Source organism: Episyrphus balteatus, chromosome 3 (genome assembly GCF_945859705.1).
Source record: "Episyrphus balteatus chromosome 3, idEpiBalt1.1, whole genome shotgun sequence".
NCBI lineage: Eukaryota > Metazoa > Arthropoda > Insecta > Diptera > Syrphidae > Episyrphus > Episyrphus balteatus.
Window position 1 is genome coordinate 2,280,291 of NC_079136.1, and position 60,948 is coordinate 2,341,238.

At 31.6% G+C, this 60,948-nt stretch overlaps 3 protein-coding genes across 3 annotated transcripts; 2 read left to right on the plus strand and 1 right to left on the minus strand.

The window, feature by feature from the left end:
* The first annotated feature begins 2,142 nt into the window (after nt 1-2,142).
* On the plus strand, nt 2,143-18,964 carry LOC129913964 (attractin). The gene is made up of 8 exons (XM_055992971.1): nt 2,143-2,920; nt 11,098-11,334; nt 11,396-11,553; nt 11,618-11,771; nt 15,567-18,273; nt 18,334-18,420; nt 18,480-18,561; nt 18,624-18,964. The coding sequence occupies exons 1-8, from the start codon at nt 2,652-2,654 to the stop codon at nt 18,776-18,778; spliced, it is 3,849 nt and encodes a 1,282-aa protein (XP_055848946.1). The 5' UTR covers nt 2,143-2,651; the 3' UTR covers nt 18,779-18,964.
* Nucleotides 18,965-38,223: 19,259 nt separating this feature from the next.
* On the plus strand, nt 38,224-53,861 carry LOC129914776 (uncharacterized). Its single transcript, XM_055994162.1, has 7 exons — nt 38,224-38,388; nt 48,786-49,858; nt 49,912-50,140; nt 50,202-50,408; nt 50,556-52,001; nt 52,067-52,255; nt 52,313-53,861. Exons 1-7 carry the CDS (start codon nt 38,295-38,297, stop codon nt 53,599-53,601), a joined length of 4,527 nt encoding a protein of 1,508 aa, XP_055850137.1. The 5' UTR covers nt 38,224-38,294; the 3' UTR covers nt 53,602-53,861.
* Nucleotides 53,862-57,863: 4,002 nt separating this feature from the next.
* LOC129915453 (G-protein-signaling modulator 2) lies at nt 57,864-60,468 on the minus strand. The gene is made up of 2 exons (XM_055994997.1): nt 60,331-60,468; nt 57,864-60,272 (listed from the first exon to the last, which is right to left on the minus strand). The coding sequence occupies exon 2, from the start codon at nt 60,150-60,152 to the stop codon at nt 58,230-58,232; it is 1,923 nt and encodes a 640-aa protein (XP_055850972.1). The 5' UTR covers nt 60,153-60,272; nt 60,331-60,468; the 3' UTR covers nt 57,864-58,229.
* Between the last annotated feature and the right edge of the window lie 480 nt (nt 60,469-60,948).

Genomic DNA, 60,948 nt, shown 5'->3' on the forward strand with positions numbered 1-60,948 from the left:
GCAACCCCATTAAGTCGGTATTTCAAAGAGTGAATTTAGACTTGGTCCAAGCAATGGAGCTCGCTAAAGATTTAAGGGATCAACTAAAAATTAAACGGGCAGAAGACGACTCATTTTCGAAAGTTTTTTGTATATGGGAAAAATTAGCTGAAATCCTTGACATAGGCGTTAAACATAAGAGAATAGTGAAGCGACAAAAGAATCGTTCGAACCCTTCGGTTCAAAGTACAGTAAAGAATATTTTCGTGTTACTGTTTTCAATCTTTTTCTCGATTTCTATGTAATGCGCCTTGGAGAAAAATGTACAAACCATGAAAACACACTAGAAGGGTTTCCGGTTCTTTCTAAGGATTCTTCGTCTGAAATAGACAAAGCAGCTTAAAAAATTTAATGAAACTGTTGAGTTTTACCAAAAACTAGACCACATAAAATAGAACAAAAACAATAAGATTTCCTTATAGTTTTCATCCAAGAAGGAAATATTATTTAAACAATCGGGATTTCCTAACTGTTTTACCGACTTCCAAAAAGGAGGAGTTATTCAATTCGTCTGTACTTTTTTTTGTGTTTTTCACCTCATAACTTTGGACCGAGTGAACCAGTTTTGATAATTCTTTTTGTAGGTATTGAAAAGCTGGTGCCTGTTCAGTACTATTAGAAAACCCATAAAACCCAGTTTTGACAATGGAAGTCGGTTTTGTTTTTTTAATAAAAAAAATACGATCATGTACGGGATCACCTATTCCAACTTACTATAGAAATATTGGTCACAATTTTTGTTCTAGTGCCAAGTTGGAAAAAATATGAAATTTTTACAAAAAATTTTGAAAGAAAAATACTTCCTCTATGAACTCATTGAAAGCGCTCGAAAGCTGCACCGAAAAAAGTTGTCCTGGTATTTATATTTTATTAAAGATATTAGCTACACTGCTGGTTTCTACGTCAACTACCGAAAGAACTTTCTCCAATTTAAAGAGAATAAAAACAATACAAAGAAGCATTATTAAAACTTAAAAAAAAATTTGCGAACTAGATCTATCCCCCCCCTTAGCAAAAAGCTATCTACGCCACTGACGTCACTTACCCAGTCGGCATCGCAAAATCCTTGAACTTCTGTAGCTTCTTTATGGTAGGTAAGATTTTTGTTGATTGTGCCTTTTAAGTACCGAAAGACTCGCTTTAAATTTGTATTAAAAAGTTTTGGCCCAAAGGGAATGACACCCCCAAATGACATGACGATTCAATACATTTTGTATATTTTTTAATGAACAAGCAAAAATTCAAACCTTATTCAAATTGAAGTCTCCAAAGTCAAAAGCGGACATTTTTGATTTCATTAATGAATATACTAGAATGGCCGAGTGGGTAGAGTGGTGGACTACCACCAAGCAGATACGAAGTTCGATTCCTGGGTGTGGTAAAAAAATTATATACTTTTGAAATTATAATTAATAGATATACTAAAAAAACTAATGGAATGTTATTATATAATATTAGATCAAAAGATTAAATTCATGATTTAAAACCAGTTAAAAAATAATTCTTTTTTGTTTTAGTAGTTGTTTTTTTTTTTTTTAATTTCGATAAGACTTTTATTAAAGAGCTATACAAGCTCTTCCGAAGCTATCTGTCAAATTTCAAAGCTTCGGTAAAGCTTCTTTTAAGATCCTTATAGAGAGTCAAACTTGTATAACGTTCGCCTTTTTCCATGCCCAACAACCTTACTAAAGTTTAAAAGAAGCTGAAATGTAGCTTTTGTAATACCTAAACCGAAGCTGAAATGTTAGTTGGGATGTTAACGAAAAAATACCGTCGGGTGTTATAGCAAAGTAAAAATAATAAAAATACAATTAAAAAAATTCAAGAAAAAACATCCGAAAATAAGTTATAAACCAAAAACAAAACAAATTTAATTTCATTCAAGATTTCGTTAACGAAATTTTGTATATGGAAAATTACGTTTCGTTTCAGCTGCGTACTAGCCTTAAACTTATAACTAAAACTGTACTGAATCTATTCATTTTAACTGAATCCATTCCATCGAACACCAATCAAAATTTACCCACTGAACTGAAATTTTCCAACAATGACATTTAATTTTTTATTCTCGTCATGTTGCACAACCTGTCATCTAAAACTGCATTAGTATTTGTGTTGGTGTGTGTCAAACTATTTGCTAGCCTCAGCTGTACGTACGAAAAATAACTTTCGTCCAAAAGAAAAAGAAAATAAAAAAAAAAAAATGTTAAAACTTATTCAATTTCAATTTTACTCCTAAATACACAACCACACAAATCTAAATAAAATAGAACTTTTATTCAAATGACAAATAATTTTAACTAAACAAAATAAATCACCCAAATGTCGGCCAGCATGTTTTTTCTTAAAACAAAAAAAAGAAACTTCACTTCGCGTCCGCACCCAGTAAACAATTAAAAATAAAAATAAAACAGAAAAAATGTGATAAAATTAAAAGAATACAAAACAAAATATAATTTAAAACAAAATATAAATATAAAAGATTATAATAATCTACTACGTCCTCACAAAATCAAATTGCATTGAAATAAAAGCAAAAAAAGAAAAAGAATTTTTTTCAATCTCGTCGTCGACAAGAATTTTGTTGCAATTTTTGCACCAACAGCACATCAATGCTAGACGGAATGAAATTCCATTCGAAAATGATGTGCTGCGAGTACTCCTCCACGGGCACCTTCAATGTCAAATATCGCCGAAAAGTCTTCATCATCACTTTCATCCAAATGCTGGCGATTTGGATGTCAGTGGTGCAGACAATTGACGCCTTCAATTGCACCTCAGACGAGAGTTGTAAGAATGGGGGCATTTGCAGGAATAATGCGTGCATTTGTCCCGACGGATGGCAGGGATCCGATTGTCAGTTTTGTGGTGGCAAAGTGAGGTAAGTTTGAGATCAGATAACCTAATTGCATTTGTCACTTTTTTGAATGCTAAAATAAAGTGAAGCTTTTTTTTTGCTGGGCTTCTTTTTCTTCCTCTCGATTTGTCATTTACGCTTGATTTAGATAAGATATCGTATCATCGTTGTTGTCGTTAATCTAGTTTCATTGTGGGCCTTCTTCTTTCTGATCTGATAGTGTCTTGTCTTGTGTCTTTGTTTGTCTGTTTTGTTTGTCTCTAATTTGTGTGTCTAATCGATGTTGCCGTCTATTAACTTGAATCATCAATAATTCCTCATATTTTTTTGAATGGCCTGTTTGCATTTGCAAATATAACATAATGATGGCCAGGGCCAGATTTAAGGGTGTGCAGGCCCCGGGGCAACACAAAAATGGGGGCCCCCTCTCCATTATAATTATTTAACAAGAAGCTTTCCATTTTAACGTAGATGAAATTTTTGCATGTTTTTTGGTGTTTGAAATAGATTTTAAATGCCGTAACAGTTTTTAGATCGATTGGAACATTTACGGCCATATTATTCACTCTGGATTTAATTTGGATTAAAGTTAATTTTAAATCCAATCCATTAAATCTGAATTTCATAAATCCAAGAATTTAATTTTTTGTTCATATTATTCACTCAAAAAAAAGAAGTTGTCTGTAAAGCCGGTTTACGGGCGATGATTTTACGTGATAACATCGTAAGAAAACAGGCTGTGTGCTTTTGTTTAAAATGAGTCACTTGAACCGTTTATTTATTTCAAACAATCATAATTTACAAGAAAAAGCTAAAAACAATTACCTTTTTTTCTTTTCTCATTTATATTAATTTTTTTTATTTTAAAAGCTTACAAACAAAATTATACCATTCATAAGCCAAATATTTCTTTTTAAGGATTAAAACCATTTTTACAATGCGCAAAAAATATTAAAATAATTTATTAAAAACAATCATTTCTTATGAAAACAGTGAAAAAATCACTTCCATTACCCAAAAATCCATTTTTTTGACATAACCTATAATAAATTTAATACCACCTGAAAGCTTATTGCTTCAGCTCAAAATATATATATATATCGATCAAGTCTATTAGACATCTACAAAAAGAGCTAGAATTTATTTTTTGAACTCAATCAATTTTCATCAAAAAAAGCAAAAAAACACATAATTTTATCCTCTCACCCTACTGAATCAATTTTTTTCAATGACAACCTATACAAAATTTTATATCATGTAAAAGCTCATTATTTCACCTTTCAAAAGACGTTTCAATCTTATCTCTGCGATACCTAGAAAAAAAGTAAGAATTTTTTTAAAGCCAACCATGTCGAAATTAAAAACTGAGATTACGGTACTTCCCACACTGGTGGCTGGTCATGGGCAACAGATCTCCACAGGTGTTTTGAGGTATTTCTGAAGTTTTTTAATTTAACATTGTGTAGCTTGTAGTGAATGTGCAGTTATGTGTGATATATCAAATGAAAGGTAATATTATCAGAATGCTCAATTAAAATCAAATATGTATCTGCTCTAGATCAAAAGATATTATCTGTTGAAAAATAGAGCTTTATTTTACCGTTATCTCAAAATTATGACTACAAAATTGATTGAAATTTTGCACAGATATAGTTATTATCTATCTACAATATAAATTTTATTCAATTATCTGTTGGAGAAAAAAGATATAAATGAAAAACGGTCAAAAAACTTGGGACAAAAAAACTTGTCTTTCCCGTTATTCGGTCAAAAAACATTTTAATATACCAATTTTTAGCACATGTATGCACACAATCATAGACTACATGTTTTCACTATATCACTACTTCGTTTTTTGTTTTCACTATAATCACTACTTCGTCAAAGGTCTACTTCATGTTTTAGTTTTAGAAAACCATTTACTATTTGGTTTTGAAATTTTTAAAAAATTTTTTCAATACCATTGTCAGTCTTGTAATAAAATTACCTATCGATAAAAAAAATTCAACTCTTTACATTGTCGTGTTTAGAAAATAGCCAATTTTTTGCAATTTTATTTTACCCCTTTTTACCCTATTAAAAGATAGAATTTTTTATAATCCTTCAAATGTATTCAACTTTAGGTTATTATCTTTCAAATAAGCTGTAGAAGATTTTTGTATCTCTAATAGTTTATTTTTAATTTTTAATTGAAATTTTTGCCGCACTGCGAAAGTGCGAGAGTGGAACGGGAGAAAATGGCGTCACTTTTTTGTGGTGGCTGCATTGGTTCATCGATTTATAAGACGTTATCTCATCAAAAATTATGTGATTATTCAATAAATTTTGTTTAATTTGCATTTATCTTTATTTTTCCTTCACAATACTTGACAAAACAACTGAATTCTGTGCAAATGAATTTTACATCTGGATATTCTGGATTTATAAAGTTAAACAGACCTCCAGAGAGCAGTTTAAATTTTGCTTGGATTGAAAGAAATTTGGATTTAAGATGGGATTTAAGTAGTGAATATTATGGAATTGGATTTATTTTTGACATTGTTTACATCCAGATGTTTTTTTTTAAAACTTGTGAATAATATAGCCGTTAGAAATAATTTAAGATCGTCCCTTCTATGTAATGAAGCGTAATAGAAAGAAAGGTAGGCCTAAAAACTCCTGGTACAAGCAAATGCAAAACCACCAGCATTCAGTTGGCCTTAGAAATGGAACAATACAAAACCGGGAGGCTTGCCGCCGATTTCTGAGGTCAACCCGGCGAACCCCACAGGCGGATCACTAGTGTGAAGCAGTTACGTGGGATAGTTATGATCCCCTCTACATCGAGATCATAACAGCGCCGAGAAAAAGGAAGAAGAAGATGGGATTTGACAGTTTTATAATTTTTAATTTAGCTTTTAAATATAATGGAGAGTGAATACATTTATCCTAAATCAAACAAGTTTAAGCGTTTAATTTTACTTAAAACTTGATGAAAAGATTGGCTGCGTGAATATAAATTTAGTAGTTAAATTCTTGTTGGCAAAGAGTTTTCTGCCTCTAAAAGTGTTTTTCATTGCAATAAATCCCATCTATTACTCCATTTGACCATTTTTCATGGAATGCCCCACAAGTAAAATTAACATTTATTTTGGTCAATAATTCACTTTGAAACGAAGTAAACTTCCGTTTAAAATAGTGAATTTATGAGTCAAACATGACTTTGAATCAGCTTCTGTTTTTTTAACTTTCAATTCTATTTTATCAATTAATTTTACTTAAAACATGCAATGTAGAACTATGCAAAAACAATTGCTAAACATAATGGGGCGTATTCATAGTCGTTTTTAGACCCCAGTTTACATTAGGCTGGGGTTTATCCAATGTTATTGATAAACTCCAGTCTTTCTTAGAAGCAGCATATGGCACCATATTTGTTCTCCTTCACTGTTCCCTTAGAGTTTAAATAAAATAGAATCTATGCACTTGAAAAGATTTTCTGTCATATGATTAATCTTATTCATAGGTGAAATTAAAAACAATTCCCATTCAGACGTATTCTTACAATTTTCACCAGAGACCCAAATTAACCACAAATTCAAGGTTACTTTGTGCCACAATTTAGAGGTTTCCAGGATAAAACGGTGAAGGTTTTTTGAAATATTATGATAGACAGTATTTTGAATTGCTTATACTTTGCGTTGGCTACTTCTAACAGCTAACTCAACTTTTATAGTTGATATATACAGGGTGTCCCACAGTCACCGCCCCAAATGAAAACCATGGATTCCTGAAGTCATTTTAAGTCGAAAAACTTAAGAGGTAATTTTCTCGTTTTCGTCCTGTTTTCGAGTTACCGCGGTTTTTATGATTTTTGCTCTCTTGTTCTTTAACTGGCCTTATCTTCGCCAAACTACGTTTTATTCGAAAGATTTTTTTTACAACCAATCAAGAATTTATTACAGTTTTAGTTTGTCTCAAAACTTTTTTTTCTGCGGACAACCGTTTCTCCACTATTTTGCATCAAACACAATTTTCTTCGTTTTTTAAGTTGTTTTTTACACTTTCATATCATTTAAGTCAAAAAAACACGTTAATGAGTATTAATTTTTTGTGCTTTTTATTAAAGCCCAGTTTATTTTCATAAAGAAAATAAGTTTTATTTCATAAAAAAAAATAAACAAACTGAGTGAATTTAAAAAAAAAATAATTTTTAAATAAACATAAGGATTTATGTAGAACTTAAATGCTTAAGTTTCGTCCTATTTGAGACCGAGAATATTGCATTCTGCATTGAAGATAATAATCATCGTCTTCTGTCCTGTATTTTTGTTCTTGATCTGAATTTTTATTCCTCAAACCGAAATTTGTATCTAGTATATTGGGACGATGACGATGCACCTTTGTCTTCTTTATGACGACAACGATGCATAGGTATTCTTTGGGTTTTATTTATTTTATGATTTTTTTTTTAATGTGGGGGCCCCTATTTTGTGGGGGCCCAGGACTGTAGCCCCGGCTGCTTTCTCCTAAATCCGGCCCTGATGATGGCGACTGGCCGCCCGTGTTTGTAAAAGTACACTTGTCGCCATCGTCTTTATAGATTTTCATAAATTTTGTTTTGTTTCTTAATAAAAAAAAAATACGCACATCAAACATATTTTATCGAATGAACGAACGACAGACTGCAGCAGCAGCTGTTGTTCTGTCATTTTAGGGAATTATATTTTGATTTTCTCTTTTATTATGCAAGGTGCCTTCTTTTACTGCCTATGCGTTGTAATTGTAATCAAAAGAAAAATCAAAAAGAAAGCAATGCAAATTGAGACTCGCAGTGAGTCAGAATGGAAATTGCTGAGTGTTCCGAGTTTGCTTCCTCTTGAAGTCAATAAAAAAAAAAAACTGTCAAAGACAGGCAGTTATTGTCCTTGGTCAAGAAATTACTGTTTTGTTAGTTAATTATAGCATCTGTCGGACTTTTTGTCGCCTCGTTTTAATGTATGAACAAAATTATGAAGAGATAAAAATGAAATCATTTTTCTGGCAATATGTTTTGTTGCTACTGAGTTGTATATCTTTTATTTTTTTCTTTCTTTTCTGAATGATGGTCATTCAGATGGAGATTATTTAAAATTAATTAAATCATTTTTGATAAAAAAAGTTAAAGAGTGCAAACTTTCACTTTGTATAGGGTGTCCCAGTAAGAGTGCACTTTTTAATTTTCGATGAATTTTTTATAATTAGTTGGCTGTTTTTCACAGATGACGCGTTAAATCTAGGTTTTGAGCGCAGGTCTTGGGCAATATGCAAAACTAGGAAATTGAAACGAAATTAAATTGAAATTAGTAGGTATTGATTGAAAATGAAATCTAGAACGTAGCTGTATATCGTTTGGTATGGAAGTTATTACTGCAGTAAATAGATCGTTTTATGAGCGGTGCGGTCCTGCAGTTTAGGCTACAAGGATACCGTAATCATGCTCCTTTAACAATGGTGTTTTGCATTTTTTACAATATATTTTTATGAAAAACAAGCTTAAAAACGTTAAGGGTCTTATAGATTATTTGGTTTTGGCCCTCTGATAGGCTAACTATCAACAATAATTCTGAGTTATGATCATTTCACAGTGGCCAACTCCTTTAGTGGTGCTTATTCCCTTTAAATGGTGTTTTTGACAAATAAATATGTCTGTATGCGTTTTAATAAAGTCGTTCCAAAAATTAAAAAAAAAAAAAAACATTCTTATCAATAGAAAAGCCCTATAATACTCATACAATTACAGGTTTGTTAATTATTATTTATATGTGCTTTTGAAATTGAAGGTATGTTTTACAAAGTCACAAACAACTGCCGAGAAAAGGTATGTAAATAAGGAATAAAAAGTTTTATGTCTTCGACAATTCTTTTCTATTCTTAAAAGAACCCTATCTTTAAAAGTGAGATCACTGGTTAAATATTGATAACGGTTATTTTTTGTTCCAAAATTAGTTATTAAAAAATGTACATTGCGTAAGGTCAAAATATTAGCACCGCGCTTAGCTTTTTGTTTAATTAAAAAAACAGTGTTTTTTGTTTTTTAGTTTATTTCTTTCTGCACACAAAAAAATATATATTCAAATTAATTAAAAAATAATTATTCGCGAAAAACATTTAAAAACTATGCTGAATTAAGAAGTTAAGTTGGCTCATCTAATAAAATGATACGAAACGGAAATATTTTTATTTTAAAATTAGATAGTCATACGCGAATGCCTGCTTTTTTGCCGTTAATTGTCCGACGCGTAGCACGGAAAAGCAAAAACGAACCCTTTACACCTGAAGTTCTAAAAAGGATTTAATATTGAAGCTTGTGAAACAGTTAACAGCTAGCTTAATATCCTGCTGCGAATAGCTTTATCAAAAAAAAAAAAGAAAACACTAAAATGTCTTTGATTGCATACAAAAGAAAGCTTTAATTAAGACATACAAATTACAGCATTGCTTTTTGTGAATGATTGGATAGCAATTAACAGGGAACTACGTCAGCTACATCAACGTCTCTAAACTTCAATAGGTTTGTGCCATTGGACTTTAGTTGAAAATTTTAGCATTTCTGAATTATATCAATCGCAAATATCCACTTTTGGAGTCGTCGCACATAGGGGTATTTAGTCAATTTAGGCGGACAAAACACGAAATTTTAAACTGATTGAAATGTAAAAAATCAACATCCTATTGAAAGTATATAACTTGCTTAGAATTTTCTTATAGTTTTAAAATTGATTATCACTCCAGGTGACTAACAGCAGCGGTCTAGAGTTCAAAGTTTTCAGCCCAAAAATAAAACTAATTTTTTTTTATAATTTAGCGACAGTGCCTAAGTGAGTACTTTTTTTTTTAAGTGGTTATAGAAAAAAATTTGTATGGCATATTGATAAAGAGATACGAAACTGTCTACTAGATGCTGTATCTAAATGTTATATTACTTTATAAATAAAAAATGATGAGTTGAATCTTAATATAAATTAAACGTAAAAAAAAAATTATTTTTGTGTTGGTAAGGAGATAAGTTATACAATTTCACATTATTGTGCGATAAAATTAAATGTTTTCTAAAGGTTAAACTCTTATCTAATTGAATCTTTTAAAAAAATTGCAACTAAGTGCAACTTCGACACATTTGCCCTTTTAAACTTTTTAGGTTTTGAAAAATGATTACCTTGTTTTCTAATAAACTTACAACTTCACGAATTACAAAACCTGATTCATTATAATTTTTCGTAAATTTAAAGACCTTTATCTTGGTGATACCAATAATAAAACTCCATTAACAAGATTTTAACAAACCATTTGGGTCCATTCTTGACACTTTTTTGTCAATACTCCTATGTGCGTCGATGCATTAAAATGTAGCTGATGAGAAACTGGTCATCCTATCAGAATCATCCACATGGCTACAGCGATAACAATAACCTTGTTAATATACGCAAGTACAATTATTTTCTACACAGCAATGTCAAAAGTCATTGTAGGCCATTGTCGAGAAGTTGTGGAATGGTTGCAGAAAATTGTAATTTAAACTTATTGCTTTAGTTTTTTTTTTTTATTAAATAGCTTTAATTCGGAAACCCTCACAAATGTAACATGTATCTACATACTCTCTTTCTGAGCGGTTTCATATTTTAAACCCTTTACAAGTTTTGTTTGTAAAACAAAAAAGCTTCTAATGCCTATATGTATAAGATAAGTTTTTCATTTTATCCAAAAAAGTTTGGTTCATATTTGTTTTTCAGATTAACGATTAAATTTTAATGTTATCTCTTCAAAATATATATATCTTAGTCTAAACATGATTCATTAAAATTCAAAGTAGTTAAAAATTAGTTAAATAAAATAATGGAGATATACAAAAACAGTAAAGGTACAATAAAAGAGTATGGAATCTCTCAGAACCACAAAAATAAATAAGGCTAGTCGCGCAATTTTGCAATTTTTTTCGAAACCAAAATATTTATATAAATAAATTGATAGAAAATACACCAAATCGTGTAGCATGTCTTTAGACGTTGATCTGTTAGAGTAGAGCTTGCATAAGTTCAGAAACCACTTTGAGAGTTTCAAATCTATTCATGGACATATAATACTGAGTTCATCTCATTCTTTTATAAAACGATAGATATTTCATGGATGATGATAGAGAAATATGATTGAAATAAAATTATTGGTATTATTTTTTTATTTAGACTAACTGAACCGGAAGGTGTTATACACGATGGATTTGGCAACTATTCGGTTAGCGTTAAATGCAGTTGGCTTATAGATGCCCGCCATACCAACTGGAGTAATCGCTATCCTGGTGGGAATAAGAAGCCCGCTAAAATTCGATTGCATTTGGAAGAATTTGCAACCGAATGTGGTTGGGATCATTTGTATATATACGATGGAGATAGTGTTGAATCTCCATTGTTAGCTGTTTACAGGTATAATTTTCAAATTAAACCATAAAAACCAATTAAACCATAAAAATTTTAAAACTTTCAGTGGACTTATGTACAGAAAGAACTTTTCAATAAGAAAAGTTCCCGAAATAGTTGCTCAATCGGGTTCAGCATTGTTGCACTTTTTTAGTGATGATGCTTATAATATGTCCGGCTTTAATATTTCATACAAAGTCAATGGTTGTCCTACAAATAATTCAAGTAAGTGTTACAACTCCTTTAGTTAGTAAGAAGTTCTATTAAAAACTTTTTTTCAATTTTACAGGCTTGGACTGTTCTGGACATGGTAAATGTCGATCAACAGATGCTACCTGCATTTGTGATGCTTTATACACGGGTGAAGCATGTAATATTCACACGTGTGCAAATGGCTGCTCCTTCCATTTGAAACAAGGGGAATGTAAGAAATCAGAAGGACGGTAAGTTGAATTAGAAAAAGTCCAGGGCCCTATTTCAAGATAAATAAAATTATATGTGAATTAGCTTGTGGCTTGTAAATTATCAGCAAATTTCTGTTTCATAAAGAATTCGTCGAATAGACTAATAACTACAAGTATCGACTTGCAAATACAAGCTAATATACAAGTTTCTGTTTCATAAAAGTATTTGTCTAAAAATTTATTAGTGATAGACTTGTAACTACAAGCGATTTTTTTACAGGAGTAGAAAGACTAATAAAGTAAAATATGGTGTCTAATTTTGGGTCATTTGCTCTTTGAATGTGCTTTATGGATGAGTGGGCTCATCAGTTAGATCTGTCGTACCCCTACTTAGAAACCTTATTTTGGTCGATGTTTACCGACAACTTATAAAACTCACAGCATGAATATACTGTGAACTTTGTTTAAATTCAGACACTTAGAAAATGTTTGACCGTGGTCCGGTTGATATAATAACGAAGAAAAAATAATAAAAATTATTTTTATTTTAAGTGGAGCGATTAAATATAATTCAATTTTAAAGTTCAAGTGACCTCAACTCCAAAGCGTTTCACCCAGATACGACAGTGCGCTAATCAGTTAGATCTTTCGGACCCTTAATTAGACGCCAATTTTTGGGGTGTCAGTGATAGAAACAAATGTACTAGTTTTTTTGATATTTAATAGAGAACATTAGGTAGTTAAAGTGCAATAACAATGCAGGCTTTTTAATTTGTATGATTCCAAAAAAATGGTTGGCACTAAAATCAATCTTCTTTGTCTAGTGGAAAAATATCTGTATGAGATGAGTTTTGTTTAATAATCAAAAAAAATTTCCTTTTTCAGTTCCAAAAATTAGGGTGGCGCAAAAAAAAAAATACATTTTTTTTCTACTTTTATTAACGGAATAAAAAAAACTAGCGGTTCGCATTTGAAACAAATTATCGATGGAACAAAGTATTTTTAATTGGGGTGTTCAAAAAAGTTTTATTTTGCGTTTGAAAAAAACAAGAGTTTTAAGGCACAGAAAGTTTGTTAAGTGAGTTTTTTGCTATAGTAATATTTAATTCATATCAAATTAATTAAGTCGATTTTTTTAAATTCCAAGCGTAAATGCAAAATATACCATTTTTCTGAGCCCCCTGATGCGAAAATACCTACCCAGTTTTACATTATATTTCATAAACCATGTTTTACAAACTTTCTCTGCAGTGAAAATTAATTTTTTTGTTCAAAAGGTAATTAGAAAAAAAAAATTTTAATCACCCTAATATAAATTTTGTTTTTCTTCAATAATTCGGTCAATCTAATATTAACATTGATTTTTTTCAAATTCCACAAGCAACTGTAGAAGATAACATTTCTTAGAGCCACCCTAATACGAAAAAAATCAATTTAAACTCATTTGTATCAAAAAACACGATTTAGAAATTGTCTGTGTCATTAAAATCTAAATTTTTGGAAAAATGAAAAAATAAACACTTTTTGTACCACCCTAGTTAGCCCTTCAATTTTTTTTTTACAATGGGCACGTTCAAAGAGCTAACATAAAGCTATCGGATAGCTTTTTGTTGTTGTAAACAATGTTAAAAATTAGCAAGGAAACGAACCATTTTCTGTCAAAAAATAATCTGAAGGTATCCCAGAATTTATGGTATACCTCAGGTATCCGAGTGATCAGCTGATATACATTTGGCTTTTTTTTATTTTGATTACTTTTCGGGCGATTATTCAGCTACAAAATAAAAAAAATTGCAAGAAATAAAGTCAAAGCGATTGTGCAAGTACTATTCAACAATAAAAAAATGTAATTTGCTCAAAAGAAAGTTTCCTCTTCTCAAAATTTACATATTTTTTTAGTAGCTGCTTGGGCAAGCTATCTGGATACCTCTTTGTTCAAAAAGATATTCCAGATACGGGTATCCCAGATAGCCTATCCGATAGGTGTTTGAACGTGCCCAATATTTACATTTATTAATAATAAAAACATCGAATCCAGAGGCAAATAAACTTCTTTGTGAGTTCTGCAGCCATAAAATGTGTCCGATATTGACGACAAAATGACGTTTATGAACAGCAATACTGAAATTGGACTAATGTCGTTTTCTTTCACTCTATTAAGGAGTACTCTAAATTTGTACTCCTTTTTCTGGAGTGAAAGAACATAATGAGAGTATTTTTTTTTTTTTGTAATTGTGTGTGTGTGACAAGGCAAAAATGGATAATTTTCATGAAAAAAATAGTGATAACAGGCCTAAGGAAAAATTTTATGAATTGAAAAAAAAATTTAATATTAATAACATATGAAGCATAATAAGCGTTCGTTGATAAGTCTGCTTCTACACGAAGACGCAAGGCGCAGAAATTATCTTCGAATTTCCTTTTGATTTTCGTTTCGGTGCGTCGCGCCATTCTACACGTAGTATTTTTTTGAAGACGCAAATTTGACAGCTATTTTTCTTGGTTATATTTTGTTCTTGTTTTCGTATGATGATTTCTACAGGAAGACGTAGACGCACAAGATGCACATAAAGAACAAGGGAGAGAGAAATATCGATTTCTCCTTTGCTCTTATGTGCATCTTGTGCGTCTACGTCTTCGAGTAGAAGCAGACTATGTATTTTAATTCTAAAAAAAAAACACCAAAATGTACACAAAAAAAAACAACTCCAGTGGGGTCTATGTGCAACGAAAACTTTTGAATGAATTAAAAACGTTACTATACACGCAAATGATACACAACCGACGAAGAAGACTGCGCGACCGAAGAAATAAAATAAAACAGAACAGCAAAAAAAAGAACAAGATCAAAGAGAAACGTCAAAAAGAGTCACAAAATTTTTTACCGGAGACTCACGGTAGAAAATCTTCCTTCCCTTTTTTTTGAACTTTATTTTTCCCTTCCTCTTATGTGCGGCTCGCGCTTTGCGTCTTCGTGTAGAAGCGCACTTAGTTTTACTTTTGGTATATTTTTCATTACGCTTCTGATCGGGGTTTTCAGCCTAATTGACACACACCCTTAGGGCCAGTTGAACAAATATTTAATCCGTGGATCAGCAACTTTTATCTTCTGAAATCGGTTGCAAGGTTGAAGTTTAGCACTGGTTCAAGGTTCATATACGTTCACTTTTCAAACAAAATTTTAAAATGTCAAACTTCAAATTCATAAGTGTGTGTGCAAATCGGTGTAAATCTGACTAAAAATGTGGAGTAAATCCGGGGTACTCCGTAGTACTAAAATTACTCCGGAGTAATTTTTTTTTACACTTTTGTGGCGTCAAAGAACACAAAACCTTAAAAAGTGCAAAAATAAGTACTAAAAGGGTACTCTCATTGGAGTAAAAGAAAACTACATAAGTAAGTCCGATCGCACGATAAACACGTCTAACGCAGGCCTAAGTTGGACAGGCGTTTATAAAAATACCCTTATTTTCCTTATTAATTAATGTATGCACTTAGATAAATGTTTAGTTCATTTATGAGTTTAAGCCCTTTGATGAAATTTGCAATAAAACTAATGTTTGACAAAAATATTTTTTTTTTCTGAAGATATGTTTTCCAAATAATATACATATTTAGTGCATCAATATTTTAATTCAAAAGAATTTCATAACATTTTGCCGTTCCAAAACGAACAAACCAACACTGATTTATGAAACAGAAAACTAAAACTCCATACCTACTTTATTTTTGCTTTTAACTATAAGTCTGTAGGTACAACACTAAATAATAATTTAATGAAATAGGGCCCAGTTCTTCGTTCCAAATAACTTAATCATTATTCCTCTATTTCAGTTGTGAATGTTATTCCGGATTTACCGGATACGACTGCAGTCAGATAAGTGCACTTGGAGTCTGGACTGCTGTATCTGCTCAATATTCTCCACCACCACCAGGCAGTGCTTCCCATGGAGCAGCCGTATGGCGTGACACTCTTCACATTATCGGTGGCGAAAGCTACGATCGCGGCGAGCTTCTAAACATGTACGATTTCAATGGCAATGTTTGGGAAGCCGTCCATATTGAAGGAGGCAGCAGTGTGCCTGAAATCCGTTACGGAGTCTCGACAGTAATGTACGGCGATAAGATTTTCATGTATGGCGGAGTGATACGACACAAGGGGATATGTGGAGAGCTTTGGGCGTTCGATGTTAGCGCCAAAACTTGGGAGAATATTACAGTCAAAGCAGAACCCTGCAATGAGACTAGCTTTACAATGTGTGGGCCGCTTAGAGTGGTCGGTCACACAGCAACACTGGTGCCTGGATTCGGTGACAAGAGCACCTACCAGTATATGGTTGTTATATTTGGCCATTCGCCTCAGTACGGTTATTTGAATACCGTTCAGGAGTATAATTTTGGGTCACGCGAATGGCGAATTGTCGAGACTAATGGTTATGTGGTAAAGGGGGGTTATGGGCATAGTGCAGCGTATGACATGCTCACGGAAAAAATATACGTTTACGGAGGTATTGTTTCGGAGAGTGAGAACAGCCAAGTGCTGAGCAGTAAATTGTACGCCTATGAGCCCTCAACTCGAACATGGACGCTTCTGACGTCCGCCCTAAGCTCGAGGCTGCTTCATACAGCAGATTTTGTAACTCCCGGCTTGATGTTAGTCTTCGGAGGCAACACCCATAATGACACCTCTCAGAGCTATGGCGCCAAATGCTATAGCAAGGATCTTATGGTGTACGACGTTTTCTGTGATTCTTGGCATTATCAAGAAATACCATCCGACCTGGTCTCAGATCTGGCACGCTTTGGCCATAGCTCGGTAGTTTTTGAAGATTCGCTTTACATTTACGGCGGATTTGATGGTCAGCTGTTGTCAGACATGCTGAAGTATACACCGGGGAACTGCAATTACTTTACAAAGCAAGAGAAGTGCCTGAACTCACGACCGGGAGTCAAATGCATCTGGGATGTACAGAAATCCCGCTGCATTTCAATTGACAAAGTACAGAAGGCGTCGATTTTTGGTCGCGAACAGTACGACTATATTCCTTGTCCAGTTAAGAGTCGCCTCACAATGACCTCTGAGTTGTTGCACGATGTAAGTCGTTGCCATGAACTGAATAACTGTGAATCGTGTCTATCCAACAGTTTTGGTTGCATCTACTGTGGCAACGGTTCATGCTCCAAAGACAAATGTCGTGATGTATTCTACGATGGTCGTTCGATAGCGATAAAACGTCTCGATGAGTGTCCCAAGGAAATTGGAACAGAATGTGAACATTTGCATTGTTGTTATGCTTGCTCGGCAAATCCCAGTTGCATTTGGGAAATGGAACACAATCGTTGTCGTCCATTCATAGGTAATCGTACAATTGATTCAGCGGACATACAATGTCCTCCGCCATGTGCAAATCTGACCAGCTGTGCCAATTGCACCGAAGAGGAATGCATTTGGTGTCAGAATGAACAGCGATGTGTCGACAGGAATGCCTACACTGCCAGTTTTCCCTATGGCCAATGTAGGGAATGGACGACCCACCCGTCCAAATGTCGCCCGGAAGTGTCGGGCTCACAATGTGGTTTCTATAAGACTTGCAATCAGTGCAGGGATGATCCCGCTTGCGGTTGGTGCGACGATGGATCCAACACGGGCTTGGGTGAGTGCCTTCCGGGAGGGGCAAGTGGCCCTCAAGACGTGATGGAATGTTCAGCCACACAGTGGTACTTTACTTCCTGTCCGGATTGTCAATGCAATGGACACAGTGTTTGTCTGGACAAGTACACTTGTGATCAGCCCTGCTCCAATCTCACAATGGGACGTAATTGCGAAAAATGCAAATCAGGTTTCTGGGGAAATCCAGTTAATGGCGGAGCATGCCAAAAATGTGAATGCAACAATCAAGGCAGTCTATGTAATTCGGATTCGGGAAAATGTTTCTGTCAGACAAAGGGAATTGTTGGTGACCACTGCGAAAAGTGTGACAGTCAGAACCACTATCATGGTGATCCACTTAAATCTTCCTGCTACTACGACCTCACCATTGACTACCAATTTACCTTTAATTTGTCCAAAAAAGAGGATCGTCATTTTACACAGATTAACTTCCGCAACTCACCGGGCAAACCAGACATTGACGCTGACTTTACAATAACATGCAGCGTTGCAGCCAAGATGAATATAACAGTTCGCAAAGCAGGAACAAATGAAAAGTATGCATTTACTGGTATCAATTGTTCGACATTCCGACATCGTTTCCCAAAGACCGAATATCATTTTGGTGCAAATAGCGAAGACAATACAACTCTGACGACGTTCTACGTTTACGTGTACGACTTTCAACCACCGATTTGGATTCAAATCGCCTTCTCGCAATATCCAAAGTTAAATTTGCAACAGTTTTTCATAACCTTTTCGACTTGTTTCCTGATGCTGCTCCTGATGGCGGCGATATTATGGAAGATAAAACAGAAATACGATATGTTCCGAAGGCGACAACGGCTGTTTGTTGAAATGGAACAAATGGCATCTAGGCCATTTTCTCAGGTTTGTTTTTTTTTATCAAATTTGTTCTAGTAAAATAGATTAACTTGGTTTTGGTTTTAGGTTCTGGTTGAAATTGAGAATAGGGAACACATAGATTTGACGCAAACAATTGAAAGTATATCGACTGCTTCAAGGAAACGCAAAAAGGTTTGTATTCATTTGCAGTTTTGATATACTTTTTTTAACAAAATTGTTATTTTGTTTAGGATTGTCCAAGTCCTATAGCTTTAGAACCTTGTAATGGAAACCGTGCTGCAGTTTTATCTCTTCTAGTCCGATTACCAACAGGTAAGAATATATTATAAAGATTGTAAAAATTTTAATATTTTATTATAAATCTTTTAAAAAAGGTGGCCTACAGCATGCACCACCTGGTCAAGCGGCTGGTTTAGCTGTAGCAAGTGCATTAGTTACTCTTGGCAACCCCAGGAGGCCATCATTGGAACATCAAAAAGAACCCAAAACAAAACGAAAACAAAGCCAGCATCCAGATAGTTGTACATAATATAATTTGTAAATAAATAATAACTGTAATATTATTTACAAATCTTAAAAAAAAAAACACACACTGTTTAAACATAAAAAAAACGACATTATTATTAAATATTTAACAATACAGGATTAAAAGCAAATATAATTATAAGATAAAAATTCACTTATTAAAATTAAATAAAAACAAAAAAAAAAGACAAATAAATAAATAAAAAAAAATTATTAAAAATCGATAATAAATTATTTAATGGTCTTTAGTTTGGTATCTTAGTAGAAATTGGGTTAGCACTGTTTCACGGATGGCAATCCGATCATCAGACAACAAACTGTTGGTTGTGCCATATCAACGCACATAGGGGTATTTACCAATTTTACGCGGACAAAATTATTTTTCCGGTTTATCTTCATCAACAAGGTAAAAGCTTGTATTGAGTACTGGAATAAAGTGTTTTAAGTGTTGATTTCGATGAAAACATTTTTCTTCCTAAACCACTTTTTGATCAAACAAAAAAGTGTCAAGAATGGATCCCTATGGTTTATTAAAACGCTTATAAATGCAGTTCTATTAATGGTATCACCAAGATAAAGGTCTTAAAATTTAGGAAAAATCATAAGGATTCAGGTTCTGTAATTCAAGAAGTTGAATCTTTAAAAAAACTTAAAATATGGATGCTGAATGCAAGGTAACCATTTTTCAAAACCTAAAACCTTTAAGAAGGGCAAATGGGTCGAAGTTGCACTTATTTTTTCAAGATTCAATTAGATAAGAGTTTAACCTTTAGAAAACATTAAATTTTATCACACAATAATGTGAAATTGTATAACTTATCTCCTTACCAACACAGAAATTTACTTTTTTTACGATTAATTTATATTAAGATTCAACATATCACTTTTTTATTTATTAAGTAATACAACATTTAGATCCAACATCTAGAAGACAGTTTCGTATCTCTTTATCAATATTCCATAAAAACTTCTTTCTAAATCCACTTCAAAAAAAAGTACTTACTTAAGCACAGTCGCTAAATTACAAAAAAAAATTAATTTTATCTTTGGGCTGAAAACTTTGAACTTTAGACCGCTGCTGTTAGTCACCTGAATCAATAATCAATTTTTAAACTATAAGAAAACGCTAAGCAAGTTATCTACTTTTAGTAGGATGTTGATTTTTTACGTTTGGATCAGTTTAAAATTTCGTGTTTTGTCCGCCTAAATTGACTAAATACCCCTATGTGCAACGTTAAAATCATTTCCAACGCTAAGTAGATAACTCCCTTGTCCACAAAATCGTATGACATTTGTTACTTTAAGAACATTTGGGATGGATTGTTGTCTTTTCGATGGTGGAAGCCTGACTTCAATGTTCCTGAGTACATCTACGAATGCTTCTATAGAAATTCGGAAATTCAGTAAAAAAAAACTAAAGACAACTATTAACGGACAATGAGTTGTCATCTTCTCTTAAGTACAATGGATTTAAAGCATCCCCTACTTTTCTTCCTACAATGGCTTCCTCAAATCGAGTTTCTTCATCATTTTTGCTCTCTTCAAAAAATAATTCTATCGACGACTTTATGTGCTGATACTTGAAAATAAAAGTTTTTTATTGGAATACAATTTTGTTTACAAAACCTATTTCATTTGACTGAAAATGTCTAACAACGACGTTTTTTTAGTAAACAAAATATGATGAGAAAAATCTATGGGGGAGAAATTTGCAATTTATGGAAAATTTGATACATAGGAAATTTTTTTGACATCCATAATACCGAATTTATCAAAAGAACTATTCACAATTATAGATCTCAAATTTATAGCAAGGACACAGTTTATCAAAAATTTTGATAGTCGATCACGGTAATACCGATTCATTCATTTTGTTGATAAATATCAAATATCGTGTTGATATTTGAAAACCGTAATAGGGGCCAAATACTTTTTTTATATTTCTCTGATATATGTACATTAGGGTGCTTCTTATATGGTCGAAAAAATCTTTTTTTCGATTTTTTAATGGGACACCCCTGCATTATGTTCTACCATATAAGCATAGTGTATGGTATTTTTTTCCGATTTTAATATTAAAATTTAGGGGTCGCTACCATTCACTAAAGATTAAGACCCGATTTTTATATCTTCTAATAAACAGTCATTTAACTGTCTGTCGAATAAAGATATTAGGCTCATAAACAATCAGATAAAATCATTGAATTTTTCAATTAAGCTATTTTACAGAATAACACAAAAAAATGTCAAATTAAAAAATATTCAAAATTAAACTACATTTTTATTCCGCTGTATTTTTATCAAAACTTCTTTCAAAACAGTTAAAGATTTAATATAAAGTACTTAATTCTGATTACAAATTTTTAAATTTTCTGAGAAAAAAAAAGCAAAATTTGGTGTATTTTTCAAAACTTTGAGTTGTGGTAGCGACCCCTAGAACGTGTTTAAACTGGACCAAATTTTACCCAATTTATATTTAAGACAGGAAGAACAAAATGAAAGGGTGCCCCATTAAAATTTCGAAAATTGATTTTTAAGAAGCACCCTAATGTACATACATATAGCATTCGCACTTTTATTTAAACTAAACACAAATTATTTAACCTTTTCACAAATATATTTCACCTTTTAGCAAATATATTTCACCTTTTAGCAAATATAATTAAACTAAAAGCAATTATAATTAAACTAAAGCAAACTATTTAAACTTTTAGCAATTCTATTTAACCAAAACACAAACTTATTTCACCTTCTAAATTCTTATCCCTTCTTCATAGCACGATATCAAAAGCCTTTTCTAAAAAAGGTTAAATCATTTTGCGTTTAGGTTTAATAGATTTGCGAAAAGTTTAAATAGTTTGCTTTAGTTTAATTATGATTGCTTTTAGTTTAATTATATTTGCTAAAAGGTGAAATATATTTGCTAAAAGGTGAAATATATTTGTGAAAGGTGAAACTAATTTGTGTTTAGTTTAAATAAAAGTGCGAATGCTATATATAGCATTCGCACTTTTATTTAAACTAAACACAAATTATTTAACCTTTTCACAAATATATTTCACCTTTTAGCAAATATATTTCACCTTTTAGCAAATATAATTAAACTAAAAGCAAATCAATTAAACCTAAAAGCAAATATAATTAAACTAAAGCAAACTATTTAAACTTTTAGCAAATCTATTTAAACTAAACGCAAACTGATTTAACCTTTTCAAGAAAAAGCTTTTGGTATCGAGCTATGAAGAAGGGATTAGGATTTAGAAGCTGTCCGTAGCAATAAAATCAACGAAACACTCCAAAAACCACAATAAGACATTTTAAACAAAGTGTGATTTTCAGTTCATAGGGTCAAATCTATATAATAACAAAAAAAGAAACTTCACCTAGGATTTGATGCAGTTTTGAAGAAAGGTTTATTTTTAGTATAAATCTCAGTTAATGTAATTTTTTCTTAGGTGGGACATCCGCTATTTAAAAAATTGCGTTGCTCTTAATACCTCGAAAACGACTTGTTGCACAGAAATTTTTCGGTTTGAAAATACAATTATCTTTCTTTCTCCCATATCTCATATCCTCATGCGAGCTATACTTTCTGAGTTACATCGCCGTAAAACCTGTGTTTTGTAATGTTTTTTATATTTCCGAAAAAGTTATAAATTAAAAGTAACATACTCCAACTCTTATAGTATAGCATACGCACGACCAGTTCTTAATCAGAACGAAGAAAAAATAACAAAAATAATAAAAATTATTAAAATTATTTTAATTTTAAGTGGAGTGATTGAATATAATTCAATATAAGTTCAAGTGACCTCAACTCCAAAAATTTATAAAGCGTTTCGCCCAGGTACGACAGTGGGCTCATCAGTTAGATCGACCAAAATAAGGCGTCTTAGTAAGGGTACGACAGATCTAACTGATGAGCCCACTGTCGTACCTGGGCGAAACGCTTTATAAATTTTTGGAGTTGAGGTCACTTGAACTTATATTGAATGAGTTCTTAATAAGATTAGCATGGACCATAACTTGGTTGCAGTTATTGAAGTAAAATTGATAAAAGCAGATTACCCTATCAATGTTAATGACATTATTCTACATATATATATATATATCTTGCTAATCTTTCCTTAATTGTTTTTGTGTCATGTAAAAAATGTGAACTCTTATTTAATTTTGAACAAAATAATTTTCAGAATTTTTTTTTTATCTTACGTTTCCATAAATGCATTTCTATTATTAATTTCACATAAAAATGTTCCAAAGTTCATATGATTTCATTAGTCTACATAATGTCAATAAACTTACAAACAGCTTTATTTTGACAGCAAACCAAAGTTTCATATCACTTTATACCATCTAATTTGTCGAAAACTAATTTTCTGTTAAAAAAAAAAAATAATACGCATACGCTCCAGTGAACAAAATACTAATATACAATATTACTATTCTAATGCTTCATAGTGAACTCATTATGCATTACTATTAGGTATTATGTGTAAAAAGGCAGCAAATTGTTTGTATTTATGGATATAGGCAAACACTATGGGATAGACATAGAACAAATTCTATTGGATGGATCAAAACAAACCTAGATTTTTAACCACCAAACAAAATTTTTACTTGCGATATTTTTTTTTATATTTTGACAATCTAACATTCTATACAAGTTACCGAAAACCAAGGTTATTCATTAAACTAACACTATCAACAAAATTCACATGGTTCCTGTTTCCCTGGAACAAATTTTAAATTCTTGTATCACATTGCTTTATCTCTTAACCCAACCGTAACAAACATAAAGAAAGAAAACTTTTCCGGTATACCTAAACCTACTTACAAAATATTTGCTACACCCAAATTTAATAAATTTCCTTGTGATCGCTATCATCCTGTTTCAAAGGTTAAACGCTTAAGCCATAACGTTTGCATAAAATTACACCTATTTTCTCGATATCTTTTAAGACACCTTCAAAAGTCAATGACATTATTCAAAAAAAAAAGAGATCAAATCAAATATTTTTCAAGCAAATCATGACTGTACCTCGACGGTGTCTATATTGAACACCATAAACGCCACCAAGGTTCACATTGACGACGATTGACGACTTTGGATTTTCCTCTGTTTCATAACACCTGTTATTGTAAATCAAATATGTGATGCAATTTACGATGCGTAATTCAACCAAAAAATTGCTCACCGACGGAACATATTTCTTTCTTCTATCTTGTATTGAAGATCGAACAAACGAAAGAAGTGGATAAATAAAATTGAGAAGTAGAGGAGGCAGATTGCATAGAATGCGATCGTATTAAATTATTTTGGTTTCCAAAAATTCCAATAAATGGTGTGAGTAACATACAATAAGCGAACAAAAAATCACCTCGCCTTAAAAAAACATTTTTAATGTGTGCGAAATTAATATGTACAGTAGGGTGGTCCAATTTTTTGGTTTTTACATTTCCATTGTTCCCCACTCAAAAATTGGTTGCATATGTGTTTTGTATTACACACGTGAAATTTCAGCTTTTTAGGTGAAGTGTAAGTGGGCGCTCAACAGGCTCAAAGTTTTTGCTCAGATGCTGGTATACCTGGGTCCTCATGCCTAGTAATTAACTCTTGTTTTGATTTATCAAGTGAATTAAGTTATGATGTGGTAAAGTTTTTCATAAAAAACCAATAGTTAAGTGATATTTTCACAGATAATAATTTTTGTTCATTTAAATTCGTCTGTAAGTATTTTTTGCTTAAAGTTATCAAAACAGAATTTATCAATGAAATACGAGCTAGTGACTCAAAACCAAAGAAACGTGAAAATCATTTACTTGGTTGTCGGGAACATGCGTGCTTATCATGTTTAATCCAAATTGCAACCTCAAGCCAAGTATTAATACGATATAATCAGATATTAAGGGTAAGGTAAGGGTAACAAAGTCTAATATTCCAAAGCTGATGAGCGCCCTCTTCCTTTTAGTTTTGAAGGCTAAAACTTTCAGCATATGTTGGTATTGATGTCTGTAGCAAAATAATGGGTGGGGAACTAATGAATTATATGGTTTATTTTTTTGCCTTATAACGTGGACCACACTAATGTACAGATACCGGATCCTGACAAAGAAATAAAGACAGTAACATATTACATATATGTTTTATGTGCGTATATGTATGTATAGGGTCTTAAAAGAAAGCATGGATACTTTTACTTCCTGCTAATGAAAAACCAATCATTTTGGAAGGGTTGACTTATTGCAGGTATAGGGTTTGGCATTTGGTTAGGTAGTTGCATGCGCTTGTACATACTTTTTCTTTTTATTTTGTTTCCATTTTTTTCTTTGTTTCTGATGGATAAAATTTGCAAAAAAAATAAGATGGACGACCATGTATATTAAAAACAAGTGTAAAAGTAATACAAAATATTAATTAATTTTTAACATGTACCTTCTATATGGTAAAAGTAACAAAGCATTAAGCACAGAATATACAATGTCATAAGACATCCTTTAACATTAAAAATGATGTTAAATGATAGCTTTTCTTTAACTATACATTTATTACATTTATATAAAAAAAAAAAAAAAAAACAAATTAATGAAGTAACGTTAAAGATTTTACCTATAGATTGAAGTATTTTTAAGTACCGACATAAAAATTACAAATGGGAGTGGCTTTAAACACGAAGAGGTTCTATCCTCTGGTTCAGATGAAAAATACAATTTTTTTAGAACGACTTTAAAATAAAAAACTTCTTTTGTATGCCAATGCCAACTCTTACCATTCCAAAACATACCTTCATCAAAAGCTTAAAGTTTATATTTTATATACACTAAATTTGAACTTTATTCTAAGAATAATTAAAAAATTATAAAGGTTTTAAACTCAAATTTTTAGTAAAAAAAACAAAAAAATTAAAAATTTCAAACTATTTTTTTTTTATTTCTGTACTTAAAAAAAATTTTTTTTTCTTTATAAAAAGCCTTATTTTTTCTTAGTTAAATGCAAAAAGTTTGATGATCTGGTGATTTATAGTTTTTGGGTAATAAAATATTTATATTCCAAAACTCTGTTTTTATAAAAAAATAAATACACGAAAATCGAGAGTTTTTTTTAATTTTTATTATTTTTATTGGTTTTTTTTTTTTTCGTTCAAATTTCAGAGTTTGAAGACCATTTATTCAAAAACCACTCGTGACATTAACTTTTTTTTTAAATTATAACACAAGAATAAACTATTAACTTTTCAAAAATATGTTTTTGGGTACTGTAGGTAGGTGTTGCCGTTGTTTTTAAATATTTGTTTTTATGTTTAAAGTCAATTTTTGAGAAAATAGCATCTACCACCTAAACGATGCACAGTTGTGTATTACTTTCACACAATTATTTTCTTTAAAAATTTTAGTTTATCGATTGGTATTATTTACTTTAAAAAATTTTGTAAAAAAATTGATTTTGTTCACAAAAATCTTTAAAAAAAAATACGGTGAGAGCTGCAATTTTTAATCTATAGACTTTAAAGTACTTTCCCTAGACATTTGCTTTAGTTACTCCAATATACCTATAAATGTTATTTGAGTAAAAAGTTGATTTTTGGATTATTGACGAATTTAATTTGAAAAAATAGCCTATTTTTCAATCAAAAAAGTTACCAAAAAAATTTTTGATTTTTGAAAATTTTGGAATGCAGTTATTTAGATTTAGATTATAACCTTTTATTTAAGATTATGTACAAAAACTATACTTTTGTTTAAAAAAATAAAGAGAAGAATTGAAAAAAAAAACGATTTTTCCGTAAATGATAGTAATATTGGCGAGAAATATTTTGCCATAGAAACCACATACTTTTCATACTTTTCTAATTACCTTTGACCTTCTTATCGATATCGAATTTTGGACTTCCAAAAACACTATTTTGGTGATTGTATTATTATTAGTATTTTTCCAACGAAAATCTCCAACGATTTTCAATTTAGTTTTTTAATACATTTAAATAACTGAGATTATGTTATGAAGTTTTTTTAGGATCGCAAATGTCTTTAAGAAGTTTTTATTTTCATTAGAAAAATTTAATGATTTTCGGGCAAGTTGTTATCTGGTCACATACATAGGTATTATGAAATTCTGTAGGAAAAAATTACTTGCAAACTGTAGTTACTTTAACATAATAAAATCATCATCATTGAAATTTTATATTATTTATTGCAAGGCATCCGTCAAAAAAACAAAGTTTTTCATATTAGATGCAATGGTGAATTATGTGTTAACTGTCCCCCACAGCCAATTATAAATTTTGATAAAAAAAAATTAATTTTTTATTAAAAAATTTATATTCCTGCTAAGACAATTATAGGGGAGAGTGGGGCACATTTGAAAACTTTTTGCTTTCGAAGCTGCTTGAACGAAATGTGTTCGATTTCTTGATCAGTAAAGTTTACTAACATTGAACAGTAACATTGAACTTCGATTTCAAAGAACATTTCGTGAGTTAAACAAATTATTTATATTGAATTTTGATGTTTTAAAGATATAGGCTCTTATGTTCAAAAGTGTCCCATGTATGGGGCAGTTTTGAACATGGAAGGGGCACTTTTGAACAGCAGTATTAGTTTCGTTGTAATGAATAAATAATACTTAACTTTTTATTAGTTTTTTAATAAGAACATACAAAAACTCCAAATTGATTATTATATCATATCCAATTAACCAACAAATAATAAAAACTCAGAAAAAATAACATTAAAATGTATACTATAGTTATCAGTTTATCACATTTATAAGTTCAAAAGAAAAACAAAAACCAAGAAAAATTCATTTAAAATATATCTTAGAAAAATGGTATTCATACCATTTATGCTTCTCAGAGTAAAATAGATTTATTTTGCGATCTAAATCGCATTTAGATTTAAATATTAAATCTAAATGTTAACAAAGCGGATGTTCTTCATGTACCAGGAGCATTAATTGGTGTAGGTAGCTTGACTTTAATTTCTATAACGCTTAAGCGGTATATAATCGAGTTCTCATCGAGAAAAGTCTAGCCGAACTTGAAGAATTCAGGCATTTTTTTAAATCTTCAATTATGTTGTACATATTTCCATTTTTTATTTAATTTTGGCCACAAATGCTAGTTTCATTATTTTTTTTATAAGAACATTACGATTTATTAAATAAAACACATTCAAGTGTCCTTAAAATGTCTGATACAAACTGCTCGGGGCGGTTTTGAACATGTTCAAAAGTGCCCCACCATACTTGTTCAAAACTGCCCTAACTGTGTCAACAACATAAAATGTTGAATAAATATTTAACATTAATATATTCATTCAAAAATTCACCGTCAATTAGTTTAAAATTCATTAATCATTAACAAAAATTGTATTGCGTTTTGAAATCACGTACCAATTTTTTTTTTTAAACTCTTACAACTAAAAAACTGAAATAATGCAAAACCACTATTAAAATTACCTTCCACCTATAAATCTGAAAGTCAGCCGAGATAACGATGGAAAGTCATTGACATTTATGGATATCGTGTTGACGGGTCCAAATATCGAAATACTTCTAAAAAAGATTGATATACTAAAATTTTATATGCAGTGTTCAAATGTGCCCCGTGTTCAAAACTGCCCCATTCTCCCCTACGGAAATTTTTAATCTATAGACTTTAAAGTATTTTTAATTACCGACATTTGAAAAAAAAAATCATCAAAATCGGAGCTGTTCAGCCGGGTTCCCTAATATTGCCATATTTTGAGCTTTAGTTACTCTACTAGTAAGAAACATAACAAAGTAATTTCTAACCAGGTTTTGTTAAAATCCAACCATTTTTGTAAAAGATAAAAATAGATAGGACTTAGTTATATCTTGGTTCAATTGTCATTTGAACAAAACCTGCCTTGTATGAAATATGGGTCACTATGGTGTATGCGTATCATTTTTTTTTTTTTGTTAAATAATATTAGATTTTTTAGCAATGACTTAGCCTACTTTCATATAACTTTTTTGTTTTAGTTTTTATATTTCCAGAGTTCTGTTTAGGTATAAACAAATATGGTTTTTGCAAAATGCAATAGATAAATATTAAATACAAACTTCAATAATGTTGAATACAACCTGTATAGATGCTATTTAATTTTTGTTTGCATGCAAATAAATTTCCAAACTTCACAATGACAACCGGACTTGAACAACCTGAGTTAAGAAGCTGCCAGCAGAATTAATTTTTAAAACAAACACAATTACAATTAACTGTAAATTTAGCTTATAAAAAAAAAACAATGCAAAAACGTTAGGCCCCTTTTGTGCCAACATAATACTAATATAATCAATGTAAATTTTTAGAAAACTAGCTTTAAGCAAATTGTATATATATAATAACTGTTCAATAAAAATATCGTTAAATCGCAAATAAATTTGCAAGCTAATAATAATTGAAATACATACTGAGCCCTTTTCTTTTATTGATTAAGAAAATGGTCATATTATGTATAATATCACAGGTCAACAAGGTTTTTGGTGCCGAGACTATGATATACTTTTCTATAGGTTTTCGGTGTGCTGAATTCGATTCTGAAGTCAGAAAATCCATCAGCTCCCTTTTTTGAAATATTACCGTTAGAAGATTTAAAAAAAAACTACTTTTGAGGTTATGCTTTTATGTGAAGACATTTTTTTTTTAAATATAAATTATAACGGTTTCTATAAGAACTATATTCCTTCTTTCAAGATCTTTTTAAATCTTTTCGATATCTTTTTTATTGTTCGAGATATAGTTAGTTTGTTGGGTTATTGTAATGTATCAAACAGATAGTCACGTTTTCATCTCCTTCTTGATAAAAACACACTTACTTCATTTTAAGATATCTCCGGAAGTAAAAAAGATATTGCAAAGATTTAAATAGGTCTTGAATGAAGGAAAATGGTTCTTATAGAAACCGTTATAAATTATATTTAAAAAAAAATTCTTCAAATTAAGGCATAACATCAAAAGTGGTAAAAAAACGTTTTTTTTTTGCATTTTCTAACGGTAATATTTAAAAAACCGGAGCTGATAGGATATTTTTGACTTCAGATTCGAATTCAACACACCCAAAACCTTTAGAAAAGTATATTTTGGTTCATGTGGGGAAGATCTTGTTAACTCCAAAAAAGTCAAAAAAAAACGATTTTTTCGAACTTTCTAACGGTAATATTAGCTGATAGGATATTTTTGATTTCAGATTCACGTTCAGCACTTAAAAAACTTATAGAAAAGTATATCATAGTCTCGGCACCAAAGAAAAAATTAAATTTTGTAGACCAGTGTAATAGATTCTATCGATATTGCTTTTATCAACATCCTTACGTATGACCCTCTTTAGGTTCAAATTTAATATTAAAAAAAAAAACCATCCTATGAATCAGCTCTAAAAATATGTATGTTAGAATACATATCAACGACTTAAAATACACTAACGAAAGCCACTTTTTTATTGTGCAATTAAATATATCTAACTGCTTCTATTTTTATAATCCAATTAATCAATGATTATTTCTCACAATTACTCAAAAAGTAGGTAAAAAAACTTAAATGAACTCGACATTTAAAACTGCGAATCCGCATATTCACAAGATACCCAGAAATCCATCTAAACGCATTGCACCGCACAAACTCTTTTAAAAAAAATCCGTTAGATAGTGCTATAGAAATAGAATAATTAAGTGCTTTGCGTCGGCTTATAGTTGTTTTTGGAGTTTCCCACCAGAATTACAAATTAAAGAAAAAAAAAATAAAATAAACAAAAAAAAAAACAACCTCAACAGCATGTGCACGGAAGAGCATAAGCTAAGCATACACACATTATGTATCTTTATCGGCTCTGTCCAAGACGAACGAGTTTTAATTTTTTTTCTTTGCAATTTATTGAGGTGTGATTAAGATACTCCATACTCCAACTTCTTCAAAGGTACCTTATTTTCCATCATCATATGGAGCTCTTCCAATGAGCTGCCGAAAGTAAAGTCAAGTCAAGTCATCATACCTTATACCTACCCACAAAACTTTGGAAACTTTTGCACATAAACATGTAGATTCATTTACTTGGGATTGGAGGCCGAGCCACAACCAGAAATAAGCCCAGCAGTCATTTAGTCCGTTTTAAGTCACCAAGCAAGTCGGTCTGTCTACCTTCTGTTTCTGTACCAACAAACCGTGTGTTCCAACGTTCAACACATTTAATTCGTATGAGATCGTTTTTAAACATTTCCACCAGACCATCTAGCTTCGATATAGTGTATCTTTGTATCTGAATCATTCATTACAAAACGAACGAAATACGCTCGCATATAGTTGTTAAGATAGTCAATTCAATTTCTTCAGAAATAAAGTGAGAGTTTTGCAAAAGTTTCTCGCCACTCTATTATTATTATTAAGCTTCGTGTTGCTATTCTGGCCAATACCCATTACGATCGGGGCGAGTGTTTGAACGTCTTCTTACTAGACCAAGGGAAGTCGAGTGAAAGAAATTACACGCTTATAAGAAGTTATAACGTTTTATTTAAAAGGGAAATCGAAATTCAGCAAAAAGTGTGTGAAGTGTGAACAAACTTGGGTGTGTTAATAATAATAACCTGGTTGGTGGTTATTCATCAAAAAAATAAATATTTGGTGATTTTTTTTGTTTTGAAAAGTGAATTTATTCGATCATCAAACAAAATAAAGTTACAAAGAGTAAAAGTTTTGGATATTTTATCTTGTATCTTTTTTGTTTCATTTTCAAAGAGGCTTTATTTAACGTCTGGCTTAAAAGGTGAGTTTGGTAAAAGAATGTGGTATTACATTTTTTATGTTTTGTACAAATGTTAATTGTCAATTAAGTTAATTCATTTGGTGTCAAGTCAGGTGTCGAGGTCTTAAAAAATGTTGTATTTCTTGATGTATGTATGAATGTATCTTAGCCAGTTTAAATTTGATGTCTGAAGCTTCAAAGTTATGATGATTAATATAGGTATGGTACAAACATACTTATACCTTCCTACCTAACCTACTCGCGCTTTCACTTTGTTTGCTTGTTTAATGCTTTACTTTGCTGGTTATAGAAATTCCGCCAACTTTCGTCGCACATATAACCACCGCCCGCCCGCCTCTCTCCCCCCTCTTTGTCCAATAAACACTCACAAAGTTGCGCGGCGGCGATGCTGCACAGAGTTCCACTTTTGGCTCGATTGCCAAAGTTGCATTCAACTTTCCGTAGAAAGTATAATTTGTGGAGTTTGTGCTTGCATTTTTTTGGAACGTTAATTTCTCTTTCATGTTTAGTATGTTTTTTTTTTTTTTTGTTTTAATTTGTTATTTTTGCAGACCAAATTAGTATGAGATTTTTGGTGTGTGATTAATTGGACTATTAAATGAAACGTGAAGCAAAATGTCCTTGAACTTTTTATCTGATGTAGTTTTAGACTTTTTTTTAGATTTTAACGGTAACACAATATGGGTACCTAGTTGTTTTTTTTTTGGCAATGTAGGAGGGTGGTCTACAATTTATTCCCATTCAAAGCAGAAATTCGTGTTTACATTTAAAACACATTTAAAACTGGTGGGTTTCATTGTTAAACTTAATATAGTATTTTGCACAGAGAAAAGTTGCAAAACTTGAAATTTTTCAAAAAATAAATTTATGAATTAAAATTATTTTTATCTTTTTGTACAACTAAAGCAAAGAATAATATGTTCTTATTCCACACTGTATCTGAGAAAAAAAAAAACTGCAATGGAATAGCTTTCATCTTCAATTTATTGCATATAAATATATTTCTTTATGGGTTTTGAAAGTGTCATTAATCTTGCAAAAAGCTGTTTAAAGAAATTGCAAAATATAAGCCCAGTTTTATGGGATCGAACTTTCTTAACAACGCAGGATTTTATTATCTTACGTTTATTTTGTGTTAATCAAAAAACAAGTTATTAGAGTGATTTGTATGTACTTAAGAACCCAAAATATGCTCCTTAAATCTGAAAATATGCGCTTAAAATATGCTCTAAAAAAGAAAACAAAATAACAATGCAAGAACAAAACACATGAAATCTTTCAGAATAAAACAAACAAAACATTAATTTTTAATTACATACATACAAATCATTGGAATAAATTTTGTTTATATACGCCATAAGATATTTCCTGAAATTTTCAAAGATAAAATTCTACCTATTTGGGCCCGAAAAAAACTTTTAAATAAAACTTCAGTCGATGTCATTGGAGCAGTTTCAAACGCAAGTATCTCAGGACCCGAAAATTTTTCTAAAACCTCTTCATGGTCAGGATTTGACTACACGTTTGAAATTTGTTTATGTTTAAATTATGTACCCTTCATTTTTATATAAAACATTTTCATATATATTTAAAATGGCCATTACAACGGAACCCTCAACTGCTCTTACTTTTTTAAAAGCTATAATTCCATTAAATTTACTTAAGTTTTTAATGTATTCGAACCCTGAAGCTTAGTTAAAATTTCATTGAGAAAGCCATAATTAGAATTCGAAAATATTAAATGATTTTTTAGCACTGCTTTGCTCAATACTCGTTTAGATTTTTACTTGCTCAATAGGGCAAGTATTGGTTTCGTGTCAAAAAAATAATTCGAGGTTTTAATCAAAACTAACATTACGATGATGGAGAAGTCCGAAAAAGTGGTTTTCGTCATGACGTCCGTCGGTCTGTGCGTCGGTGCGTCGTCAAAAAAAGCTGTACATGAAGCTGCAGGCTAAACGTGTTAACGGATTTTCTTGAAATTTGGTACAGATGATTTTTTCGTAATTTCCAAGGTTGGTTTTTTTTTTGTTTTTTTAATATCTCGCTTAGAACGTATACCTCCCATACAAAATTTTGGAGTTATTGCAGTTTTCTCGAAAACGGCTCTAACGATTTTGATTAAATTTAACACACGTAGTGCTGTACGTAGTTCTAACATAACTGCGTTTTTAGTTTTTCTCAAAAAATGCGGATAGTGAAAATATGACATTAACTTTTTTTTTAAATCGCGGATATCGGCTCTTCCCGTACATCTTAATGAGTTATTGCAATTTTCTCGTAAATGGCTCAAACGATTTCGATTAAATTTTACACACGTAATGTTATATGAAAATCTAACATAACTGCATTTTTAGTTTTTCTCAAAAAATACGGATAATGGAAATATGATATTAATTTTTTTTTTAAATCCTTGATGTCGGCTCTTCCCGTACATCGTTAATAATAAGTTATTACAATTTTCTCGAAAACGGGTCTAACGATTTACTTAGACTAAATCTGACATACATAATGCTTTAAGTGATTTTAATATAGCTAATAGCGTAAATACCATACAAATAAATTGTACGACTGATGTCGCACGTACTTGCTCTTATGCTTAAAGTAACTATAATGTTAAAGCTTTTTATTCAAGAAATTTAAAATTTGATATTTTGAAGAAATTTCATAAGTAGTATAAAAAAATTAAATCTGTTTTTATAATTAATTAAACTCCATTTTAAATTATCTTAAAAAAAAAAAAAAAACAAATATGCCATTTTATTTCTTGTATAAAAAGGTATTTTTAGAAAAAAATTTTCGAAAATTGTAGGAGCCGTTTTTTAAAAAAATAATTTTTTATGTATAAAAATTTTTTAACATTTTTCAAAAAAAAAAGTTGGTATGCCGTTTTGAAGAAATAATTAATTTACACATAAAAACTAAATTTCAAAATTTTTCATTGATCCGTTTTCAAAAAATTGATTTTTCAAAAAAAAATTTTGAAATATTTTTTAAAAATCCAAAAATGCGTTTTTTGAAAATTTTCTAAATTCTTAATATTATCTTTACTTACACACGTTTGTATAAAAATTTTCATTTAAATCAGGTTAATGTTGTACGAGATATTCAGAAACGAAAAAAACCGTTCTATGACAGGTACCATTAATAACGGTACAAAAAATATTTTTTTTTATTTTAAAAGTTGGCTCTTATGTGTAGTACTACACACAAAAATTTAAATCAAAATCGTTAGAGCCGTTTTTGAAAAAAACTAGCTTTTCTATTTCCGTTATATGGCAAGTACCGTTAGTTTTGGTCATAAAAAAAAAATTTCAATTTCCCCTCTAGGGAATCACCAAAAACTGCTAACTACCAAGTTTGAAGAAAATCACTTCACTCGTTTAAGCTGCAGCTCCAGATAGAGACAGACACACAGACAGACAGACAGACAGACAGACAGACAGACAGACAGACAGACAGACAGACAGACAGACAGACAGAATTGCCAGACCCACTTTTTTGGCATTCTCCATCATCGTAATGTCATGTAAAATTGTTATCTCGAGTTCGATTTTTTTTACGAATCCTAAACTTGCCCTATAGTACCTATATCGCAAGTAAAAAAATAAACAAACTGAGTGAATTTTAAAAAAAATAATTTTTAAATAAAAAATTAATTTAAATGAATTATAAACTTTTTCTGAGCTATTGTGGTTAAGAAAAGAACAAAAAGATAAAGCTCAGAAAAAGTGTAAAAAAACAACTTAAAAAACGAAGAAAATTGTGTTTGATGGAAAATTGTGGAGAAACGGTTGTCCGCAGAAAAAAAAGTTTTAAGACAAACTAAAACTGTAATAAATTCTTGATTGGTTGTAAAAAAAATCTTTCGAATAAAACGTAGTTTGGCAAAGATAAAGCTAGATAAGGGAAAAGAGAACAAAAATAATAAAAACCGTGGTAACTCGAAAACGGGACGAAAACGAGAAAATTACTTCTAAAGTTTTTTGACTTAAAATGACCTCAGGAATCCATGGTTTTCATTTGGGGCGGTGACTGTGGGACACCCTGTATACGCCATAAAATATTTCCTTAAATTTTCAAAGATAAAATTCTGCCTATTTGAAACCGGAAAAACTTTGGAAAAAAACTTGAGTCGATGGCATTGGATCAGTTTTGAACGCAAGTATCTCAGTACCCGAAAATTTCTTCATGGTCAGGATTTAACTAAACGTTTGAAATTTATTAAAGCATAAATTAGGTACCCTTCATTTTTATATAAATCATTTTATATTTAGAATGGCCATACCAACGGAAGCCTAAACCATTCTTACATTTTTAAAAGCATATTCCATTAAATCTCCTAAAGTTTTTAATGTATTCCAACCCTGAAGCTTAGTTAAGCTTAGCCATTATTAAAATTTGAAAATATTAAATTATTTTTTAGCATTGCTTTGCTCTGTGCTTTTTTAGTTTTTAGTATGGAAACTGCATCAGAGCTATAAAACTCATTGAAAACTTCTTCAAAATTTTCAAAATTAGTTGTCCACTGCAGTATGACTAAAAACCAGGGCAGTTGAAATTGTGTTAAGTGCGTTCTTTCTTGGAAGTTGAAATTAAAATGGTTAAGTGGCGTACTGCGTTGGCCTTTGAAAAAAAAAAAAACAAAGAACGAAAGTATGACGCAAAAATATGTCTTCATTATTAAAATATCCACCAAAAACCGAAATATTCATTTATATATGTACATTTAAAACTAAATATTCAAAAATATGTTGTAACAAACAAATGCAATTTTAAAGAAAATAGTTTGATTCGAAAAACTGTCCCATTCTAATGCTTCTGTTTATGCTGAAAAAAAAATAAAATGCACGACTGGGGTCGCACGTACTTGCTCTTGCAGTTCAAAGCACTTTTATGTTAGTCTACTTGTAGATTATAAGAGCTGCCTCTATATTAATTTTTAAGAAATGTGGTTTATGTAAAGAAAGATCCGACATGGAAACTAAGTTTTTCTTAAATAAATTTTTTTTTGTTATTTGACTTTTTTTTTGAGAAAAACTAAAAATGCAGTTTTATTGCAATTGCTTTGAATATTATGTATGCAAAAATTAATCAAAATCGTTGTAGTCGTTTTCGATAAAATTGCAATAACTAGTTAAAAATTTAAGGCAAGATCCGACATTAGTGATTTAAAAAAAAAGGAAATACTATATTTCCATTATCCGTACCTATTTTTAGGGAAAAACTAAAAACGCAGCTTTGTTGGAACTTTGTACAGCATTACTTGTGTTAAATTTAATCAAAATCGTTAGAGCCGTTTTCGGGAAAATTGCAATAACTCGAAAATTTTGTATGGGAGCTATACGTTCTAAGCGAGATATTAAAAAACAAAAAAAAACAACCTTGGAAATTACGAAAAAAACATCTATACAAAATTTCAAGAAAATCCGTTCACCCGTCACCGACGCACAGACCGACGGACGTCATGACGAAACCCACTTTTTTGGACTTCTCTATCATCGTAATGTTAGTTTTGATTAAAACCTCGAAATTTTTTTTGACACAAAACCAATAATTGCCCTATTGAGCAAGTAAAAATGTAGGTATTCACAAAAGAAGAATCCTAGCCATGTAATCAGTTATACTATTTACATGTATTTTCAAGATCTTCTAAATAAAAAAATAAATTCCAAGATAATACAGTATGTAAATTGCATAACATACTTATAGTACTCTTGGTCTTAAAATGGAGTCATCATTTCTAAGAACGTAATAAATCGAAAATATTTTGAAAATGATTAACTATTGGTCTTAGCACCATCTAGCTCTTAAAATAGTTAATTTTGTTTCTGTTGAACATACCTTTACGAACAAAGTCTTAATAAAAAGTATAACTTTAATCCAGGGAACTTGTGTACAATACAAACACTATTTTTAATGGAAGTCGATGGAACATATAGCAAAAATGATTTTCGTTGATGAAAATGATTTCAAACTTGCAGGAGGTGAAAAATTCTGTTGAAGAAAGTAGTAAATTCAGGATTTCTTCAAATTAATATTTTTTTTCGCTACTTTGATAGATGCTATTGAACGTAGGATATAAACTTTTTTAACTAACCATAATGACTCTACTTTTGTAATTTTTTTCAATTCAAATAAAAAAGTCTTTAAATGATAAGGCCAATTGAAAAAAAAAAAAAATTTTGACTTAAAATAAAATTTATTGAATTTGTCTTAATATTTTTGTCATCCTCATATTATGCCATAAAATCCATTGATTGATACTGCAGTAATATTAGATTTTTAGGATTGATCTTATCAAGAAAGCAACTTATTAACTAAAGTTCACGGTGGTGTATACGTAATTCTTTATTTATAGTTGAACATCAATTAGTGTTTAACTTCTTTCACTGACCAATCAATAGAAACAATAAAATTTACTTTTTTGAGATTAGTTTACTGTTTAAACAATTACAAAAACATTGAAAATACTGGTTAATAAGTTAACGTTTGGTGGAATTAGATTTCTGGAAACATCGTTTTTATAATTAATTTTGTATGCAAAAGCTTTTAAGTTCAATTATTTGTTCAAAGATATCTATCTAAATTTTACTGTATAAACAAAACATTAGATATAAGATTTATAATTATGCAAATACTATATTTTCATTTAATTTTCTAGGAAAATTAAGTTATTTTCTTAACTTATTTTTGGAAGAATCGAGACCTTTGGACATCAACTAAACAAATGCACCAAAATGCGTAGTCAATATATTTGGAACAACAAATACCACATAATATATGTTTTCATAATTGTGACAACATTAAATACAATCAGTGCCAAAAAACAAGGTAAGTTAGTAATTTAATTTAATTTTTAATTAATTTCAGCTTTCATAAAGTTAAGACTTTTTACTTGGTTTTTTGTCAGGCTTGTTTCATTATTTGTAAATAAAAGGGGAACCTAGTTGCATATGTAATTTTTTTAAGAGTAGGTACATTTTTACTAACCTATACATCAAACGCAGCCCAAAAGCATTCTCATCATGACGTCTTGAGTACACACTAATATTTACAGCCAACTGGTTTCTTACCAAACAATGTCGATATATCTTTATCAATTTTTCATTCTAAAATAATTCTTTAGGTATACAAGTATAGTCCCAAAAAGTTAAAGATTGTGTCATTTAGTGACTCAACTGCTTTTGTTCTTGTTATGCCAGACTTGCTCAATACCATAACAAGGCATAAATGAATAAATTAAATAAAAGCGTGTTCAAACCATGACGCGTGACCTGTAAAAGCGTCTATCCCTGATGGGTATAAATTAAATGCTATTTCCGGACTTTTTTTCTGGGAGAAAGTTTATACCGGCGTAACCAGAGAATTTCTTTAGACCAATGCCCAGGGCAAAAATTGATTATTTTATTTTTACTTTTTTTTATGAAATAATTTTAAGTCATGATTCACAAACTTTTCTCTTTCATTTGTTGTTCACAAAATTTTGTTGATTTATTTATTATTATCACATTTCACATCAAATATTCGCATATTAAGAAACTTGTATTGCAAAACACAAAAATTTATTCAAAAAATGGGCAAAGAAGATCATTTCTTAGGAATTATTAAAAAATCTGAGATAAATATACTCAGATAAAATAAATTATTTTTGCTATAAATTTAATCTTAATGCTAATTAAAACGGATCTAAATAAAGATTAAATAAATTAGGAAAGGTTTAGAAAAAAATTAAATAAAATATGTAACAAAATTAATCCAAAAATAAAAAAATACATCATAAACTGAAAAAAAAAAATTTCACTCACTTCAAGAAAATAACAAAAACACATTCAATATAAAAGATGATTTCTTTTATTTTTTTAACTTAACAACCTGTTGCAATTTGTTTGCTTTATAAAAAGTAACTAATAATATTTTGATGGAACAATAAAAACTTCAAATTAAATTTTTTTTAATTTCATATCACGTTGGCTGATTCATATCACGTAGTATATTTTTTTATTTCATTTTTGTTTTTAAATGTTAAAATGTCATTGATAATTAAGTGATAATTGCGAAATATTTTTTAGGAATGTTGAATAAATATTTTTTCTATTTTCTGTACCTAGTCATACTTTGTCAGTCAAAATATTTATATAAACTGAAATAAACACTTAAAAATTCTGTAAAATAATTGATAAATCCAATAATTATAATAGTTTACAAAAATATACTGAAGGTTTTCGGTGTGCTGAAATCGATTTCGAAGTCAGAAAAAGTTATCAGCTGCTGTTTTTGAATTATTAACATTAAAAAATGTATTAAAAACGTTTTTTTTACTATTTTGGACGTAATTTTGTTGTGTAAGGAAAATTGTTCAAACAAAAGTCGTAAGGGTTTCAATAAGAACTGTTTTTCTTCTTTCAAAACCTGTTTAAATCTTTCCGATACTCTTTTTACTGCCCTTTTGACACGGAAGTTCTCTAGCAAGTTTTTGGTCCTACACCGTTTTTAACAGGAACCAACTCAAAGCATGTTCGATCTCCCTCTTAATACTGTACCAAACAATTTTTTTTTCTTACAATTTCTTATTTTTATGATCTTATCTAAACCAAGAACCTCAATTTTTTCCCGCTTTAAGAATTTCAAAACCACCTGCCTGCTATTCCATTGCGGGTTTTGGGTGTGCCGTGTGATTGAAAGCAAAAAATGATTGATATTTTTGGAAAAGCTTTTAATTTTGAAATTTTGAATTTAGAGATTTACAAGTTTTGAAGTCCCCAGTTAGGAGTTGCAATCGTATAGAACAATGAAATTTATCCATCCAAAATTGACTTTAAATACAGGGTATCCCGGGAATCTCATCCCGGGACACCCTGTAAGAAGATTTTGAGGGATGATTTTTGGGTATATTCTAAGAAAAAAATTGTTCTACAGTAAGTCTATATCTGCAAAGTTGATACCCTTTAGCGATGATTTAAGAAAACGCTTACTTTGGTATGCCTTTATTCATGTTAATGTTAATAACTTCTTTAATACTTATGATAAAAACTTCATTAATGTCTTGATTTTTAGAAGAAATGCTATTCTTTGTACCTGCATTTAAAAAATGTTATTATTTTTTACTTATTGCTCAGATATTAATTTTTAAATGGAATTATTTTTTTCTTACCCATGATAATTTTTGACTTTGAGGCCGATTTTCTTCGATAAATGTGTAATAAACATAGTGTTTTATAAATAATGAACAAAAATGTTGTTGACAAGTTTGACAGAAAACTTATAGATTTTATGAAATTTGGGAAAACCTGCACCAGGTAAAATCTCTAAAAAATGTGCTTTAGTCAAAAATGAGTACGAATTAAAAATTTATTTTTGTAGTTAAAGTTTATTAACCCTCTGCAGGCACACCTCTTTTTTGTGACGTGATAGGCACACGGGTGCGAAATTGGTTTATACTTTTTCATGTCGCTAGAACTTTTTTCGGTCACAATATTTTATAGAGAATCAAGTATGAAATTGATGTAGAATATTCCGAGGAATTCGAATATTGTATTCACAATTCCGAGAAAAAATATGTTCACCCTTATAAAGAGACTTTTTTGTGACTACTTTTTTGAAAAATCGTAATTTTTTTTATTTTTGTCCTGCCAAATTCGCACCCGTGTGCCGACAGAGGGTTAAAATTACAGTGTGAAGGTGAACACACTGTGAACTCTAACAGATAGAAAGGCTTCTCAGAAGAGGAATTGGGCAGGTTCAGAAACTTTAGGGACTAAATATTTAGGTGAAATCTCGGTCTCTGATTGGTCAAATGTCAAAAAAATTCTTACAATTTAAGTAATTTTATTAGAAAGCTAACTAGAAAGTTAGGAAAGAAAATTATCCCTAAATGTGAAAATGACATATCCAAACTAATTTTCGTTCAGAAAATGACGCTGCTAGTCCCTAATATTTCCTGAACGTGCCCATTCTCTTCTTAATTTCAAATCAGAATTAATTAAACATCAAACCAAATTTCCTAGTTGAAAAACCAAACATTTTAATTTGTTTATTATTCACCAATTCTATAAACGTAAACGTCCATATAAACCGTTTTTGTTTATGACTACGAGTATTTGACTTTGACTTGCGAAATGTTTTCATACGGATTACCTGATTGCATTACAATCCGATAATAAGTGTGTGTACTAACATTTTTAAATAGTTTCATTCAAATATACATATTTATATTAAATGTTTAATATTTATATTATTTAAAAATAAATTGCACGACTGGGGTCGCACGTACTTCCTCTTATGCTTAAAGTAACTATAATGTTAAAGCTTTTTATTCAAGAAATTTAAAATTTGATATTTTGAAGAAATTTCATAAGTAGTATAAAAAAATTAAATCTGTTTTTATAATTAATTAAACTCCGTTTTAAATCATCTTAAAAAAAAAACAAATATGCCATTTTATTTCTTGTATAAAAAGGTATTTTTAGAAAAAAATTTACGAAAATTGTAGGAGCCGTTTTTTAAAAAAATAATTTTTTATGTATAAAAATTTTTTAACATTTTTCAAAAAAAAAGTTGGTATGCCATTTTGAAGAAATAATTAATTTACACATAAAAACTAAATTTCAAAATTTTTCATTGATCCGTTTTCAAAAAATTGATTTTTCAAAAAAAAATTTTGAAATATTTTTTAAAAATCCAAAAATTAGTTTTTTGAAAATTTTCTAAATTCTTAATATTATCTTTACTTACACACGTTTGTATAAAAATTTTCATTTAAATCGGGTTAATGTTGTACGAGATATTCAGAAACGAAAAAAACCGTTCTATGACAGGTACCATTAATAACGGTACAAAAAATATTTTTTTTATTTTAAAAGTTGGCTCTTATGTTTAGTACTACACACAAAAATTTAAATCAAAATCGTTAGAGCCGTTTTTGAAAAAAATTAACTTTTCTATTTCCGTTATATGGCAAGTACCGTTAGTTTTGGTCATAAAAAAAAAATTTCAATTTTCCCTCTAGGGAATCACCAAAAACTGCTAACTACCAAGTTTGAAGAAAATCACTTCACTCGTTTAGGCTGCAGCTCCAGATAGAGACAGACAGACAGACAGACAGATAGACAGACAGACAGACAGACAGACAGACAGACAGACAGACAGACAGACAGACAGACAGACAGATAGACAGACAGACAGACAGACAGACAGACAGACAGACAGACAGACAGACAGACAGACAGACAGACAGACAGACAGACAGACAGACAGACAGACAGACAGACAGACAGACAGACAGACAGACAGACAGACAGACAGACAGACAGACAGACAGACAGACAGACAGACAGACAGACAGACAGACAGACAGACAGACAGACAGACAGACAGACAGACAGACAGACAGACAGACAGACAGACAGACAGACAGACAGACAGACAGACAGACAGACAGACAGACAGACAGACAGACAGACAGACAGACAGACAGACAGACAGACAGACAGACAGACAGACAGACAGACAGACAGACAGACAGACAGACAGACAGACAGACAGACAGACAGACAGACAGACAGACAGACAGACAGACAGACAGACAGACAGACAGACAGACAGACAGACAGACAGACAGACAGACAGACAGACAGACAGACAGACAGACAGACAGACAGACAGACAGACAGACAGACAGACAGACAGACAGACAGACAGACAGACAGACAGACAGACAGACAGACAGACAGACAGACAGACAGACAGACAGACAGACAGACAGACAGACAGACAGACAGACAGACAGACAGACAGACAGACAGGCAGACAGACAGACAGACAGACAGACAGACAGACAGACAGACAGACAGACAGACAGACAGACAGACAGACAGACAGACAGACAGACAGACAGACAGACAGACAGACAGACAGACAGACAGACAGACAGACAGACAGACAGACAGACAGACAGACAGACAGACAGACAGACAGACAGACAGACAGACAGACAGACAGACAGACAGACAGACAGACAGACAGACAGACAGACAGACAGACAGACAGACAGACAGACAGACAGACAGACAGACAGACAGACAGAATTGCCGGACCCACTTTTTTGGCATTCTCCATCATCGTAATGTCATGTAAAATTGTTATCTCGAGTTCGATTTTTTTACGAATCCTAAACTTGCCCTATAGTACCTATATCACAAGTAAAAATATGTTATATGTATTTATCGAACGTAATAAAAGCCAAGTACGTGAGATCCAATAGTTCATTTTACTATGCAGTATTTTCCGTTATTTGTCCATTATTATATCTCCTAAGTTTATTCACGCAGTGATGCCATCTCCCCCATAACCATACAATAAATACAATTTCAATTAAATTGCCAACTCGGAATAACTTATAAAAACTGTGCACGATTTTCGCGTCTTCGCACCCATCAACACACAATTCAAGACCTATAGACCAAAAGAAATCTCCCAGGTCATAAACTTTTTTACAAACACACAAAACATAATTATCATCTTTTTGCTAATAGGAAAATCACATCAAGCTAGAACTTCCTCAACAACATTTTCTTTAAACCACAAGCATTTGTTTTTATTTCCCTTTTAAGAAAAAAAAAATTACTACACAATTATAATATGGTCTATATACACATATTTCCGTTGCCATAGAGTGCAACGAGTATGTGTACTTCACTGTGTCAGTCGGTCATAGCAAAATATAGGTACCTACCATGGGAGTGGCTTTTATAAGGGAAATTTTCAGTTTTTGTTTTTATTGTAAAAATGAAGAAGAGAAAATCCAAAACAAAAGAGCTGAGCACAAAACTTGCATAACTAGTTTCAGTGTGTTTTTATTGTTTTTATTATTTTTTTTTATGTCTTCTTCCCTTCTTAAATTGTTGTCTTTATCTACGTCATAGAATACAAATACAGGTATAATTATATAAAATTGCGTTTGTCTATATTTTATTAACATAGGTAGTTTTTTTTTTGTAGAGCTTTTGATTGTTTCTTTCAAATTAAAGACCGATTAAAAAAAAACCTGGCAATTGAAGAAAAAACTACTTTAAATAGCCATACAGTTACTATTTTTTTATTTCTTGCAGCAATTTGCAGCATTGTGAAATTTTTAACATGCGAATTTTAATTGTGCTTCTATACAATTCAACTGCATTTATTAAGCCACTCTTATGGATAATTGAATTGAAGCAATAAATCTATAAATGAAAATGATTTCCTAATGTTTATTTTGTTTACTTTTATATTTTACAGTTGGATAGCTCGCTTATGAAGGTAACGTTTTATTTAAATTCATTCATATGATTTGTTTTGAACGGCTTGCAAACCTTTGTTTCATTACAAGAGGTCTTAAGAGAGTCGCTTCATTGAAAAACAAATTATTTACTTTAACCTTGATGGAATTGTGTGATTGTTATTTATTCATCAAGCTTGTTAAAATACCTTGAAGATTTTAGACTCTTCTAAAATTTTGGGTATATGCTTAAGATCTAAGCTTGAAGTAATATTTTTCTCATAGTTAAATTAAGTTATTAAAGAAGGGCCATTCCGCTATATAGACGATCTTCGGCATAATTTCTAAATTTCAATATTTGTTACTTTTTTGTAATAATAATAAGTTAAATAACTGTTTTTAATAAAAACAAGCAAAAATGAGGCCAAATTTAACAGAAACATTTATTTTATTGCGCTTGGGAGGGCTTTAATGCAAAAGAGTCGGTACGAACTGCAAATATCATGGCTGGTAACACAGGCTCAAAATTTCCAAATTTTATAGCTAAATAAATAAATAACAATTTTAAATGTACCTACCCTTTCAAGTAATGGTTTGATTAAAATATTTATGTATTTATTTGTTAATAAACTTCGAATGAGTATAGATGTTGCACCCGCGTTAATGGAATTGCCCTAAAGAGATTTCTTACCTTGAAAAAATGCATTCGCTATACCTAACTATTAAATGAATTGCAAAGCATTATAATGTTTTTTTATTTTTTTTTATTATAGGTAGATATTTAACTTCTTGATTGAACTTATGCTATTTTAACAACTTTTGATCTTTGAAACTTTGATATTGTTTATTTAATTAAAAACCTCATCTACCTTTCACGGCATTGCAATAAATCTAATAATAATAAGCAATTAATTTGTTGAGCAGTTTACTGACAATTTTTAGACATTGTACCATAGAGCAAATAAACGATATGCATTTTTTTTAAATGTTATATTGAAATTTTTCCTTGTTTTTTATTTATTTATTTTGTCAAGCAGATTTATAAATCTCTTAATAGACTATAAAAAATAATGATAATTATAATAAATAAATTCTACCCACTAGAGAATAAAAAAAAATAATATTTTTCTTAAATAAATCTCTGCTTAAGTTACAAACTGAGTAATAGATTGAATTCCCAACAACAAACACCTCGAACTATAAGAAGGCATATCAATATTCCAATGAATAGTTTTCATAGCCATTCTGGTGAAACTCTTTTGAATCCTTTCAATTCTCATAAAATGAGTTTTATACATAGGGTTTCATACAATGCATGTAAATAAAACCAACAATTGAGCTAGCTTTCAGAAACAATACAGAATGTGATTGGAAAAGGTTAATTGAATATTGAATATAACCCCCAGATCTTATTTTTTTCAATAATTCTGGCTAAATGAAAACAATATTGGAAATTGACTTCGATAAAAATACATACACTGACATTTAGACTCGATTCTGATATAAAGTTTATTGTCGTCAGTGTACATTAAAGATTAAACAAGTGCAATTATTGATTTATTTATACATTTTACTATTTATTTGTTATAATACAGATCAGGAATATCGATAATGAAAATAAGAAACAATAGTGGTCCTAAATGGCTATCTTGCGGAGCACCAGAAGATACATTCACAGAATCTGTAAGAACATTGTTGATTTGAGCACGTTATTTTCTAACTGTAAGATAAGATTCAAACCATTTCAAAATGGAGATGTTAAAAAAAAATAAAATGCACGACTGGGGTCGCACGTACTTGCTCTTGCAGTTCAAAGCACTTTTTTATGTTAGTTTACTTGTAGATTTAAGGAGCTGGCTCTATTTGAATAAAAAAAATTGATATCGGGGAAGAGCCGACATTTAAGGAAAAATTTTGTAAAATGAAAAAAAAAATTTTTGTATTTGACTTTTTTTCGAAAAAATAAAAATGCAGTTTTATTGCATTTGCTTTAAATATTACGTTTGCAAAGTTTTATCAAAATCGTTAGAGCACAGACGCACAGACGCACGAACGGAATTGCGAGACCCACTTTTTTGGAATTCTCCATCAACCTAATGTTGGTTTTGATTAAAACCTCAAATTTTTTTTCGACACGAAACCAATACTTGCCCTAAAGAGCAAGTAAAATTTGTAAGTCAAAATTATGTGAAAAAGTTGCGTAGGTAATGATATTTCCTAAAATTTTAGCCCAAAAAATTTATATCCATTCAATTTTTTTTTATATAGCCTTTGAAAGTCTTCCAGCTTTTTTGACTCCAAGATTGAACCACTTTGTTGTACATTTATTCAATGCAACTAGGATTTAGAGCAGAAAATATGTTTCTTAAAATGCTAAAACTTGTTGAAAATGCCCATAATAATGCCCATACTGGAAGTTCAAAAAATTTCAAATAGCACAAGTAGCACAAATTAATATAATTTCAGTATGACACTTATGCTGACAGACATGCAAGCTGAACTTTAGACTTTGCTCAGCAAGTCGCGATATGTTATATAGATATGTTATATAGATATGTTCCAATATATAATACTAAATGAACGTGTCCCGAAATGGTGATAATCTCTAAAAAAAAAAAACTGTATGCGTCTAGAAATATTATCAATTTTAATAACTGAATCATTTATTTGCAAAACATGATAAGTCCATGATTTTAAATTTTTCAGGAGAAGAAAAAAACGTTCTATTTTCTTTTGATATGCGTGAAAAATTTATAAAAAATATATTCTGTAGAACTCTTGCCTAACTACAAAATACCGTTTCGTTTTTAATTTTTGAAGCGATAGCTCAAAAGATAAAAAATAAAAACGCTTTTGGACTTATCATACTTTGAAAATAAACGGATGTGAAATTAGTTTTTAAATGGATATGCAATTTTGCTTTTAGCCCCAGTCTATCAAACAATTGTATTTGAGAATAAAATACAATGTCCAGATTGCTTATTTAACTTTAAAGTAGCTTTTAACTTAAGATTTTCAGCCATTAATCTAATAAACCATTTACACAAAAAGAAGCTGTTGTTTATTTTCAAAAGATGATAAGTCCGGGACTTATTCTGTTTTTAATGCTAAAAAAATATTTCGCGTAGCTGTAAAATCGGATATAGATGGAGTAGATACTTCATATTTTAAAGACAGACGTGGTTATCCCTGGAGTACAAATTTAGTCAAAAAAACGAATTTTGAAAAAAAAGTGGACTTATCATGTTTTGCAAATAAATGATTCAACTATGCATTGTTAAATTTAGGTAGTTAAATCAAATATGGCATTATTTCGTTATTCCAGGACCGATTTCTTTAAAAAAAAATCCGTTTTATGCATGTCAGAAAAACCTAAGCCATAAGCGATTTTTTTTTATTAGAGTTTATATGTATAACAGCCATAGTTGGATAGGAATCCAAAAACAGGAAGAAGTATGTATGTTAGTAAAAACATGTTATTTAATATACATATATACTCGTACATTGTACATACATAATATGGAATATTGAATTTTAGGAGGTCATACAATTTTTTGGTTTACATTCTCTGTACGTGACATTTCCTCTAAGGTTAAGAGGGATATTCTAAAATGCAGATTCCTTATTTTTATGGCAGAGTTTTCTGGTACGTGACAGTGGTAAACACCTGACGATTATCCCGTAATAGGGCTTAATGTATGAGTTACCTACATATGTTTCCTAAAAATTTAATTGAGATAAAAAGAATGAAATATCAAAAACATCACTAATTTTTAAAATGTTTGGAAAGACAGGGGCCGAATCACGGCATACGTTTTTTAACGTATATGGTGGCTATGTGTCAATATAATTTTCTACTGATTAAATAGAAACAGCAATATTAAAAAAGTTAACGTATGATCGTAATCCTGTGTCTTTTTTACTTATCTATTTTTTTTTATTTTTAACTAACTATTATTCTATTTAATCATTCCAGAAGAATTAACATCATGCCAACACCTTCAGAAGGCAGAAACTCGACGTGCCAGAGCTTTAAATCCCCTCAACAAGTCAGTCCGTATACCACGTTGTACTAAATTAGGAGAATTCGAACCCATCCAATGTGCCAATGAAGAACTTGGCAAAAACTGCTGGTGTGTCGATGAATATGGTTTTGAAATTCCCGGCACTCGCAATCAAACCCGCCAATCTGTGCAGTGTGTTGAACCAGAAAGCTGTTCAATCTCAAATTGTCGTATGTTCTGCGAATCCGGATTCGATCGTGATGCCAGAAGTGGATGTTCTGTTTGTCGGTGTCGAAATCCTTGTGATGGCTTAGAATGCCCCAATGGAGAGGTGTGCCAAATTCAAGAAGTCAAATGTAAAAATGAACCATGTCCACCGATACCGACGTGTAAGAAAGGTCGCTCAATTGAGAACTATTGTCCAGCTGGATTACCTTTATCGATTGATGATAGTGTGAGGCCTTTTCTGTGCGGTCTTGAACCCGGAAAACCTGACTGTCCTCCAATGTATCAATGCATGGTTGAATCGGGCAATGATTATGGAGTTTGTTGTCCAAGTCAGTCATTGCAACTCAAAAAACCTGGTACATGTCCAGCTGATGATTCCTCACCTTACACTGAAAAAACTGGTTACATGTGTGGAACTCCTTGCACACATGATTTGGAGTGTAAACAAATGGAGAAATGCTGTCACACTAAAGGCTGCAAAATGAGTTGCCAACAACCTGTGAACATAACCAATTGCCATCAACTTAAGGTTCTATCGGACTTATTGACGGTTAATGAACGCGAAGGTCGAGGATATGTACCTGATTGCAATGGACCCGGAGGTATGTTTTCACCCAAACAATGCTCACGAAATGGCTTGGTTTGCTGGTGCGTTGATCCAAGAACTGGTAACAAACTAAAAGGAACTATGGGTGCTGCTACAAAAGTCAATTGTGATGGCTGGGAAAACCTTATAAGCCGATCATTTGGACGAAGTTTCAGTTCAAACGATTGTGATTATAATATTTGTGCAGCGGTTTGCGAGTATGGATTTAAGGTGAGTTTTTGAGTTGTCCGTTTTAGTTTGTTAAGATGGAACTTTCGTTACAGAACGATCATAACGGATGTCCAACTTGTGAATGCTCGGAGCCATGTGAGGGCTTTAAATGCTCTGGCGGTTCTCACTGTGAAGTTGCCACAGATCCTCTATGTGTGTCAGGATCGGCCTTGTGCTCATCTTGGCCAGTTTGTAAGCCCGATTTGGTATACTCCAATCCCTGTGAAGTGGATAGCCCATTGCAAGATAACGTAACTGGGGAAGTTCTTTATTGTAATGAAGGTATTTACTTCGAATCTTCTATATTACACATAAGTCCGATGTTGATACAATCTTATTTCAGAGCGTCAGTCCCGTGCCCTAGGCCCAACCCTCTTCTACGATGATGAGCCTTTAGTTTCGGAAACTCGTTCCTTAACCAATCAGATAGTGTGTCCCGCAGAATACAAATGTACCAAGCTTCATGGCCAAAACCAACGTGTTTGCTGTCCTGAAGTACCCAAGCAATCAATAGAACTTGATTTGGAAGCTGAACCAAGACAACAGACAAGTAAGCATTTATTCCAAATAATTTACTTCTTTAAAGCCTTACAGGTGCTACTTTTGCTTCTATAAAGCTTTATAAAAGCAACATTTTAAGTAGGGTTTTCTCCTCAAGCTTTTCAGTGATATTTTTCTTCATTTCTTTCTCCTCAAGTGTGCGAGTATCTCCGAGACTTTTCCAAACGCATGGAAGGAACCGAAAAAGGTATGCAATTAGCAATTCCACCTCCAGTTTGCACTAGCGAAGGTAACTTCCGAGAACGTCAGTGTACTCTTCGCAAAGTGATGGTTACCCGTGCTGAACACCGAAAGATTTTGGAAGAGAACACAATTCGAAAAATGAGAATGCTAGTGCATGCCAGGTCAAAACGTGAAGTTGTAGAAAGCTTGAAACTCTATCGAGTTGATGATAGTTTATTGAACATTCAAGTAGCTTCTCCAGCAGCAGTGAGTGGAAGAAGTGCTAAGCTTATTGAGTCTTCAGATGAGAACGATCTATTTCCACAACTTTTCAAGGCAAACACTCGTAAGAGTTCTTCAACTCGATCAAACGCCAAAACCAGTGAAGATTTGGTACCAATTGATATCGAAGAGTGCTGGTGTGTAGACAATTTTGGTACGGAAATACCCGACTCCAGAGGTCCAAATGTTACCGATGAGTATTGTATTAATTTGAGGGAATCTATTGACTGTCTTGAGTTGACTTGTCGCATGGGATGTGATTATGGATTCGACTTGGAACCAACCACAAGGTGTCCTTCGTGTCACTGCCGTGATCCATGTAACGGTATTTCTTGCGGTGACGACAAAGAATGTCGAATTATTGATGTTTCATGTGACGATGAATATTGTCCCCCGGTTCCGGCTTGTTTGCCACGGAAACCTGGTCAATGTCCATTCTTAGTACCACCAGGTTCCAATGGTCAAGTTGATGGCAATTATTGCTCTTACGAATGTCGAACAGATTCCCAATGTGATGGATCAAGACGTTGTTGTTCGAACGGTTGTGGAACTCAATGTGTCGAACCACAAATGAAAACAGCTTGCCAACATTTGCATGCCATACAAATGCATCAATTCTCTGAAATCGGTATTCCTGCCAAACAAATGCATGTGGCAATGTGTGATGAGCAAACTGGCAAATGGAAAGAGATTCAATGTGGACCTGAGAATATCTGTTGGTGTGTGGACACCAATGGGCAGGAAATAGGTGGAACTCGGGTGAAAAATGCTACTCCGGTTTGCAAACCCAATTCTGCATTTAAATGTCCTGCAGTTGAGTGTCCTGCTTGTGAATATGGCCATAAAGTTGATGAGAATGGGTGTTCTACATGCGAATGTCGAGATTTATGTGAAGAAATCACATGTTCATCAAATGAAGCTTGTGAGCTTATCAATGTAGAGTGTATTGATCGACCATGTCCGAAAATGCCAATATGTGTACCTTTGCGTGATTCGGTTTGTCCGGAAGGAAGTCCGCTAAAACAAAACAACGTTGAGCTAAGTTGTGGTCCACATAATGAAAATGATGTCTGTCCTACCACACACACTTGCCAACTAAATCCGGTGTCCCATAGGGGTGTATGTTGTGCCAAGACTCGTAAGTTTAATCGGTGTACCACAAGGCAGGTTTTTTGGACCTAAACTTTTTTTTTTATTTTTCAGGAGATGTGTGCTTTGAATCTATTGATAACACTTGCAAGGCTACTGATAAAAGTGTAAGCAATGTGACCTACTATAGGTTTAGTCCAAAGGTCAATAAGTGCGTTCCAATCTTGGTGGACATGAGCAAGCCCACTTGCCAGACGAAGAACATATTCCGCAACGAACAGGCTTGTGTATCAGTGTGTCCAGGTTTGTTAAGCAATACATTTTTTTTAAAAAGCTTTTATTTAAATGAATCTATTTTAGTTCTAACTCCATGTGAAAGACTGAAGTTGAAGAATAACTTGGCCGCTAAACGAGCCAGACAGGCTGTCTGGTTTGAGCCAAGATGTGATCCTGTGACCGGTCATTGGAGTCCCGTTCAATGTCTGGGTAATCAACTATCCGAAGAGCCCCCAGTTTATATTCAAGGAACCAATTCATTTGCTGATCCAAAGAGTTTAACTACGTCTTCAGGATATGGTGTGTGTTGGTGTGCTGATAAAAAAGGAGCTCCTCTGAAGGGAACCCTCACACGAGACCTGGAACCGATTTGCAATAGTCGACAAGCCCGTAGACAATCTTACACTGAAATGAATGACCCACTGATGGAACATCTTATCGAACGAATGACCATGTTAGTGACTGAAGATATTGTCGAAAATGAAGACATTGATGAGGATGAAGATGAAGATTTGGGTGAAACTACATTTCCCATTGAAGCAATGGCACGTTCTAGCCCATTAGCATCGGGAGTGGATAATGTCTATGAATCAGTTAATTCAATTATGGATTCACAGCTTTCGGTAGAAAATATGCCAAAACTAAGTGACACCACCCGCTGTTATGGAATAGCAAAAACTGCTTCATTCCCAGTAAGTTGCGATGACAAAGGTGCATTTCTTCCAACTCAATGCAACAAAAATAAATGTTGGTGTGTTGATGCAGCTGGCAATCAAATTCCTTCAACTTCAACATTCCAAAGAGGAACACGCAAATGTGTCTTCACACCCATCGATTCAGTTGCCATTGAGATATTCCTTCACAACATTTCCTCATCATCTGTGAAGAATTTCTATGATATTGTTAAATTGGAACTACACCAATACATTGGTGACTCAATTAATTTGCGTGTTCAAGAGAATCTAGATGGCACTGCCATCGTTAGTTTTGAATTGCATGATTCTGAAAAAATCGACAAAGCCTATCTAATCGAAGATGCCATTCAAAATCAGAAATTATTCCTGGGCAGAGGACACTATATTCCAGATATAACATTATCAAAATTCGTTCATCGTAATCATCAAATTCCAATTGCACAAACTTTCACCTCACCAGAGAGTACAATTCAAGTGGCGGTCTTTATATTGGCCACTTCGTCGGCTTTCTTGGTGAGCTTGTTTGTGGTTTATGTGATGTTGAAACGTGGCCGACACGATAAGTACCGACAAGGCAATTACTCAATTCAAACAGACAATCTGAACAGTGATAGAAAGATTGACTTTGGATCGCCAATTTTTGTGCTTAACGTTGAGGATAGCAAAAATACCAAATAAGTTTCATGACTGCCACACAATTAAATACAGGCCTCCTTTGGCACATGATAAATGTATAGTATTTCTAGATAATTTTCCAAAAAAAAGTAAAAATTAATTTCATACTTTAATAATAAATAATTTATGTATCGGGAAATCTTCATTCAACATGAATTTGTTGTTGGGTGAATTAAAAAAAAATAAATTCGCTTTGTATAAAATTCATTTTAATTCATATTTTTTTTTATAAAAAATAATAATTGGAGGTTATTAATAATTCTTCGGCTCTGTTAGTTAGGATTTAATGAATAATTAACATAAGCTGTATATTGTTTTTTTTTTTTTTTTTGTTTTCATTGTTAATTAATTATTGTAAATAAAAATAATAATTTTTTTCGATTTTATTTCTTTTGACTTTGTTTTGTAGTCACGGACTTATTAGTCCATTTGGACATGGAAAAAGAGATAGTTTTCCGAACAAAGTTTAAATTTAATATACCTACAAAATGGGGTAGGAAATAAAGTCAAACTTCAAAGTTTGTTTTACTAAAAGGGGATTAAAGACATAAGTTTTACTTATGTAAGTTAAAAATTCAGCCTTAATTTACGAGGATTTGCTCCTTATAAAAAATCACAACGAACATCACCTTTTACGAGAATGTAACATTTAGGCTGAACCCTACATATTTTAAATGTTCAAAGAACTGCTTAAAAAAGTCACCGTTAAGAAAAAGAAAAAAATTTGTTCCAACAAAAAGGTTACTCATACACCATCGTGACCTATCAATTTGAAAGATTTAAAATTGATGTAAAAACTTTAATTGTTGCAAGAACAAAATGAAGGCAATAATTTTCAAGTAAAATAAATTAACTTTTTTTATTGTTTTTTAATTGTTCTTGAGATTTTTAACTTTTTCAGGGCACTTGTTACTGCCTCTTTATTTAAAAACAAAATAATGTTTGTATGTGTATGTAAAATTAAATTTTGGGAAAACTTAAAATAAACTGGGAGACTGTTTAAGTTGCTTTTAAGAAAAACTCAAGTTCATCCCATTTGAATTGCATTGGATAAAACACAGTTTAAGTTAAACAACAATTATATATGTATTTATTTTAAACCTAACGAATAAGTAGGGGAAAGCGAAAGAATTGCGGCCTGTTTGTCTATCATCCATATTAACAGATTTTACTGGTTTAAAAATTAAACACTCTTATTTATTAATTTTCACTATAAATTAACTTTATATATTACTTGAAGGCCTGCAGATCAAACCCTTGAAACGATTTCCTCTTAACTTAAAAACAAAACGGTCCCAACAATTTTGATTAAAAAATATGTAGCTATGTAACGTCCAGATATCGTACATCGTACGATTTTGAACCTATCGGACTTTTTCGTAAGAGATTAAGCCGTATAATAAAAACATATGTAAGTTGCACGACTTTGTTTTAGAGTTCAAGTTGGTAAATTTTGTAAGATTTTTTATACATACAGTGTGTCTCGAAAGTAAACGTCAAAACGAAAACAGTTGATAGGTTAGGTGGTGGCTGTTTTCAGAAAAAAAAATTTTTAAAAATCGCAGCCATATATTTTGGGAGTTATGAGCATTCGAAAAAAAAAATCGAAAAAATGGTCACCCTGTGACGGTCTTTCATGTGCCTTGACTACAAATCTTAAGTTTTCTCAATTTTTTCTTTTGATACGGAACCTTAAATAACCCTGCTAACAAGTGCATTCAAATATTTAAACTCAGCTGCATCAGTTTTAAAGCAAATTTCACTTTTTTTGCCCAACTATGTAAACACAAATTTTACATGATCCTAATTCAATGAAACGTAGTGTAAAAAAAATGCACTACGACATTTCGGCAAGTTACCTCAAAAGTTGGTGTGTTCAATTCTCTGTTAAAAATGGTATAATATTGTTGAGAATATTCCATAAATAACGGAAATAAAAATATTTTTCTTAAGAAATCCGACTTTTTTAATCATAGGTAATTGTTCCATGTTATTTAATTTTTGTACCCTTTCAGAACTGAATTTGCGTTTTTAGAAGTAGTAAAGTGCTGATTTTTTAAAAGATAAACAAGCTTAAATAATACTCTAAAGGTAGACTACGTTTTAGCATAGGTTTATGAATTAAAATAGTAGAAAAACATATTCTTTTGGTCTTTTGACCGGAAATGGCGTAAACACTGCGTACACAAATCACGAATCCGTATCTACATGATAATTGTAAGTATATGAGACAAAAAAAATTTAAGATATATCGACAAAAACTTTAAAAAATTCAGCAACATGAAAAATTGTATTTTTTTTGCTTGTGCCTAATAATATGGCAAGATATTTAATTTAATTTAAGAAAAAAAATTCAAAATATGTAGGTAGTTAGTCGTTTTCCGAAAATAAAAAATTAATTTTTATATGTATGTATGTAAATATTTTTTTTTTGAAAAACAATAGGAAAATGAAATTGCAATGCAATTTTGTAGCAATAACTAATCAAAACTTAAAATAAAAATTCCAAAATTTGATTTAAAAAAAAAACATTTTTTTTTTAAATTAAAATTTTTTTTTGTCAAATGCAATGAACATATTTTTATTATGTTGTGTTGCTTTTATAATAATAATACGAAATTTTCTTCTTCGTTTTAATATTTAAGAATACTCAGTGAGTACCTATGTTATTATATTTGTATGTTCATTCCAATCAGTGAAAATAAAAATAAATAAAATAAAATTGGCTACGGTGTTTGGTAAAGTATTCTAAGCAAGTTAAAGGAAAACGAATATCGTAAGGACTAACAATTATCACTGAATGAAACGCATTTGAATGAGAACGAAGTAATTTATAGCATAATCGTTTTACAAAAACGATTTTTTATAAGAGTCCGTATGTCCGATCAAGTCTTGCATTTTACTTTCACAGCAGTCAAATTTGGTTGTACACTATTTAGCATTTAACAAAAAATTATATCCACACAATCGAATCAAGAAAAAAAAATTGGAAAAATTTTTGAATCAACGACATTTTTTTCTGAACGAAATTTTAGTTGCGCCAGTAAAACAAGTTGGTCGGATTATTCCTTCCAATAAAATTGCTCCCTAACGTAATTATCCCTAGCTCCCTAGCGTTGTAATAGGTACGAGTACATGTTATCTCCTAATGCAGCTGGCAATTATTTTTTTTCCATTTTAACTTCTTTTAACTGCGTTTTCTCAAGTAGCCAAGAGTAGAACCAATAGCTTCTCAACTTTTTTTTATTGTTTTTTGAAAAGTTTTAAGAACCTGAAAAACTGCTAGCCCTTAGATTTCGGTCTGGGAAGAGTGATTTGAAGTGAAATTTAAAATTTCATAAATTCACACATGAGTATTTGGATTTACAAAGTTACTTCAATTTTTTTTCAATTTTTTCCAAAAGTCTTTCAAAAGCTACCTTATGGAAAAGGCAACAATTTAATTTTAACGGTTTGCAATAAGAAATTCGATAGGATTTATTATATCTATGTACATATCTGCCTTCCCGTAAGAATGTATTAAGCGTCATTTTTTCGAAAATGACTTTTTGATGTGGAAATATCCTATGAGTTAAGCGCCGAGTTTTGGTACCATTTTAGTTGTTCTATCATGTATGCAAATGAAACTAGAGAAAATAAAACTGTGCAACCCATACATTTACCCACTAGAATAATGTTGTTTTTTGCGTGTTCCTGAACAATTTCAGAAATGTCGCTTAATGCATTCTTACGGGAAGGTATCGATATAAAATATTTACTGCCGGGATTTGCGTCACAGTATACCAAACAATTTCACAAATTTTTAAATTGAATTTCCTCTGACCATGCTATACAAAAAAAAAAAAAACAACTTGTATCTTCTGATAAATATCAATGAGCAATAATAACTTTATTTCTTAAATTTGCATTCCTTGTTTAGTTTTCTTTTTTTTTTTTTGTTAGTACAATAATAATTTCAGAAGATAGACTATGTTTATTTTATAATATCTTAGAAAATACAATAAAAAATATATGTAAATCATTACGTTTTTGTTTTAAAAGGCGAACATTCTTTTTTTAAAAATTCGTATTACTTTTTTTTTCTTGTGTTGTGTGTTGTTTAAAAGGGGGAGAATTATTATAATAGAAGAGTTTACGACAACACAGTACATTAGACAGTGACAGTATTCTATTTTATTTTTTATTTTTTTTTTTTTTTTTTTAATTTTTTTTTAAATTTTTTTATTTAGCTAAAGTTTTTTTTTTTTTTTTATAAAATCATTCTCATGCTAAATGCACAATCCTCTTTTTTTTTTCTAATAAAAAGCTAACAAATCTCAGTTGTTAGCAAAAGGTATATTAATTATTTATTTTATTTGAAAATAAGATTTTTTTTAATAATTGCAAGTCAAGTTGCTTGTTTCATTTTTATTTGTTTTTTTTTTTTTTTGTATTTTTTTGATACTAAATTGCATTTTTTATGGACAGTTTCAGGTTATTTTTTTTTCAGGAGCATCTCAACTTGCTTAAAATATGTATTCTCTTTTATTTTTTGTTCTCTTTAACTAAATCTATGATATTTGTATAATAATAATCTATTAGAATAATAATTATTAAAAGAATAAAAATGTTGTTTTTTTTTCTAATACATTTTACTTTGCTGGCTTGGAAGGTCCCTGTTGTGAATTATTATTGGAAGTCTGACTGCCACCATTGCTTTGAAGGCGGTTGCTAGGTGTAAATGAAATAGCGGCTCTTTGGTCTTCCATCCGTCCACTTTGCACTTTCATTATCAACGAGAAGAAATCCTCATCGGGAACAGTTGCCCCCGAAGCTCCTCCAGGACGCCTTTGACGATGTTGTTGTTGGTCGTTCGTCTCAGTGTCCATTGTGATTGTTGCAATTGGCAATTCAGATCGTTGCTCTTCAATGCGAGAACCTTGACAACGCATAAGCATATCCAGAAAAGCATCATCTGGCTGTGAGGAAGCTGCTGTCTGAGAGCCTACAATATCTGCAGTGCTTCCTGAGGCTTTCAAAGCAGCTTCGTGTTGTTCCTTTGGCAAATTGGAGGAGGTTGAAGTTAATGAATTCTGCTGGGTCAATGGTTTGCGTGATTGCATTTGCATTTGTTCCTTTTTGGTAATTTTAATCGAGCATCTTTGGTCGTCCATTCGTTTGGACTGCGAACGGGAGAGCATCTCAAAGAAATCATCTTCGTTTGGTTTCTTCTTTTGTCCATCGGCGGCGACTTGCTGACCAACAGCAGCGCCAGTTTGTCCAACTCTCTTCCCATCGGGAGTTATCTTAATTAGATCCAACTGTTCCATGCTCTGTCGTCGCACTCGAATCATCCGAGAGTTGCCATTAACTTGGGTATTCTCAGAATCTGTCGAGTTTTCAGCATCCGAAACGAGTACATGATCATCGTCATCACTCAATCGCGGAAGACCAAGCAATTTCCGCAAATCAGCAATATTTACTTTCGCTGTCGACTCTCCCACAGGGTCGTTGAGTTCTTTGGCCAAACTAAAGTGAGATTCTGCAAAATGCAGAGCTTTTTCATGATTGCCAATAGCTGATTGGGCATTGCCCAGACTCCAACAAGCTCTAGCCTCGCCCACTCTGTCTCCCAGCTCCTGGGCAATTGCCAAATGCCTGTGATGGTACTCAATGGCTGTGGGGAACTCCCTGAGGAGTGTATAAGTGTTGCCAAGGCTATAGCACGATTGTGCCTCTACTTCCCGTTCCCCCAATTCAATGGCTAGCGACAAAGTTCGCTTGTAATGCTCCGCAGCCTCTTCGAATTGCCCCAAGAATATGTGCGAGTTACCCAGATTGCTGTTTGCCCTTCGTTCAGCTGCTTTATCGCCGAATTCTCTAGCGATTCGCAGTCTTTCTTGGTGATGTTCGATTGCAGCTTGGAAGTCACCCAGGAGATAGTATGTATTACCCAGATTGCCACAAGCTCTTCCCTGTGCCCCACGATCACCCAATTCGTACATCAATTTCAAGTTTTCTTGGTAGAATTCTACCGCTTTTGTGAGAGCTTCTTTGACTTCGTCAGAGAAGTCCCCGGGATTTCGTTGGCCCATGTGTTTGCCTTTGGCATGGTAGACATTTCCCAGATTATAGAGAGCTCTTCCCTCCGACAACCTATCACCCAATTGGCGTGCCAATGTGAGATGACGATCGCAGCAGATAACTGCTTCATCAAAGCGACCCATGACTTTGAGAGTATTTCCCAGATTTCCCGATGATTTGGCCTCGCCCAGTTTGTCGTTCATAGAACGGGCAAGGGTCAAATCGAGTTTGTGATATTGCATGGCTTTGGAATAGTCACCCAAGTAGAAATAAGCATTACCCAATTGACTGTAGATGGCACTTAACGTGCGCAAGTCGTCGGTACCAGCTTGGACGGCTGCCAAGAAGAATGCGACCCCAGCTCGGCAATCGCCAGCTTTGCACAAACGTTCGCCTTCGAGAGCGAGTTCGAGACACATTGACGAGGCATCGTTTGTTGTTTGTTGGGGGTCGCAGGAAATATTTTCAGCGCTAGCCGATAATGAGGCCATTGCAGCAGCAGCAGCAGCAGAGTTTGCTGTTTTTTGTGTGTGATGACGAATTTATTATTATTCTTTTGTTTGTGGGGAATTATTTTTCTAAGAATAATTTTTGTTCGTTTTAATTGATTTCTACAAATGCAATTTTATGAATTGGTGGATTTTAAAGTAAAATTAAAAATGTACTTACTTTTTTTGTGATAATTAAAGGCGTTTTTTTTTCCAAACAAATTTTATTAAAAAAAAAGTATATAAATTAAGCAAATGAAAGTAAAAACGTCATGGCCGTTATAATGGAAGATGCTTTGGCTGTCAATATTTATTATAAAATGAATCATTTATGAAAAATAAATATGGTGCATGGGAAACAGGGATGTTATATGGGGGATTTTGAAAATTTTTTTCTTATAAGAAAATTTAAAGGGGGATACATAATGGATAGGTGTTTAAAGACTAGTACGCAGCTGAAGCGAAACGAAATTTTTCATACAACATTTTTTTAACGAAATTAAATTTGTTTAGTTTTTGCTTTAAAGCCTTGAACGCTGCTGATGCGAAACGAAAAATTTTCAAGCCTCCGAAGTCGACAACAAAAATGCTAACGAAAAAATATCATCGAGTATTCTGTCAAAGTCAAAATCAAAAAATTCAAAATTAATTTTAAAATCAAGAAAAATCAACAGAAAATAATTTTTTAAGCAAGAAATAAATGAATTAGAATTGAAAAAACAGTCAATCTTTCTTGGAGTCAAGAAAAATGCACAGGACAGTCAAAAGTAAGTGACAAATGAGTGAAATATCTCCAATT

Bases quoted from the DNA above. Each gene is read 5' to 3' on its own strand.
- LOC129913964 (XM_055992971.1), top strand. From the start codon at position 2,652: ATGCTAGACGGAATGAAATTCCATTCGAAAATGATGTGCTGCGAGTAC. The intron at 11,554-11,617 runs GTAAGTGTTACA...TCAATTTTACAG, and splicing joins TTGTCCTACAAATAATTCAA to GCTTGGACTGTTCTGGACAT. The intron at 18,562-18,623 runs GTAAGAATATAT...CTTTTAAAAAAG, and splicing joins TCTAGTCCGATTACCAACAG to GTGGCCTACAGCATGCACCA.
- LOC129914776 (XM_055994162.1), top strand. From the start codon at position 38,295: ATGCGTAGTCAATATATTTGGAACAACAAATACCACATAATATATGTT. The intron at 52,002-52,066 runs GTAAGTTTAATC...TTTATTTTTCAG, and splicing joins TGTATGTTGTGCCAAGACTC to GAGATGTGTGCTTTGAATCT. The intron at 52,256-52,312 runs GTTTGTTAAGCA...AATCTATTTTAG, and splicing joins TTGTGTATCAGTGTGTCCAG to TTCTAACTCCATGTGAAAGA.
- LOC129915453 (XM_055994997.1), bottom strand. From the start codon at position 60,152: ATGGCCTCATTATCGGCTAGCGCTGAAAATATTTCCTGCGACCCCCAA.